General features: G+C 36.4%; 1 protein-coding gene across 1 annotated transcript; it reads left to right on the top strand.

Annotated features, from left to right (window-relative positions):
* Positions 1-26,672: 26,672 nt before the first annotated feature.
* LOC122752566 (holocytochrome c-type synthase-like) lies at positions 26,673-27,338 on the top strand. Its single transcript, XM_043999397.1, has one exon. The coding sequence runs from the start codon at positions 26,673-26,675 to the stop codon at positions 27,336-27,338; it is 666 nt and encodes a 221-aa protein (XP_043855332.1).
* The last annotated feature ends 44,751 nt before the right edge of the window (positions 27,339-72,089 follow it).

Consider the following 72,089-nt stretch of genomic DNA (forward strand, 5'->3'; position numbering starts at 1 on the left):
TTTGACTGTAGTCCCAGTTCCTTTGCCCTCTGGAATATCATATTCCATGCCCTCCGGTCCCTTAATGTAGAAGCTGCTAGATCTTGCTTTATCCTTATTGGAGCTCCACAGTATTTGAATTCCTTTTTTCTAGCTTCTTGCAATATTTTCTCCTTGACCTGTAAGTTCTGGAATTTGGCTATAATATTCCTGGAGATTTTCCTTTTGGGATCTCTTCTAGGACATGATCGATGGATTCATTCAGTTTCTATTTTAGCTTCTGCTTCTAGAATATCAGGGAAATTTTCCCTCACAATCTCTTGGAGGATGGTGTCTAAGCTCTTGTTTTGGTCATGGTTTTCAGGTAGTTCAATGATTTTCAAATTATCTCTCCTAGATTTATTTTCCAGATCAGCTGTTTTTCCAAGGAGATATTTCACATTGCCCTCTATTTTTTCATTCAATTGGATTTGCTTTACTGTGTTTTGGTTTCTCATAAGGTCACTAGCTTACATTTGTTCAATCCTAATTCTTAGGCAATTATTTTCAGCAGACAGTTTTTTAATCTCCTTTTCCATTTGGCTTTTCAAACTGTTGACTTTATTCTAATGACTCTCCTGCATTGCACTCATTTCTCTTTACATTCCTTCCTCTCTTTCTCTACATTTTCATTCTATCTCTCCTACTTTCTCTTCAAAGTCCCTTCTGAGAGCTTCCATGGCCTGAGACCAGTTCATATTTTTCTTGGAAGCTTTGGATGTTGGAGCTTTGACACTGTTATTATCTTCTTCTTATGAGGTTGTATTGTGGTCTACCTTTCCCCCAAAGAAGTTTTCAATGGTCTTCTGCTTTCTCTGCCTACTCATCCTGGCTTACTATTTCTTGGCTTTTTACTCCTTATTAAAGTGTAGCCCTGCTTCCAGGACACACTGTTCGTGCTATAGCATGGCCCAGTGGGTGATTGGGCTTCTTCTCAGCCTGCCTGGCTTGTGAGTAATCATGGCCACTTTCTCTTTGACCCAGAAACAGAAGTCTGATTGAACTCTGATTCTCTATGGTCGGAAGCTTGGTGTGATTTTGCCCCTCCCCCACTAGGTTACCACCACTCAATTCAGCCTACTGGTTCAGACCCAAAGCGCTTTGCCCCAACTCCAGTAGATACTGCCTCCACTTCACCCCGGCCTACCGCCGAACCCCCTCACCAATCTGTGATTGGAGCCTCAGAAGCTGCTGGTGCTGAAGACTGTGACATGCGTTGGAAGCACTGTCCCTGGCTAGGTCCAGACTGCATGCTGAGCTGTTCAGCCTGATCAGTAGGTGATCCAAATTGCCCTCTTTTGCAGAGAAATAGTCTCATTCTGTTCTTATGTACATTAGGCTGTTCTGTGTTTTGATTTTTTACTGCATTATTTGGGTGTGAGTGGACGGGTTTATCTGGAGCTTGTGGGAGTCACAGCCTCTCCTCACTCGGGTTATTTCTGATACTCCTCTCTGCTGAATGTGTATTAGGAAATAAATGCTGAATGTGGTAAAGGAATTCATCAATGTGGAGATGTTAACAAGAAGCCTGAGGATACTCTATCAGTCCAGCCTAGCTGGACTTCTTTACTCTTCCCTCCCTCCTCCATTGCCTAATTCATAATGTAATGATTCTCTTGACTTCAAGGAAATTATTGTATCTCTTGTCACTTCAAATTTAATTGTCCGGTGCCCCTCAATTCTGAATTCTAGGTTATGCCTTCTAGCCTTTATCTTTTAAACAGTTATAGTGGTTGATTTCTGATGCCAAATAATGTTTTCATTTGTTGTATAGTGAACGTAGTTATCGTTATCTTTTTTGTTTCCACCATCTATACATTATCTATCTTTCTAATAGCTAAAATTCAAATGTGGCATAGTGCTTTGTATGAACAAGATACTGGAATATGATTAAGTTGCAAAGACTGGAAAATACTCTCTTGGAATACACACACATACACACACACATATATATGTGTATACGTGTATATATATGTATATATATATACACACACAAAGCCTTATTTGATTTTTGATATGGAAAATGAATGTCTGACAAGCCGTTTATTCACAACAACCAACTAATTGAAGTTAGCAGCAGAACCCAGACCTAGTTAGTTGTAGTAGGCACAGAAACTCACAGAATTTGAGAACTGGAAGATTCTTTGGGGGCTATCTGTTCCAATCCACACACCAAAGGAAAGCCCAGTATAATATCCTTGGCTTTGTTCACTTTCGCTCTTGGGAAGGGAGGGGAGGTGCTTGCCCTCAAGAATGGCCCCAATGTCTCTTTTCTGTCCAGAAGCTCACCTTTAATTGCTCAGGTAGAGAAATGTCAAGGGAGTGCATGAACAAAAGCCTATAGTTCCTAAGAATGCATTTATTGTATGTTGGTTCTCAGTGCAATCTGAAAAACAACAATTTTCAAGATGTTTTCTCAGGCAGAATCAAAATGGCACCCTAAAAATGCATCCTAAACAGAAATGAGTAACCCTCTCTCATATCTCCACTTAAAATGCATTTAATAATTATATTTTCCTCTCTTTAGGGGCCTTACTCTCCATTTCTGGTGCAGATAAAGGATCTTTCCATTACAGAACACATCAAACACTCAGACACCATATTCCACCATGTCAGCAAGTTCCTTTTAAAACCTACTTCACTATAAACTCAGGGTCTAGGTATATTTTCATCTTAATTAACCTGCATAATCTGTTTTTTAAACATAATTCATCCCTTCATTTGCATTTTAATTACACAGGGTACAAAATGTCAAGTTTTAATTGGCTCTGGAGAACTCCATACAACAAAGCCTTGTGTGGTGTGTTGAAGAGGGCTGTATGAGGAACAGCTGGCCCACTGTTCAGACTAGGGCTGTCGTCTATGTGAAGGGCTCTTCTCCCTTGTCTACCTTCATTCTCTCAATGTGTTTTACTCTCCATTCCTCACAATCAATAGAAGAAAGCTTTCTTTTGCCCTCTTGTTACAGGAGATCACCACTGATAATTTCTCAGGAGGATTCTAGAGACAACCTCCTTTTCTACTACCTGTATATATAGTTAAAGATAACCCTTAAGCAGATGATGCTGGGACAGGGGGAAGGTCACATTTTTAGAATTTGTAATGAATCATTATTTGAAAGTCCATAAAACCATCCTACTCTTCTAATCTACTGATTCTAAACAATTTTGAATGTTCATAAATTAAACCATATAATTAAACAAACAAATTTTTAAACATCTTTCTGCTTTCTCTGTGAACAATCAGCTGACTTCTCCCATTTGTTTTCCCACTTTTCTTTTTTCATTCATTATTTTTAATAGTCGGTAGCTTTTTCAAAACCTACTGGAGTATATCCATCTTTTCACTAGGTGCTGACAGATAGAGAGGCTTAAACGATGCAAAATCTTCACCAAAAGACATCAGATGAAAATATATTGTAGATTTCTTCCTGAAAGGCTTCTCCAGCATGAAGAGCTCATAGAAAAACACTTCAAGTTCAGTTCCAGCATATATACATATTGAACTGAAGACAGCTCTCCTCTTCTTTGCACATAAAACATTTCATTGAAGACTTCTCAAGCCTGGTAGCTAGTTTGACATTCTGACACAGTTACACTGTCTTAGCCTTTAGCTCAGAATATAGCCTTGGACTGTATGGTGTATTTTAATGATGGTAAAATTTGAAAATCAAGTGCTCCACCATTTATCTTTAATTCTATAAACATTTGAGGGTCTGCTACTTCTCAATCTAATTCCTTTGAAAATTGTATTTTTCTTTGTGCATGTCTTTTATGTCTGAAGCACTCAAAAATTTTGTGGTGAACTCCAAGAGTTAAGATAAAATTGACTGTGAAATGGGTAATGTCGGGGGGTTATTGTCAAGATGGGACTTCAGTCAAGAAGATAAAATGCCTCTCCCAAAGCACCTGGTAGCACAGTGGATAGAGAGTGCTAAGCCTGGAATCAGGAAGACCTGGCATCCATTATCAGCTGTGTGATCTTGGGCTTATTAATTTGTTTGACTTAGTTTCCTCAATTGAAAATGGGGATAGTGATAGCATTTATCACAAAGGGTTTTTGTGATGATCAAATGAGATAATATTTGTAAAAAAAGCACTTAGCAAGGTGCCTGTAATATAGCAGTCACTGTATAGATATTTATTTCCTTCCCTAAAGTGAGGGTATTCTGATTCATTTTCCTTCATTGTTACTTCAGTTTTATAACACCTGGTAAGTTGTTTTTTACTGTAATCATGCCAAATAAGAATGGATTTTTATACTACTAATAAAAGGTTGGATTTAATCATTAAAAATATAATATACAGAATGAAGTGGCAAAAATTGCTATGCCCTTTGTTCCAGAATTCTCACTGAGAACCAGATAACTGACAAAACAGGAACAACAACAAACAAAATAGATCCACATACAGCAAAATACTTACAGCAGCACTTTTTGAGATAATGAACAGTTGAAAGGAAAACAGATGTCCAATGGATTGCAGAATAGTGAAATTATGGCAAATGAATGTAATGGAATATTATTGGGCTATAAGAACAGGCAAATATAATGAATAAAAAGAAAAATGAAAATACTTAATTGAACTGAAGCAAATTGAAACATATAGGATGAAGAAAACATAAGCATAGTGACTGGAAGAGTGTAAATAAAAGTAACAAAAATCATTAAATAACTGAAACTGAATGTTACATATGAAAGTACAAAGAATAAACTTGGCCCCAGAGAAGAAATATAACTTTTTTCTTTGCTCTTTCACATAAGTAGAGGAGCCACCAGATTTTTTAATGTATTGATTAGTTTTGGGTTATTTTTCTTCCTTTAAAAAAATGTTAAAAGTATTATCTGAGGGAGGAGGGAAGTGATCCAAATAGCAACCCAGGTAATATTAAAAAGAAAATGAAATACAAGGTTTAAAAATATTGATATAATTCTGGAAAAATGTCCTCAATCAATATTAAGTAAATATTTAAAATATGAGTCCACAAATTACTTATATCCATATATTAAAAATTTCTAACCTCCATTTTACTTTTATTAAATATTGTATTAAATTCTAGATTATTAAGTCTAACAAATAATTATTAATTACATACATAAAATTAAACCTGAATGCACCGGAGGTCAACAAAACTATTCTCAATATAACCACCAGGGGGAGCAAGCTGCTGGTCAGAAGAAAGTACCATTCAGCTTGGAAAGAAAAAAAATATTATTTATTAACAATTTTACACATAAATTCAGAGAACTAAAGGGACTACCATATGGGTCAAAGTTCTAAGATCTCTGAACTATTCTTCACAAAAACTTATTAAAACAAAATGGTTCACAATTGTCAGTTTAGCACATGCTGAAATAACACCTCTAAGTTTTTACTTGTGAATGTCGAGTAGTGAATCTTAATGAAAGGATATTACATGTACTTTCACAAAATCATGATTAGAAAAAATCCTTACTTTTGTTAGTTATAAGGTCAGACTGTTATAAATCATAATGTGTTTGTAGAGATAAATAAGTTCGTAAAGCAAGAAATATTAATTGAGCAACTACCATATGAAGTAAACATCTTGTTGCAGGATGGAGTAGCATTCATGAAAATCTCAAACATTCTCCTCAAAGGTCTTGTCATATAGTTAATGGAACTGGATTTATAAAAATGCTGCAACAGCAAGCTGGTTAAATACATATAGCATGTATAAGAGGCAATAAGCATAAATGCTAAGGAATTTAAAAGTAGGGAAAAAATGTTGAAAGGAAAGATCATCTGGGGGCAGCTAGGTGGCACAGTGGATAGAGCACTGGCCCTGGAGTCAGGAGTACCTGAGTTCAAATCCAGCCTCAGACACTTGACACTTACTAGCTGTGTGACCCTGGGCAAGTCACTTAACCCTAATTGCATCACTAAGAAAAAAAAAGAAAAGATCATCTCATAGAATTACAAATTTAGAAATGGAAGGGATCCTAGAAATCATTTAATCTATACCATTAATTTTACAGAGGAGGAAACTGAGTCCCAGAAATGGGAAAAGATTTCCTTAAGATTTCAACAGGACTGTCAGGACCTCTAATCTCAAATCTAGTGCTCTTTCTTCTATTCCATGGAAAGCTAGTAGATGGAGTTGGCCTAGTTTATCAATAGTACTCTTCTTACCAAGAACATCAATCATTCAATAGACATTTATTAAGCACACTATATAACTAGGTACTGTTCTAAGCCCTGAAGATATAAACCAACAAAAAAGATTCTTCCTACCCTCAGGGAGGTTACAACTCTTATGACATGTAAATAAATGTGTACAGAGCAAACTATATATAGGATAAATAGGATGTAATTAAGAGAAGGAAGGCAGTAGACTTAAAAGGGGTCAAGGAAGGATTCTAGTAAAAGAAAGGACTTTAGTTAGGTTTTAAAGGAAGCAAGAGAGGTTAGTAGTCTGAGCAGAGGTGGGAGAGAATTCTAGGCAGAAAGAACAGCCAGAGAAAATGCTGAAGGCCGAAAGATGGAGCATCTTGGTTGTGGAACAGCCAGAAGGTCAGTATCACTGGTTCAAAGAGTACTGTTGTAGAATAATATAAAGAATTCAAGGAATTGTTGGTAATTTTGTTGGAAGTGATTCAACATAGAGAAAGCAGAGGCAAAAGAATAAAATACCCAGTGACCAAAACAGCATAAATGAAAATAATATAAAAAAACAAAATAACTCTCAATTCAAATACAGTGGATAAAAATATAACCAGAGACTACAAAGAAAACAATTTAAGTGGTAAAATAATAGCAACCAAAATAATAACATCCCTTAGGTGAAATGCAAAGGCTAGTGTTGGTCCTTATTTATTACAAGTAAAGTATAATTCTTCCTTTTAACAAATATTAAACTGTAATAATGTAAGCTTACATATAGTGTCACCATAATTATCTTTTGAACTTGTTTTACTTAACTCATTTGCAATGTGATTTGGGAGTGAATTATTTGTTTTGTTTTGATTCTTCTATATCAAAACAAAACTGACTAATTATGAACAAAAGAGATCATGCTTGATGAGAAGACTTTGGACAGACATGCTAACAGTTTTCAAGAATTCAAAGGGTTGTCATATGGAGGAGGGACTATACTTATTTGATTTGGTCCCAGAGGATGGAACCAGGAATTACAGTTACAGACTCAAGTTGATGAGACAGAATTTAGGCTCTATATAATGAAAAAAAAAAACAACAGTTCCTAATAATTGGAGCCTTCTAAAAAGTATTATGGGCTGTGTAGGAAGGAATGTGGTGGATTTCCCCTCCATGGAGGTCCTCAAGCAGAGGCTCTACAAGCACTGGTCAGTTATACTGAGCTTTCCTTTGGTGTGTGGATTGGACCAGATAGCCCCCAAAGAATCTTCCAGTTCTCAAATTCTGTGAGTTTCTGTGCCTACTACAATTAAATAGGTCTGGGTTCTGTTGCTAACTTCAATTAGTTGGTTGTTGTGAATAAAAGGTTTCTCAGGTAACCAAGAACTTCAACTTTCTTCCTTATAAACCAATTATATAAAATTGAGATATAAAGAAAATTTACTTGAAATATCTTCATGATTGATCTTTTCATTCATTAATATATTGCTCAAAATAGCAGGGAATAAGTATCTTCTGTCTTTGGACTTGATTTAAAAAAATACGAATATTATTCATATTTTAAGATTCAAATTTTTTAAAAAGAGGGAACATTAGGCATAATTAGACTTGTACTAGAGACTTTAACAAAACAGAAAAAAGGTGTGAACTCAAAGTCACAGGATTTCACAAGGAAGATGGTTCAAAAAAGCTAAGAGTCTCAAAATTAAAATTCCAACACTATAACAAAATATTATTCCAAAGATCAAGAAAAACAGAGATGGGGAGTGCTGATAGCTAAGGAAACCAGTGTGACTGCATAGGAAACTCTCCAATGAGGACATTTTTAGAAGGTTGGTCATAAATAAGAGAAACAAAGTCATATAGCTAAGGGGGAAAATGTAACAGTGTAGCAAAATGTCATTGTAAATGTCATTGTGAATTACTGTCAGAAGTTAAAGCTCAGAATGAATTGTACCTTCATAAAAGGCTTATTATGGAATGTTTGAAGTGAGAAGAATATGGAATAGATGCTACTTGAGACAGTGTAATATTATGATAGAAAAACAGAACTATTAAATTTGAATTTTTCTTTATTAATGTAAATAATCTTAAAACTGGAAGTAGTAGAACAAATATAGCTTATTATTAACTTAAGTTCAAGATATGTGAAAAAAGAAGCTACCTATTATAAACTACCATTTAAATGAGTTGAAGCATTATATTCTAAAGCACTAATCCTACTTGCATATATAAAATCAGAACCATTGTCAATAATTATTGAAGAATTATGAAGGACAAAATAGGTATCAGAATCCTGAAAAATATCCAATGTTGGACTAACACAACTTGACCCTTTTGTCTTTTTCCAGTTATCTTATAAATGAATTATGACCATTCTCCACCAAGATCTAGCCATTCTGTTCTACTTGCTATTCCTCATACAATATCCTCCATCCTAGTCATTCCCCATGACCCTATAACTAGAATACTCTCTGTCCTAATTTCACCTCTTAAAATTTCTGGCTTTTTAAAAAACTCAGTTCAAACACCATTCTCTATAGCCGGCCTCCCTTTGTCTGGCTGTTAGTGCTTTCTTCTCAAAGTTTACCTGTCATCTGGTCTGCATGTTTCTTTTTATGTCCATTTATATACATCATCTCCCACATTTAATGTAAGCTCCTTGAAGGCAGGGAAAATTTTTGCTTAGTATACCACCTAACATATAGTAAATGCTCAATAATTATGATTGTTAATTGCTAATTGACAGGCCAATTTTCAAAAAGGGACAAAAAGTTAGATTGTAGAGATTATAGTTCAATGGGTCTTATTTTGGTCCCCAGGAAAAATATGGACCTGTCTAGTGGTTTGTATGCCCTTCAAAGAATATGCACTGGAAACTAGGAACCAACTTTAGTTCATAAGTCCCAAGTCATGATTCAATTAATTTACTTTTTAAATTCTTGCCAAACTGGGAGGTCAAAGAGATTATTGTAGAGATAATATTTCTATATGTTAACAGGGTATTCAATTAATTTCCTCAACTATGACCTCTTCCTTGAGCTCTAATACTAGATTTCTTAATTTTCTACTGGGAATCTCTACCAGGTACTGTGCTAGATGTTAAAACACACACACACATACACACTCTTAAGTGAAATAGTCCCTGTCCTCAAGAAGGTTAGATTTTATGAGAAGGAACAACACATATATAAAGAAGTAAATACAAAACAATTTCATGGGGGGAGGTACTAGCAACTGGGGGAATCAACAGTAGCTTCAGGTAGGAGGTGAATCTATAATTGAGCTTCAAAGAGAAGTAGGAATTTAAAGAAGTAAGGGTGAGGACATGGCACATATCAGATACAGAGGATGAGCTTATAGATAGGTGATGGGATGACATATGCAAAGATTAAGAAGGCCAGTTTGGTTTCAATGTAGAGATTGTGGAAGGGAATAATGTCTACAAAGCCTGGAAAGCTAAGCTAAAACCAGATTCTGAAGGACATCCTATACCAAACAAAGGAGCTTATCCATAGCCAAGAGGCAATAGGGAGTCATTGGACCTTTTTGAACAGGGATATGATATAGTCAAATGTGTGCGTTTGGAAGATTATAATTTTTATAAAATTTCACACTTGAAGTGTGTAAAGACTGGAGAGTGAATAAAACCAGATAAAGCAATTAGAAAGATTTTATAATAATCTAAGTAGAGATGATGAATGTCTGAACAAGGGTGGCAGCTTCTAGAATGGAAAGAAGTTAACATGTTGTGAAGATAAAATTGAAAGGATTTCCCAAAATTTGGTGGATGGAGAAGAGCTCCAAGTTGAACCTGACTGTAAAGTATCTTGCTTGGGTTAGTAGAAGGAAAGTGGTGCCCTGGACTGAAATATGGAATTTATAAAGAATGGTGGATTTCAGGGGAAAGATAATGAATTTTGATTTGGATGTGTTGAATTTGAAATGTCTACAGGATAGAAACCTTTGCCAAACAAATCAGTACTTTCTTGAGTAAACTAGGCCTAAGGTATCAGTGAATTTGTATGTGTGTGTGTGTGTGTGCGTGTGTGCGTGTGTGCGTGCGCCACACCAACAGGTCTAATTTGTATAATCTTGGCCAGGTTCCATGTGGCTCCCTGTCATGATCATGACTCAGTGGCCTCAGGATATAAGGTGTGAGTATAAGGAAGGAGATTTTTATTGTCTTGTTTTATTTTATGAAGTCTCCCAGCATAGATTCATCCAACTGAAGTTTATTTACTTCAAAGTAGACATTTTAACAGTTTACAAAATGACAATGGTGATGTGGCTAATGCTCATTTCTGCAGGTACCCCCTCTGATCTGGTATATGTACCTTGCCAGAAAATCCTATCCAGTAGTTTACTTTGTTTTTAATCCCATTTGGTCAGCCATCTTATTTGCTGGTATGTTCTCTAAATGGTTTTATATTGGCTCGAAAAATGATATAAATTCTCACCAAATTGAGACTTGCCACCATTGAAGGTATTCAAAAGAGTGTAACACAGAGGGCAGCTAGGTGGTATATTGGATAAAGCACTGGCCCTGGATTCAGGAGTATCTGAGTTCAAATCCAGCCTCAGACACATGACCCTTACTAGCTGTGTGACCCTGGGCAAGTCACTTTACCCTTATTGCCCCCCCCCAAAAAAAAAGTGCAGCACAGACTCTAAGGGTAATTCCAAAAGATAATTTAATGCTTTAGTGAATCCATGATCTTTTCAATGTGGTTACTCCTTCCTAGTGTGGATGTTGCAGCCTATGTTTTCTTATTGTGGTATGACTCTTGTCCATATCCTCCAATAAGTCTTCCTTAGATGAGGCGGGGGGAGGGGGGAGAGAGGATATTCACCCAACATGTTGTAGAATGACTAGTTCTTTTACCAAAACAAGGTTACCAAAGAAACCCCTGTGTTGGATACAGGATCACAGATTTAAAGATGAATGAGATGTCTGGGATCACATAGTATATTTCAGAACCAGGATTTGAACTGAGATTACAAACTCCAAAGCAAGTACTCTTTTTTTTCTTTTCTTTTTTTTTTGTGGGGCAATAGGGGTTAAGTGACTTGCCCAGGGTCACACAGCTAGTAAGCATCAAGTGTCTAAGGCCAATGTGAACTCAGGTCTTCCTGAATCCAGGGCTGGTGTTTTATCCACTGCACCAACTAGCTGCCCCCATGAATACTCTTTTGATAGCATTATTCGGCCTCCTAGACAATACTCCCTCATTATCACCACATGACGACTCCATTTTTATTTGGGTCAATTATTTCTCTGATGACATCCCATAAAATGCTTGTACACTTATTTGTTAGTGATGTGCTTTTATAGCCTTCTCATTCCCACTATGTGCCTTTCAGTTCTTCTTTGGGCCACCCTCGACTTTGGCTCCTTGATAACAGTGGCATTTCGTGACTCAAAGCTTTACAGCTTTACCAGACAAATATAATTATGAAAGAGATGGGTCTTTGCCTCAGAGAGAAGCTGAGGGTCATTAAAATACTCATACAATTCCTCAAAGGTTATCTCCTTCTTCTCTCCAATTCCCCGGCTAATTCATTTCATAGCAATTCATGAAAAAATTCTAAGAAGGCCCCTAAAAATGTTTAGACTAAATAACAACTGTTTAAATGATAGCAAGTTAAGTAAAATAGTGGCAATGAGGTCTTTAGCCTCATAGGCATTTTGTTGCATAACAAAAAGTAATTTCTCATGAACAGCTGGCAAATGCATTGTGAACATGTGAGTAATAACACATTTATATTTACAACAGTGAAAGATTTTCTTTTACCTATTTTCTTATCTTTCCTGGGATTGATAATAAGAATTTTTACATAGAGAAAGAGGAGGAGGAGCCATACAATGTTAGGTATTTTATCCATCATGTGGCCGTGTTACAGGGCCACAGATTGCTCTTGGCCTCCTGCAGGCAAAGAAGGAACATAAGGACTAGGCAGATACATCTTGTGTTGGTCAAATGAGTAAGGCTGAGATGTTTCCCTCCCCCTCCCCCCTCCCCCTAAGCTTTGGTGTAAGGAAATATAGAAACATGCCTTTCATTGGAGATAAGGATTCTCACTCATGTGTGAAATTCTTTGTGTGGGTAGTGATAGGGGGACTGCATGTGGCTTATAATTAATTCCAGGCAGCAAGTGAATCAGTTTGCAAAAATGTTGACTATGGATTTGAACAGGAGAATCTCCTGAACCACCCCCATTTCCCTGCCTCTACCATCTCCCCCTCTAAAGGTTTGAAGACTCTTTCATTTATTCTACCACCAAGGCTACGAGCTAAAGCCTGGCAAACAACATTAAGCTACCCTATGAAGAAACCTGAGGCCTCAGGTTGAGATTCAGCTGGCTGTTGCTACCTGGCAAAAATCTGATATCACTATGAAAGACTCAGAGCTTTCTGATTTTGTTGCTATTACTGATACTACAAAGGAAAATAACTGGATATAACAAATTCTATTAGGCATAAAGACAATGGATAACTGAAAATGTCTGTGTGGTTTAGTGTAAAATGAACTAGAAATTGTTTTAATCTTATTATGCCATGAACTTTCTATGTGCTGTTGAGATTGTTTTGTTTTTGTCTATTTTTTAGCAACAAACATTTATTTTATTTTCCAGTTACATATAATGGTACTTTTCAATAATCATTTTCATAAGATTTAGAGTTCTGAAGTTTTCTCCCTCCCTTTCCTCCCCCCTCCACAAGATTGCAACTAGGTTATATATGCACAATCCACAAGTGTTCTTTTTATCAGTTCTTTCTATGGGGGTGCTTAGTAAGCTTCCTCAATAGTTCCTTGGGGTTATCTTAGGTGATTACATTGATGATAGTAGTTAAGTTATTCACAATTGCTCATTGAACAATACTGCTGTCACTATGCAAAATCTCCTCCCAGCTCTGCTCATTTCACTATACATCGATGTTCATTTGTCTTTCCAGGTTTTTCAGGGATCATCCTGTTTGTCATTTCCTGTAGCACAAGACCATTCCACTACAATCATATAGCACAGCTTTTTCCATCATTCCTCAATCAATGGATATTCCCTTGATTCTCAATTCTTAGCCTCCACCAAGAGTTGCTATAAATATTTTTTGTACAATTTCCCCCCTTTTCTATTTTTCATGATTACTATTGTTAACTGTTTCCCTTCCATCCTATTCCCTTCCCCATGATATTTATTCTATTATCCATCTTCTTTCATCCTATCACTCTTCAAAAGCGATTTGCTTCTATCTGTCCCCTCCCCCACTCTGCCCTTCCTTCTTTTTCCCCTCTCTCTTCATTCCCTTCTCCTCCTATTTTCCCTGCAGGGTTAGAGAGATTACTCCACCCAATTGAGTGTGTACATTATTACCTCCTTGAGCCAATGCTGATAAGATTGAGGTCTTTGAGCCAATTCTGATGACTGTTAGGCTCATTTATTACCCAGATTAAATAGATTACTCCACCTAGTTGGGTGTGTCTGTTAGTCCCTCCTTGAGGCAGCTCTGATGAGTTTAAGATCTTTGAATGTTTTCTGATGAGTGTAAAATTCATTTACTGCCCTACTCCTCTCCCATCTCTTCCCCCACTCCATAAGCCTTGTCCTGTTTCTTTCATGTAGGATTTCACTTCTGCCCTTCCCCCACCAGTGCATTCCCCTCACCCCTCAATTTAACCCTAAGATGTCATCACCTAGCTAAGTGACACAGTGGACAAAGCATCATCCCTGGACCCAGGGAGATCCCAGCCAAAACCCAGCCTCAGACAAAAGACAATTGCCCACTTCATGAACCCAGGTATGTCCCCCAGCTCCAATTTTTTATAGTTCTCTAGGGTTTTGTATTTGAAAGTCAAATTTGCCATTCAGTTCAGGTCTTTTCTTCATGAATACCTGAAAGTCCTCTTTTTCATTGAAGTTCCATTTTTTCCTCTGAAAGATAATACAAGTTTTGCTTGATATGTGATTCTTGGTTGTAATCCCATTTCCTTTGCCCTTTGGAATATCATATTCCATGCCTTATGGTCCTTTAATGTAGAAGCTGCTAGTTCTTGTGCTATCTTGACTGGGGCTCCACAGTACTTGAATTATTTCTTTTTGGCAGCTTTCAATATTTTCTCCTTGACTTGAGAGCTCTGGCATTTGGCTATAATATTCCTAGGAGTCTTCCTTTTGGGATCTCTTTCTGGAGGTGATCAGTGGATTCTTTCAATTTCTATTTTAGCTTCTTCTAGAATTTCAGGGCAATTTTCCCTGAGAATATCTTGGAAGATGATGTCTAAGCTCTTTCCTTGATCATGGTTTTCAGGTAGAACAATAATTTTCAAAATTTGTCTGCTGGACCTATTTTCCAGGTCTGGAGGTTTTCCCAGAAGATATTTCACATTGCCCTCTATTTTTTTTTATTCATTTGAATTTGCTTTATTGTGTCTTGGTTTCTCATAAAGTCACTGGCTTCCATTTGTTCAATCCTCATTCTGAGGCAATTATTTTCACCAGAGAGCTTTTGTACCTCCTCTTCCATTTGGCCAATTTGACTTTTCAAGCTGTTGACTTTTTTCTCATGTCTTTCCTGCATCACCCTCATTTCTCTTTCCATTTTTCCCTCTACGTCTCTAACTTTATCTTCAAAGTCCTTTTTGAGTGCCTCTATGGCTTGAGACCAATTCATATTTTTCTTGGAAGCTTTAGATATAGGAGCCCTGACATTGACATCTTCCTCTGAAGGTGCACCTTGATCTTCCTTGTTACTGAAGAAACTTTCTATGGTCCTCGCCTTTCTCTGTCTGCTCATCTTGCCTTTCTTTTACTTGACTTTTAGCTCCTTAAAGTGAGGCACTCTTTCCAGGTTGCAGTATCCCAAGCTTAAGAAGTCCCAGGTTGTATGATTTAAGGAGAATCAGGTTCTTCACTTGCCTGGCCTGTTCCCTGGTCCATAGATGACGCCAGACCAACTTGCTAATCAACCAGCTTTGTGTGTTGTGGTTGTTAGCTCCAATGAGCCTGTGCCCCTCCACCACCTGGGCTACTAGAGCCTACCTCCTGGTTCTCATCAGGTGTGTAAAATCCATGTTCTGCCTTAGCACCAGCATAGACCCCTATAGTCTCCCCCCTGCCCAGGGCTCAGCTCACTCACCAGACTGTGAGCTTAGTTCCAGACAACACTGGCGCTTCAGCTGATTCAGAGGCTCTGGGGGGCTCCTTCTCTGCTGAGGCCTTCCTGGGACTGGATCTGTGTCAGGGTGACTGTGGGGTTGGGCTAGACTCCTGTATTAGCACAGCAGCTCCCTCCTTCTGACCTTCCAAACTGTTCTTGGTTAGATGATGATTTCAGCACATTCTTCTGTGAGTTTTGCTGCTCTGGGCATTTTCCTATGGTGTTATTTGGATGTTTTTAGGAGTGATCGTGTCATGAGTTTGGGAGCTCACTGCCTTTCCTCTTCCATCTTGGCTCTACCCTGGAAGTCTTGAGATCGTGTTTTAACATTTGTGTGCCTTCTCATACCAGTATAATTGGGGAAAATTAAGAAAACACATTAACGTTGCATTCCTCACAGGATGTAGGAGCCATCCCCACATGTGATAAGTTGCCTAGTTCTGTAATTTTTACCTGAGAAACACCTTTTGTTTCTATACCTTTCCTCCCTTTCCCACTGCAATATCTCAGGTTCAGAGTCTTCTTTCTTCTTGACTCAACTACTATAATTTCTTCCTTATTTGTACTTTTGTTGCTAACTTTCCCTTCCTTAGCCTTTCCCTTTTGTGCAATTTTCCTAATGTACTACTAGTATCATGTTATTCCTACAGACATGAATAGTTCCATTTTGCTTGCCAAATAAAGTACTAACTCTTGTTGCTAACATCCAAAGCCATTCGCAATCTGGCTCCAAACTAACTTGTAGACTCACCTTTTACTGTTTTTCTTCATGTGCTCTTTATTTTAGTAAAAACTAATGACATTTCACTTCTCATTTTCATTTTGTTCTTTCTCACCTCCATGTCTTTGTTTACACAGCCCCACTTCCCTGGCATGGAATCCCTGTGCCTCTGTCTCTTGGAGTCTCTCCCTTGAAGACCCACCTTCTTCATGAAGCTTTCCTTGACAGTTATACAGGATGAAGGCAGTCCCTTACTCTTCTTCTTTCTCATTTAACTTTGTATGGCCCTCCCCTTTGAATTTATAGATCATTCTGTCTTGGACTTATCTTACTCTCCCTTTTATAATAGCTACATGCACCCCTGGTGTTTCCTATTTTGCTTTTTAATGTCCTCAAGAGTTTTATGCATATATTAAAAGTACTTCATAAATCTTAAAACTTCATGTAAAAGTGAGTTAATATTATTGTTTCATATCTATTTTTGTGTCTACAGCACCCAGCACAATACCTTGTAAGGGATAGGTGTTTAATAATTATCAGTTGAGTGAATAAATGAATGAAATTCTATAAGGGAATATACACCAATAGAGATTAAAAAAATATAATGGTATGCTTGTACTTATTCTTAAGCAAGAAAGAGCTTAGAACAGAATTATACTTCACTCTATTACCACAGTAGATTTCTTTAATCTGCCTAACATTTCCTAGTCACATACCTCCACAAATCTCCAGCACAGCCTTTGCCAACTTTTCAGTTATGTGCTACCAAAGTAAAACATATTTAAGGCAAATCTATGCATATACAATCACACTTGTAGATAGATAGATATAGATAAATAGATATAGATCTGTACACATACAAATACATGTACTGCATTTTAAAGCCAAATATAAGTGGTTTCTGCACTATCACATTTTACATCATTGCCACTGTTGTGTAGTCCAGTCATTGTTTCAGTTCTATGCAACCCTTCATGACCCCATTTGGGATGTTCTTGGTGAAGATACTCGAGTAATTTATCTTTTCCTTCTCCAACTCACTTTGCAGATGAGGAAACTAAGTCAAATAGGGTTAAGTGAGTTGAAGTGTTTGAGGAAAGCTTTGAACTAAGGAAAATTAGTCTTCCTGATTTCAGGCCTAGTGTTGTATTTATTACAATATCTAGCTGTTCAGATCCTTGCCATCACTACCCTGTCATTAACTCAGAGAGGGGAATATGTATTATATATGAAAAGGGAGATGAAGAGAAGTAAAATGGGGTGTATATTAGGAGAGAGAGTTGGCCTTGGAGCCAGCAAGAATCAAATTCAAGTTCTGAAAGATGCTGGCTGTATTAACTTGGGCAAGCCCATAATGTCTCCATTCTCTCAGCAAAACTTGAGAACTTACTACTTTACATTGGTAGAGGGAAGTACCTCACCCAGGAGTTCTCTTTACAATGAAGTCACAGGCTTAGTGCTTATCCCGATCCCTATGTGCAATCTCTGTTTTAACTCATTTTTTGATTCATAAATACAAAATACGTTTAAATCTTCCACAGCTATAATTCCACAGTACATCTTAAAGTGTAGGGGACTAGCAATAATAAATTATCTGGGTTTAGAGCTGTAGGGGATCAAAGAGATCATCTTAAACAATTCCTATATTTTGCTGGTGAGGAGATTAAGGTTCAGATTGATTGTTTAAGTGGTTTGGCAAGAGTCATAGTAAAGAGAAGCCAGAAGACCTCATCTCTACATTCGTTAGCAATGTGATCTGTACAAATCACTTAACCTTCCTGAGCCCAAATTTTCTCATCTGGAAAATCAGGATAATAATATTTGCTCTGTGTCCTTCACAGGGTAGCTTTGAAAGTCAAATGAACTTTTTTATATGAAAAATACCCCTTTAAGAGCTACGTAAGAATTATCCTTATTGCCATGTTTTTCTTATACTAGTCTCATGTAAACTATTATTACATTTTCTCCTCTCTATCTTGATACAAAGTAATAGCATGCAGAAATAAATGCTAATATAATTAATATTGCTTTCCATTGAGTACCTTCCAAAGATGGTAGATACTGTAATCAACATATAGAAATGAGTTTCTTCAGAAATTTTTGGTCAAGAAGAAATAAAATAGATCAACCATAGAATATAAAAACAAATTGAGGCACGTGCTAAAGAGGTCTGCGGACACAAGATTGAAAGAAATAGGACTAATATGATTAATTGAATGAACCATTTAACAAAATTTTTAAAAATACAGAGAAAATACTTACATGGCTTTTAGAGCTGAGTTCTTGATTTTTTCGAGTTAAACTCAGGGATGTGAAATCAGTTTTTAATCTGGGAAATTAAGTTCGAAACTAAAATAGGAAGGATATATAGTATCAAGAATTCTAATATTGACGGGTTTTATTTTATATTTGCTTTTCTCTACATAATTTACTGAATTGGGAACAGCTAGGTGATGCAGTAAATAAAGCACCAGCCCTGGATTCAGTAGGACCTGAGTTCAAATTTGGCTTCAGACACTTGATATTTACTAGCTGTGTGACCCTGGGCAAGTCACTTAACCCTCATTGCCCTACCCCCCCCCAAAAAAAATTAAAAAATAAAAATAATAATTTACCAAATCAGCTAACTTCTCTTGAACCCAAAATATAAATCACACCTTTAGGTCCAGTCTTGACAGTATGTTTGCTGAAAGAACCAGTAAGATTTATTTAAATCCTCAAGTCAAATGGGTTTGTTAACTCAACATGGAACTCTCCAATGATTGTGATCAAACCACAACCATGCGGGCCCATACTCTGTGACTCCTTACCATGTCCTCCCATAAGATCATAATAGTGGCTCTAATCAATGTAGTTGAGCATTTTTCACTTACTCATTTGGGGCTTCCAGAACACAGGGCATGTCTAAAATTTATCCCTCACTCTCAACACATGGAGAGTCTATCATATTCATTCATCTTGTTTTTCTTGTTCTTCTTGTTCTTGTTCTTTTTCTTCTTGTTGTTCTTATTCTTATTCTTTTTCTTATTCCTGTTCTTGTTCTTATTCTTGCTATTCTTGTTATTATTGTTCTTGTTATTCTTGTTGTTGTTCTTTTTGTCGTTTTTCTCCTCCTCCTCCTCCTCCTCCTTCTTTTTTTTCTTCTTCTTCTTCTTCATCTGATATCACCTAATTTGTTAGGTATAAGAGCATACACAGCCAACATGCTCCTCTCCTTTGCCCTCTGAGGGATACTCGGTTTTAAATCATCTGAGACTCTAGTGTTTTACGATTCGCAGTCATACTCCACCAGTAGAATAATGATATTGGAAAAAAAGATGGATCTTAATTTTAGAGAGTAACCTAGTGTCTTTGGGTGGGGAAGAGAATCCCTGAGTTTAACTTGAAAAAATCAAGAACTCAGTTCTAAAAGCCATGTAAATATTTTCTCTGTATTTTTAAAAATTATGTTAAATGGTTCATTCAACTAATCATATTAGTCCTATTTCTTTCAATATTGTGTCCCCAGACCTCTTTAGCATGTGCCTCAATTTGTTTTTTATTCTATGGTTGATCTATTTTATTTCTTCTTGAACAAAAATTTCAGGGATGTGAAATCAGTTTTTAATCTGGGAAATGAGGCAAACAGTTTTAAAATTTGCTCAAAGTAATACAAATGGAATATGGATATATTATGGATATGCAAAGGATGTTGGTCAAAGAACTATTTTTTAATGATTTAGACATATTGATTAGAGAATTAATAAAAACCAATGATTCCATTTTTCAATATCTCTAATCACTAGAATAATCCTTTTGTACAATCTACAGTTTTCTCAAAGGACTGGGGCAAATTCATTTCTAGGATACTTTCAGAAGGAACATCAAATATTACTGAACTCCCTACTTTCCACTACAACAGCAAATAAAAAGAATAGTCCAAGTGACTAAAACAATGGACCAGAGAGAACATCATAGGTTACCTGGGACCAAAAGGAAAAAATTGCAGATATTGATTGGGAATGCCTAGACTCCTCACTGTGACTACTTGTTCAGAAGTTCACTAACTTCATGGATTCACAAAAATGTGTGTCAGAATGACACATGGAAGAGAAATCATATTGAAAAGTTCTTTTAAACAGAAAATAATTCTAGCCCAGTAAAATCACTTTATGTTGTTAATAGTGGGAAATAGAATTGATTCTTTTCATATCAAACTTTGCTCTTTGTAGTTTTGTTTCATGGTCATGATTTCAATTTATCAATAACAATGTATTAAGCAACTATTGTACATCAGATAATATGCTAGGTGCATATTATAGATAGAAAAAAGTGAAGTGGTTTCTGTCTTTAAGGTGTTTATATTTTTATTGGATGAGACAACATTTGCATACATAAGTGCAATTGATTGATTTACTCAACCCCACCCCACTTAAAGTAAGTGACAATTAATTTAACTAATTAATTTATTAAAGTATGCCTAATTAATCAATAAAATCATTGGGCTTTAGACTCTTTGAAAAGTCTTTGAAACACATTTGATAAAATGAAATGATGCCAGACAGAAAGTCTATTCTAATTGGTTGAGTAGTTTTATTATATCATTTGAGTCCTGTAGAAAATTATTGAAGAGGGCAGCTAGGTGGCACAGTGGATAAAACACCTGTCCTGGATTCAGGAGGACCTGAGTTCAAATTCTGCCTCAGACACTTGACATTTAGTAGCTGTGTGACCCAGGACAAGTCACTTAACCCTCATTCTCCTGCCAAAAAATAAAAATAAAATGAAAAAAAAAAGTTTTTTTTTTTTTTTTAAATGGCAGCTAGGTGGCACAGTGCAAAAAGCAACAGTTCTGGATTCAGGAGCACCCGAGTTCAAATATGGCCTCAGACACTTGACACTTACTGGCTGTGTGACCCTGGACAAGTCACTTAACCCTCATTGCCCCTCAGAAAAAAAAAGGAAAAAAAAGAATACAAAAACAAAATGAGAACAAATAACAAAAACAAAAACCAAATTGTTGAGTTAGAAGGAATCAGAGAACTTTAGAAATTAGAGCAAACTTGAATAGGTATGACCTGGGGTGGGGGGAGATATGGAGAAGCTTTTACTTCAGCCTTGGTTAGCTCTTCTTTCTACCACTCCCATTTAGCTGGAAGAGGAGATGGAAACATTCAAAGAATTTGGACTCAATAATTTAAAATTTATTAAGCACCTACTATGTGCCAGGCACTGTGCTAAGCACTGGAAGATTTTGGACTTATTAGTATTTTAGCATCCTCTCCCTTTTAAATTATCAGCTGGAGTCAATGTCTGTACCAGAACCAAGGAATGGACACAGATTCACTGTGCTTAAGGAGAACTTAAGAGCCCTGCAAATGGGAAGAAAAAAACTTCCAGAAACCAGCATCTGTGTTATACCTTTGCCACATATCCTAGATATCTAAATAGACTTGAAACCACTTTCCCCTGGACACTTTATATATTGTGGGAAAATATGTCACAGACTTTACCCTATTAGTAAATATCACATTGCAAAAGCTGTATAAGACTGGCTTATTAATTTAATTCTCAGTCGATAATCCTAAAGGGAAACCCATGGGTTTGAGACTCAATCCAAAGTCATTGAAGAATCACTGCTAAATCCTCAGGGATGACTTTAGAGTCCTTATAAGAAGATATAGATAAATTTGGGGTACCTAATTTGTCAGTAGTAGTGGAAGTTGGGACATGGATCCTGAGACTGTATATAGGTATTAAAAAACACAAATGGTAGGGTGTGCGTGCGTGCATGCGTGCGTGCGTGCGTGTGTGTGTGTGTGTGTGTGTGTGTGGTGTCAATAGGAGTTGAGGGATTCAAGAAAGGTGCTGTGCAGAAAGTGATGCTTAATATGTGCCCTAAAATCTTAAGGACTGTGAAATAGTCCTTGCCTTCAAGGAGTTTGCATTCTACTGAGGAGAAGAGGTGAATAACGTGAACTAATATAATAAATACAAAAAGTGCCCAAAATATAGTCAAAGTGGGAAGTTGCTCAATTGACTCCTCATCAGCTGAGTCGTCTAACTTTGATGAAATCACAGGATATAAAAGACAGCTGAGAGAGACAAAGGTGTAAGTATTCATGTCTTTCAGACTTTTTAGTCCAAAGCAAAGGAAGTCTGTTATTTTTCTATAATATTATATTTTTCCCATTGCATGTAAAATCAATTTTAACATTTATTTTAAAATTTTGAGTTCCAGATTTTCTTTGTCCCTCCTCCTTTCCTCAGATGATAAACAATCGGTATAGGTTCTACATGGGCAATCATGAAAAAATGAATTTATATATTAGTCATGTTGTGAAAGAAAACAGAGAACCCCCCCGAAAAAAACATGAAAAAAGTCCTTTAGGAGATAAGATATCCATTAACACTTTTGATGAAATTATATGGATCAGCAATATAATTGTTGGCCTTACAATGCAAACACAAACTCTGAGGATCAGTGATTTCTGGCAGTACAGCAGAAAACTTCAATGGAAGAAGAATCCAGCTTTTCAGAGGGAATTCTTCCTTTTTTATCTCTTCCAGAGTGCAAAAGAGTATTTGTGTTGTGGGGAGGAGGGATTTCTTGCTTTCTTTCTTTGCCTCATTAACAATGACATCTTGTGGTGGAGCAGATCAGTCAATTGGGGATACCATTCCCAGTATAGAGCCAGCCAATGGAGTCCCCCTGCAAGGAACATGCCCAAGGAGCCAGAAGAGATGCCATTCCTGGGGGAAGCAATGTGAGGACATAATAAGATGAAAAAAGACATTGGGTGCTATCCATATCCAGATAAGGAACTAATGAACTCTAAATGCATATGGAAGCACATTTTTTTCACTTTATTCTTTTTTGTGTGTATTTTCCCCTTTTGATCTGTTTCTTCTTTCACAGCTGTGACTACAATGGAAGTATGTTTTACATGATAGCACCAAAGTGCATACTGTTTTTGGAAGAGGAGGGGGAGAAAGGGAGGGAGAAAAATTTGGAACTCAAAATCTTGTAAAACTGAATGCTAAAAATTGACAACATAATTAGGGGAAAATAGAATACTGCTAAAAAGACATTGGGGCCCTTCAACATTGACAATAGTTGCCCAGACCATGAGTTCCTTATGTGTGTATCTCAACTAATATACTAAGTGTGCACACACTCTTCACATTGACACCATTTTTAATTTGTGTCATAGCATATCCTAGGGTTATAGAGGGAGGAATAGTTACAATTTTCATTCTATATTTTTTTTTCTGGAAGTGACTTTGCTTTGGGCTTGGTGAATACACCAGTGGAAGCTAATGTAATATAATTTCAGGAGTGAAGACCAACAGAGTACCTTGAACATTTGCCCTGGTCAGATCCAATCTGGAAGTGCAAGTTCATGGTATCCTACAGGTAGAACAACATAAATGCTAAGTCATTTCTTGTCAGAAGATGCAGTTGCAACTTGGAGAATCAAGAAAGACTTTGTGTAGGTGTCACTTGAGCTTGTTGAAAGGAGCTTAGAGTTTCATGAGGAGGTTATAGGCAAGTCAGATTATTCCAGCCAGGGAATTCAGCCTCTGGGAAGGTGCAAAGAAAGGGAATGGAATATTGCAAATGGGAAATGGCAAGCAAACCAGCTTGGCAGAAGCATAGGGCATGTGATAGGGAATGAATTAACTATATCAGCCTGGAAGGATAAATTAGAGACAGATTTTTTTTAATAGCTTTAAATATGAAACATTTCCCCCTGGCTGCAAAAAAAAATATAAACAACAACAACTAACATGGAAATCTTGTGAGTGAAGGAATGACATGGTTAGATCTATGTTTTGTTTATAGTAATTTGACAGCTTTATGGAGGATGGATCAAAGAAGAAAAATAATAAAGGGTGTCCAGGCGAGAGATATTATTAGTAGACATAGACAATGTCCCTAGAAGCCATTCAAGGCATTTGAGGCTTCAAAACAGGTAATCTTGGTATCAATATATGAAAACTATTTCTTTTAGGGTATGTTGTTTGTATTTAATTTTTGAAGAGGAACAATGACATCATGAGGTTATGTCCTGACTTGTGTGTGAATTGCATTCAAGTGAGGGAGATTTGCACAAGCTCGTCAGTCTCAATCTCTCTTCCAGAGTCTTCAGAATCTAGTGGCAAAACAAAAGACAAGATGACTGGTGATGGCCAAGTATACAGTTGATGACCTTGGTGTCTTTGATGTCTGACTAAGCTCTGAGTGCTCCATAATACCTGTTTCAGTTACCTTCATGTATGTAGGAACAAATTGTTTTCATCTGCCTGTTCTATGGGGGGAAGTCTTCACATGCTTGGGATAGACATCCCCATCACTCACCAAGAGGTTTAAGGCCTGATGGTTACCCTGAACCCATGGTTAACCTGTGGATTCTAGTGTCTACTGCCCATTAAACATCACTGTCCTGACTGTGCTTGTTCTACAAATACAATGTGGTTCTTTGCTTGGTTTACTTCCTATATTGCACATTAAGTCATAGCACTTTACTAAACACTTAATAAAGACTTCATTCATCCATCCATCCATTCATCATTCATTCATTCATTCATTCATTCATTCATTCATTCATTCATTCATTTGCAGTGTTCTCCCTACTGCCCTCATTCATCTTACTTTCCTTTTGATCACTAATTCTAAGAAAAATCTTCTATTACACTACCATCTTCTTATTGAGAAAAGAAAAATGTCTTCCATTGCCCATTTCACCAAAGGGATGGGTACAATGACCCTACTCAACTTCTTATTCCCCACCCAATATGGGAGCACAGAACTAGAATTCTCTCCTTTGGGCATAGGGGTAAAACCTGGACAGTATCCCATGCCATGATATGAGAAACTGCTGTGTATATGAATAACTTCATTACAATGGGGTTCTTCAAAGTCTAATTGGTCTTTTGAAGTGATTAGACACTCAGTGAATGTTTACTAAGTGCACAAAGATGAACGCCAGAAGTTTTCAGTATAATTTTGATCTAGTTTTGGTGATTTCAACTCCAAAAACAACTTATACTTTATTTTCAACTAATGAAGTATTCTAATTCACATGGGGGAAGAGTGGGAAAACTAAGAACATTTTTGTGGTTCACAATGCTGTAAATCCAAGTATGTAAGTCATGGAGATGTTTGACTAAGTATTGGCTATTCATTTAGTGGGGAGTTGGCAGAGAGTATTCATGGACTCAGGCAATGTTTGGGTTACATATATCTCTCTTCCAATTGCAGGATACTATGAAAGAACCCAATTTTCAGAATGAGTTCTATTCACCAACCATACAGCACTTGATAGAGTAATAGTTTATTCTTGGGGTCAGTTCTCTGTCAGTGATACTTTTATGTAGAGAAAATGTTTGTATGGAAAACCAAAAATAATCAGACTGTGCCCTGTTGTACTCATGCTGAATTTAGTAGAAATGTGCAGTCCAATGGAGCAGTGGGATTATTGGTAGGGAATGAAAATTATAGAAAATTCTTCAAGCCACTTTGAATATCACCTAAGAAGGAGAAGAGGGACATATTTGAAGACTGAATATGGGAAACAAATGTCTAGAATTATGATATGAGGTCTCACTCAAGAAGAAAGAAAATTCCAGGTTTGATAAGGTGTTGCCATACTTAAATTGGAAACTTGTGCTGAAAAATCCAATTACTTTTGGGTCCATGTGAACAATTGTAGGGTGATTATGCTAGCAATGTGCCTTCATTGTTAAGCTATTACATAGTATAATGCAACCTATTTGGCAAATGGGAACAAAGACTTAGGCTCAGCTATAATCACAGGCTAATGAAACAAAGAGCCAAAAGAATTTCTGTACCTACAATTTTCTAGACTCTTTTAATACTTAGGTAGACACTCCTCCCACAAGGAGTATAGACTCAAACAGATAACCCTCTTTATTTGATATTTATTCATGAAAATAATACCTAGAACTAGATATGACATCATTTCATTCATCCTTTATTGCAAAGCTTAAAGAGTTAAGAAAAAAGACAATATTAAAAAGGAAAACACTAAACATCCTTTCTCTATGGATATGGGTTAATTAATTTTCTCTCTCTCTCTCTCTCTCTTCCTTTTTCTTCCCCTCCCACTCTCCATCTTTCCATCCCTCTCTGGTTCTGTCCCTGTATGTTTGTCTGTCTCTGCCTCTGACACTGTTTATCTCTTTTTCTTTTTTCCTCCCTCAAATTTTGGTTATACCACCTTGTCTTTTCCCTTTTCATATTTCATAGTGAGAATAAATTGTTAGAGAACACTGAAAGCTATGAAAGCATGCCTCTTCTCACATAAGTATCAGATTTGTGAGAAACAGAAGTACAGAAGCCCCTTCAAAAAGAAACCAGATATCCTTGCCTGGTATTAGAATGGTGACTGAAAATGTTTTTAGTCAAAAATCTATAAAAGGGCTGAAAAGAGAAGGTTATTTTCTAGACCTCTGTATCAGATAAAAATATATTATAACAACTATAAAAATTCCTAGAAATAGCCAAACAAGGTTTATCAAAACGTACAGAAAGAATAGTTTTAATACTGAAAAAAAAGAAAACAATTAGGGAAGGAAACAAATAACTAGTGTCAAATGGTAACTTTAAAAATAAATGTCGGAGTAGGCTGAGGCCATGGTGCCAGAGGTGATTCAGACCATGGGGATGTCCACATCCATTCCTGATGTTGCAGTGCAGGCCTCAACTGCTTCAGAGCATTACGTAAGCTCTCCACCTCCAGAATGCCCAACGCACCAAGTAAAAGAAAAACGCTGTCCATTGAATAAAAACCCATCTGATAAACCTTGTGGAAGTCAATCTAATTCAGTACCTGCACATCAGGATCAAGCATATGAATATGTGGAATGTCCTGTAACAGCTGGCCATCATAGTAAAGATAATATAGATCCTTCAGACATGATGCCACCACCTAATCAGACACTATCATCAATTCCCAGGGCAGATTCAGAAAAAAAGTGGGTTTACCCTTCAGAACAGATGTTTTGGAATGCCATGTTAAGAAAAGGGTGGAAATGGAAAGATGATGACATCAGTCAGAAAGATATGTATAATATTACTAAGATTCACAATCAGAATAATGAACAGGCTTGGAAGGAGATTTTAAAATGGGAAGCTCTTCATGGTGCTGAGTGCCATTGTGGGCCAACACTGATCCGATTTGGAGGCAAAGCTAAGGACTATTCACCAAGAGCTAAAATTTGCTCATGGATGGGATATGAATTGCCATTAGACAGAAATGACTGGATTGTTAATCATTGTGGAACAGAAGTTAGATATGTTATTGATTATTATGATAGTGGATAAGTAAATAAGGACTATCAATTTACCATCTTGGATGTCTGTCCTGCTTTTGATTCTCTTACAGCTGTTTGGGACAGAATGAAGGTAGCTTGGTGGCATTGGACTTCATACCAATTGTTTTGTTTTACTTTTAAAAAGAAAACTGTTACTTCCTTTAAAGAGACCCCTTAAAATATTTTCTCAATTTGATGTTGAAAATAAATAAAAAAATAAACAAGCAAATAAATAAATAAATAAATGTCAGGGAGCTAGGTAGAGCAGTGGATAGAGCACTGGCCCTGGATTCAGGAGGACTTGAGTTCAAATCCAGCCTCAGACACTTGCCACTTACTAGCTGTGTGAACCTGGGCAAGTCACTTAAGCCCAATTGCTTCACCCAAAATAAGTACATAAATGAATAATCAAATAAACAAACAAATGAATAAATAAACAAAGAAATGAACAAATAACTAAATGAATGAATGAATGAGTGAATGAACAAATGAATGAACAAATAAAAAACAAAAACAAATTAATAAATGTCAATAAATTTTTACATGTAATTGGGAATGTCAAGTTTTTACATGTAATTGGGAAATATTTTATGAAATAAATTTAAAATGGCTTTTAAAAATGAATGTCAAACACAAGGAATAGAAAAACCACATAGGTGTATGAAATCTACTCACCCATTCATGAAAACATTAAAACTTCCTTTTAATCCAAATTTTGCTTTCCAATCCAGTTTCTGAAATTTAAAATTGAACAATGATACATTTTTGAGATGACAATATGTAAATCAAAACATCCCTACCATTTGTAATATAGCTGTCCTTATCAGTTTTAATTCATTCCATATGCATTTACAGCAATAACATAGTTGGTATTTGTTTAGTTCATGTTATATAATGAATTTGGTTATTTTAGTACTTTACTTAATTTTTAGGAGAACTAATAAAGCAGTCATGAGGTTTGACCTTTGCCCCAAGAACAAAGTATTTATCCTAAGTGATGGTTAGAAAGAGAGTAAATATGTCAAATGGGTTGCTGCTTCATAACTGATGTCCATGAAGTTGACAAAGTAAAGGATTTTTTCTCTATGACTTACAGATGCTATAGCTCCTCCCTCCTAAAGTACATTTTCAACTTTCTCACCAGATCCATCAAACATCTTTGCCATATCAATTGTGGCAGCCCAAATGAATTCCCACATAGTTCCCACACTGCCAACAAAAGATGAATTCATTTGCTCAAACACCTTATATTAGTTTAAATCTAGTCTAGATATGTAATCATATTATTTTGTTTCAAGTTAACAGTTTCTCAAACACTACAAGTGTAAAATGAGCTACTAAGTCTTTGCATATTCCAAAAAAAAAAAAGCACTCATTATTCACAGAATTAAAGGTGCTGGAAACTAGAAACATAAAACAGTTACAACCTTGTGTCCACACTGATGTCATCAAAGGGAATTCTCCTTTGGTATATGTTTCAGAGAGTGGTTAAGTCATTATTTCGTTAAGAGGCTGTGGTAGTTAATTAGCCCCTAATGAATGGAAATGATTATATTACTCATGGTCCAAGGCTAAAGTTGTGCATAGAACAGTTAGTACATATTGCCATTTTGGTGATCCATAAGATCTATTCAAATGTGAATCTGACAAGGTAAATCCCAACATTTACTATTGTTTATTTTTAGTGGAGGAGGTAAACAATTCCTTCTGTAATTCTGTTCTTCCATTATTCCTGAAGTACTCTATACCCAAATACAGGTGTTTGAGTCTTTACATTCTTTCCTCTTCCCTACAGAAATTTTCTGTGTCATCTGGAATAAATTATAAAGCTTCTGTTTTCACCTCTGTCAAATAGTGACTAAAATCCTTGGTACTTATGCTTAACTAACATTTTATTTTACTTTGTTCACTTAATAATATTTTATTTTTCCCAATTACACATAAAGATATTTTTCTTTTTGTTTATTTATTTTTTTGCAACAAACATTTATTTTATTTTTTCCAATTACATGTAAAGGCAGTTTTCAACATTCATTACATAAGATTTAGAGTTCCAGATTTTTCTCCCTCCCTCCCTTTCCTCACCCCTCCACAAGACAGTAACCAATCTGGTATAGGTTATATATGTTCAATCCACAAGTGCTCTTTTTATCAGTTATTTCTATGGGAGTGGATGGTATGCTTCATCATTAGTCCCTTGGGATTGTCTTGGATCATTGTATTGTTCAGAGTAGTTAAGTCATCACTGAACAACACTGCTGTCACTATGCGCGATGTCCTCCCAGTTCTGCTCCTTTCACTATACATCAGTTCATATGAGTCTTTCCAGGTTTTTCTGGGATCATCCTGTTTGTCATTTCCTATAGCACAATACCATTCCACTACAGTCATATACCACCACAGCTTCTTCAGTCATTCCTCAATTGATGGACATTCCCTTGGTTCCCAATTCTTAGCCACCAAAACGAATTGCTAGAAACATGTTTTGTACATTTCCCCCCTTTTCTCTTTTTCACAATTACTATTGTTAACTGTTTCACTCCATCCTATTCCCTTCCCCATGATATTTACTCTATTATCTATCTTTTTTCATGCTATCCCTCTTCAAAAGGGATTTGCTTCTATCTGTCCCCACCCCCAATCTGCCCTACCTTCTTTTGCCCCTTCTCTTTATTCCCTTCCCCTCCTATTTTCCTGCAGGGTTAAATAGATTACTCTACCCAATTGGGTGTGTGTGTTAATCCCTCCTTGAGCCAACTCTGATGACATTAAGGTCTTTGAGCCTATTCTGATAAGTGTAAAGTTTATTTACTACCCTGCTCCTCCCCCATCTTTTCCCCCACTCCATAAGTCCTTTTCCTGTTTCTTTCATGTGGGATCTCACCCCATGCTACCTCTACCCTTCCCCTTCCCCCAATGCATTCTTCTCACCCCTGAATTTTACCCTAAAGATGTCATCATGGGGCAGCTAGGTGACACAGTAGACAAGATATCCACCTAGACCCAGGGGGACTCCAGCAAAAACCTGGCCTGAGACACAAGATGGTCACCCACTTCACGACCCCAGGTATGTCCCCTAACTCCAATTTTTTATGGTTCTCTAGGGTCTTGTATTTGAAAGTCAAATTTACCATTCAGTTCAGGTCTTTTCATCATGAGTACCTGAAAGTCCTCTTTTTCATTGAAGTCTCATTTTTTTCCTCTGAAAGATTATACAAGTTTTGCTGAATATGTGATTCTTGGTTGTAATCCCAATTCCTTTGCCCCCTGCAATATCATGTTCGATGCCATGCAGCCCTTTAATGTAGAAGCTGCTAGATCTTGTGCTATCCTTACTGGGGCTCCACAGTACTTGAATTCTTTCTTTTTGGCAGCTTGCAGTATTTTCTCCTTGAACTGGGAACTCTGGAATTTGGCTATAATATTCCTAGGTGTTTTCCTTTTGTATTTCTTTCAGGAGGTGATTGGTGGATTCTTTCAACTTCTATTTTAGCTGCTTCTTCTAGAATTTCATGGCAATTTTCCCTGAGAATATCTTGGAAGATGATGTCTAAGGTCTTTCCTTGATCATGGTTTTTAGGTAGACCAATAATTTTCAAATTTTGTCTGCTGGATCTATTTTCCAGGTCAGGAGGTTTTCCCAGAAGATATTTCACATTGCCCTCTATTTTTGTATTCATTTGGATTTGCTTTATTGTGTCTTGGTTTTTCATAAAGTCACTGGATTCCATTTGTTCAATCCTGATTCTTAGGCAATTATTTTCATCAGAGAGCTTTTCAATTGGGCTTTTCAAGCTGTTGACTTTTTTATCATGTCTTTCCTGCATCACCCTCATCTCTCTTTCCATTTTTTCCTCTACTTCTCTAACTTTATCTTCAAAGTCCTTTTTGAGTGCCTCTATGGCCTGAGACCAATATTTGTCTTGGAAGCTTTAGATATAGGGGCCCTGACATTGATATCTTCCTCTGAGGTTGCACCTCGATCTTCCTTGTCACTAAAGAAAATTTCTATAGTCCTCACTTTTCTCTTTCTGCTCATCTTACCTTTCTTTCACTTGACTTTTAGCTCCTTGAAGTGGGACACTGTTTCCCCACTCTACTATTCCAAGATTCAGGAGGTCCCAGGTGGTATGATTTAAGGAGGAGCAGGTTCTTCACTTGCCTGGCCTGTTCCCTGGTCTGTAGATGATGCCAGACCAACTTGCTAATCAACCAGCTTTATGTGCTGTGGTTCTCAGCTCTCATGAGCCTGTGCCCTTCCCCCCCCCCACCTGGGCCACTGCTACTCAAGCCTACCTCCTGGTTCCCAGCAGGTGTGAAAAACCCAAGTTCCACCTCAGCACCAGCATAGAACCCTGTAGTCTCCCCCCTCTCACCAGATTGTGAGCTTAGTTCCAGATGACACTGGTGCTTCAGCTGATTCAGAGGCTCAGGGGGTCTCCTTCTCTGGTGAAGCCTTGCTAGGACTGGATCTGTTTCAGGGTGACTGTGGAGTTGGGCTCCACTCCTGTCTCAGCACAGCAGCTCCTTCCTGCAGACCTTCCAAGCTGTCCTTGGTTGGAAAATGATCTTAGCACATTGTTCCATGAATTTTGCTGCTCCAGGAATTGTCCTATGGGATTATTTGGATGTTTCTTTGAGCCAAGATATTTTTCAGCATGCATTCTTATAAGATTTTGAGTTCCAGATTTTTCTCCCTCTCTCCATTACTTCCCCCTTCCCCAAGACATCAAGGAATTTCATATAAGTTATATAATACATCCATTTAATTAACATTTTAGATAACACTTTTTTTTTTTTTTTGCAGGGCAATGAGGATTAAGTGACTTGCCCAGGTTCACACAGCTAGTAAGTATCAAGTGTCTGAGACCAGACTTGAACTCAGGTCCTCCTTAATCCAGGGCCAATGCTTTATCTACTGCACCACCTAGCTGCCCCCCTTTAGATAAAACTTTATATTTTGTGATACACTTTGCAAATATCTTACTTGATCCTCATTGCAACCTTTAGAGTTAGGTGCTACTTTTTTCCTTTTATAGAGAAATTAATTGACTCACCGAGGATCACATGACTAGTAAGTGTCTAAACTGGGATTTGACCCAGGTTTTCCTTCAGTCTGTTGCTGCTTATTAAATCACTCAGCATAACATACATGGTTCATTATCTCTTAGCACTTAAAGTAGATGAGACCTCAGAGATGATTTAGTCCAACCTCATCATTTTAGAGATGAGCAAACTTAGGTAGAATAAGGTAAAGTGAGTTTCCCAAGGTAACATAGGTAATAAGTGGCATAGTCAGATCTTTCCAATAGCACTATGGCTTGTTTGTTTTTTTGGTTTTGCTTTTGCTTTATGGATTCATTCATTCATGTTATTGTTACAATTCATTGCCTAAAATTCAGGAACAAATTGAAGCTGCCTACTTGAATATTGAGTATAAAATGTATTATTAGAATTATTTGTATTGTATCTTTGTGGACTAACTTTGCAGTCTACTCACCAGTCATATATGGCAGGATTTCTTAAACTTTTTCCGCTTGTGACCCCTTTTTGCCCAATAAATTTTTACGTGACCCTGGGTATATAGGTATGTGAAATAGGTATACAAAAGCTTTTATCGTTACCAAGTTTTTCACAACCCCCACATTCAATTATGTGACCCATATGGGGCCTGGACCGACCATTTAAGAAGCTTTGATTTATAAGACATACAAACCAGTGGTCCTTTGATATTTTCTTTAAGAACCTCTTTTGTTGTCCACAAGAGTTCAGTGAAGATATTTCTTCACTAATTTATCCTCATCCTCTTCTTCATTAACCTGATAGGCCGCTGAACTTTTTTGCTTACTTTTATCTCATTTCTCCCAATTACATTGCCTGCTCCTGCCAATGTTTAGAAGAAGGATTGCCTGTTGCCCATATAAGGATAACTAAAATGCTTTGACAACAGAAGTATAAATAGCAATGTATTGGCTCACAGGGCATACTAAAACATTGCTTTTAAGCCCTACAGATAACTTCTAAGGAAATTTCAGTTACTTTATATCTCTGAACAATGTAAGCAACACACATGCTGACGAGTGAAAATGGCAACTTTATGAAAGAAGAGGAAGACTGTACTGATTCTGTGGAATTCCACAGCCGTATCATAAGAAGCAAATCCACATTACAAGCAGAACAATGTGCGAAGAGTGAAGTTTTTACACATAGCATATTCTCTCCACTTTTACAACTGATGCTCATGAGAGAAAGGCTACATTAAACTCTTTCTTCCCAGCTCCCTAAGGAGGTTTGAGTGTTTATCCTGAGTCTCTGCTAAGCATGGGACAGATGGTTAGATATTGAACAGGTGTAAAAATGCTTAATGGACACAATATCCCTTTATGTACACATCACCAGGGCCTGTTGGACCAGAATTCCTCTTCCTAAAGCCTTTGGTCTAATCATCGGCCATAATTACTTATGTTTTCTCTCATTGTATGCAATGATGTGCATTGTTTGACTAATCTGTAGGGTTATTTACCATGGAAAATATGAAAATTGCCTTGTTTAAATGCATCTTGGGAATATTGGGAAATGACTTATAAAAAGGTTCAAATTTGCTTACTGGCTCTGTTAACACTCCACATATTTCTTTATTTGCTGAACCATAAAAACTATCACAATTACCAAGAACTCATATCCATTGAGCACAGGGAAGGGTTTTGTTTGTTTGTTTTTAAATAATTACTGGATTCATGATAAGATTATTTCTTTTAAATATTTTTATGTTAGTGATGAACTTTTTAGGGGAAAAGACTCTATAGTCCTATTTCACTAAGCAGGTTTGGTTTTCTGTCCACTATAAATGAGTGTGGGAAAGGCTAGTAATTTAAAGGTATCAAGAAAAGGATGTTGACTTTCCTTGGTCATCTCAAATACTATCAGATAGTCTCAACCTGTTACTTTTGTGGTGAATAAAAATGCATGAAAGGGAAAGCAAGTTAAGTTTTTGGGGGCAAGATAACAGTGTATTAATAGTGGCATGTATAACTGTTAATAAAATAGATCAAATTGTCCTCTCTCACTGGGTCAGTGACCAGAACAGGACTGAAAACACCATATTTATTGAGACCAGAAAGGAGGCAACTTGTTCTGTTTATAGGTGAACAAAATTGAGGGTCCCATTCTAAACTGGTTAGTGAGCAGATGCCCTAGGGGCTAGGAGTGACAACATTCCTCAACCACACCTTTACTTTGGCCACCAGAAAGAGTTCTTATTTTGAGCTGGGCTGAGAAATGGGATTTAACAAAATGGGGTTGGGTTACAGAGAAATATTGGTTATTTAATAATAGAGCATTATAATAATTTTCTTGACTTTCATCCCAATTTTATACTTCTGACTTCCTACACGTTATTTCCATTTGGGTGTCCTATCATTACTTCAAATAGATTGCATACAAAAATAAAATTATTATCCTCATGATCCTCATGATCGCTCCTCAACATTTATCCCATGTTAGTCTATGATAACACAGTTCTAATCTTTTAGGCTAGAAACAGTAGATTGACTATAATCAGTGAAATAATATAGATCTTGGAATTCACCTCTCTTTGAGAAGCATAACCTCATGTATAATAAATTACCCTCACACACACACAGTCTTTGTCTCTCTTCCTTCCCTTGTCTCCTCTTTATTTCCTGTTCACCAATTTTGTTGTTGTTCAGTTGTTTCACTTGTTTGACACTTTGTGACCTTATTTGGGCTTTTCTTGGGAAAGATACTGGAGTTGTTTGTCATTTCCTTCTCCAGTTCATTTTACAGATAAAGCAAACAGTGTTAAGCAGCTTGCCCAGGGTCACACAGTTAGTCAGTGTCTGAAGCTTGATTTAAACTCAAATTTTCCTTATTGGAGGCCCAGCACTCCATCTACTGTGCAACCCAGCCACCATCTTCTAGATTTATGACACCAAAAACTTGTATTCCTTTTATTTTTAAAGGGACTATGTCAGAAAGGACCATATTCTGTGTACAAAGCTCACAGGAAATCACAGTTAGTAAATGGGATAACTTACCTATATGAAACCTTCCCAGAAGTGACGTTCTAAAAATGAAATGTGTAAATATGTAGCTTACCCAGAAAGTGAAGGTGCCTCTATATTTTCTCAGAAAGGAGCTAAACTAAAATTAAAATGTTATTCATAAAAATGATATGCAAACATGGAAATTATAACTTAATTTGCCCCATTGATTGAGATTAAAATGCATCTGTGACTTTTCATCATAGGCAATTATTGGTTTATCTCCCTTAAATTCTTTAAAGGGTATCTACCCCAAACACAGGAAGGTATTGAAAAATTGTGTGCATACCAATGGCATATGTGGGCTGCCTATGTGAGCCTTTCTCATTCTCCATGCCTAGAATACCCCCTTTTTGGATTCTATGCTTCCTTGATGTTTTGTTTTAAATACCATTTCTTATACTTCAATCATGATAGGAAATGTCTTCTTTTACTTACAACTCACATATAGCTTTGCATTGAACTTTGGATCACCTATAGTTTTGTTTTTTTGGGGTGGGAGGAGAGGAAGTTAAGGAGGGAAACGTTTTGTTCTATAATTCAAAGTAATGTAGGTTTTACCATATATGTAAGACACTAGATGGTGATAACATGAAATTGAAATAGCATGCCAGACACAACCATTGTATTACAGACATCTTTAGCACTTTCATCATCAAAGTGCAGCTGCAACCATTTACCATTTTTTTCTTTCAAAGTATCTTTGTACATCATCCATTCTTCCTCATGCTCACTGAAATCACCCTGAATCCTTGGTTCCCACCCACCTTTCCAGCCTTTTATACCTTATTCCTCCCTCACTCCATATACTCTGTAATCCCTAGATATCAATCGCCTTGCTGCTTCTGAGCATTTTCATTGGCTGTCCCCCATGCCTGGGATGCTCTTCCTCCTCCTCTCTACCCATTGCATTCTCGAGCTTCTTTCAAGTCCCACCTAAAATCCTACCTTCTACAATACCCCTTCATGTTAGTGACTTTTCTGTGTTGATTATTTATTTATTCATAGCTGTTGGCATGTTGTCTCTCTGATTAGACTGTGAGCTCCTTGAGAACGGGGACTTCTGTTGGTTTTCTTGTTATTTGTTGTGTTTTGCCTTTCTTTGTGTCCCTAGCACTAGGCAAGGCCCTGGCATATCGCAGGTGCTTAATAAATGGTTGTTGACTGACTGAACCATAGAAGAAGCAGTATGAAGCAGTGTGAAGCCATGTTAGATTTCAAGTTAGAGTCAGTGAAGCTTGATTCAAATTCTTCTCCTCATGCTAGATCCCTCTCCAGGCTGCACAGCTGACTCATTTCCTCAAGGACTGTTCCTGTGCTGATACCTTCTTCCCCCCATCCAATTTTCAACTTTCTTTTATATTTTGTCTCTCCCTCATTAGAATATAAGCTCTTTGAGAATAGAGATTGTCTTTCTGCTTCTATTTGTCTTTCCAATGATGATCACAGTGATTATTGACTAATTGATGTATCTTCTATTTGATCTTGGGCAAGTCACAACTTTCTTGTCTGTAGTTTTGTCACCTGTAAAGGTGGCTGTTGTACTAGATATCCTCTGAGATACCTAAAAGCTTTCAAATTAAAATCCTATGATCCTACAATTCTTGTGACTGTGCTCAGCTTTCAAGACATGACATCACCTATTCTTACCCTAGCTATACAAATATATTTCTCTTTACTAAAATAGTGAAATAGATATGTGATCTCATTAATTTAGAAGTCCCCTCTTATGATATAGAAAATAACCCCTCTCTGAATGTACTTTCTATGTGACTCTTGTCCATATCTATGCCTAAATTCAACACAGGAGATTTGCTCAAAGTATTAAATGTCTTTCTTTCATTCTTCTGTCACTGCAAGGGAACAAGTGGAGCATTCTTGCTGTCACACTTTTATCACTCACCCCTAACACATGACCAGCCCATATTCCTTTCCTTTCATATGATTTCATGAAGTCAGCTCATACTCTGATTCTTGTCTAGAGTTTCTCATTGGTTAAATGTTGAAACCTACTCACACTTACCATGAACTTCTTTAAACTTCTCATTGAATTAAAGAAGAAAACAAACCTTTATTTAATGCATACTATGTGCCAGGCACTGTTCTAAACACTGGGGATACAAATTTGACCAAGATAGTGCCTAACCTTAAGGAGATTATATTCTAATAGAAGAAGACATCACATAAAGAGGAGCTAAAAGGTGAGGAATAGATGATGACTATACAGAGTAGAATGATTTAGAAAAGTCTAGGAAGTGATGTACAGGCCTCATTCCAGGCACCCTTTAGAGCCCATGATCCCAGTGGGCAAAGTCCAGGAAATTCTGGTAGAAGAGGGTTGAGGAGGATAGCTGAATTGAGACAGTAAGGTCTGGAAATGGCATGGAGACCTATTTCTGAGCAAGTTAAATCAAAAACCAAGAAACAGGGTTTCTCCTTGTGATACTCATTTTTAATTTTTTGGAAACATTTATTTCATGTCTTATTGCCATGAGGTAATGTAGATAAAATGATGGCATAAAAAAAATTAGGGGCAGCTAGGTGGCGCAGTGGATAAAGCACCGGCCCTGGATTCAGGACTCCCTGAGTTTAAATCCGGCCTCAGACACTTGGCACTTAACTAGTTGTGTGACCCTGGGTAAATCACTTAACCCTCATTGCCCTGCAAAAAAAAAAAAAAAAGTTTAGTCTTTTCTAGGTGTCATTAAAGGAGCTTTGCATTTTCCAAAAGGCAAACCAGTCCAATTTCCTCCTCTTTTTCAACTATGGGTACAAATCATTCCCTTGCTCTACTGTCTGTCCCAGGAATATTTACTTATTGATAAGCTCTAGAGGCTATTTATACAAATATGTGTTGTAATCTGGGCAATAGCCATCTTTCCACTTGGTCTATCTTATGTGATTGGCCAGTCCAGTCTCCTTTGAATAATTTCAATTCTTTTTCAGGACAGTTGACAATGTTACAGGGTTTGATATTGTGGTGAAAAAAATATGAAAATTTTTTAACAGTCGGTTAGGATAACTGAAAGACTCCAGTTTTTGAAGGACCACCCTTTTGGGGAGGAGACCAACAGTCTGCTGCTGTGCACGTCAGACTGCCTGCTACGCACTCGACTTCCGGGGTGGAGAGAACGGAAGTGGAGCTTTTCCTGCTCCGCTGGTCTCCTGGCTGCACTGCACAGACAGACCCGGACTGGAGTTTGACTCGGCCCGGCTCTCGGTTAACAGCACGCGCTTGACTCGGTCTCTCTCCCCAAAAGTGGCCTTGGGTTTTGGTGAGTTTTATACAGAATATAGACTAAGCCTAGACTTAAGACGATTTGTATTGTATTTCTACTTTCCTATCCTTCTAATCAACATCACCTTGTGACTACCATACAATAAAGGCTCTATCTAGAAAACCAGAAGCTTCTTCCATTTACTAGTCTGGGAGATAAATTAAGGGAAAGGTTAAGTAGGGGAGATTTATGATCTAATATCCAATTTTAATCTCACAATATGATTAACACAATGTCACCCACAGACAAGAATATCTGGAGAAGGTCATAGTATATAAGGAATCCGCATTCAACTTCAACTCTTCCCATTACACTCCAACAAACATCTCTGTTAGGCAGACTGGCTTCTTCTTTTCTCCTGCTGCTTCTAACTCCTCATCAAACCCCTCCCTATCCAGATTGTACAGCCCCAGTCCTTCTTCACATATACTCCAACTTTCAAGATACTAACTTTTTTTTTGTAATGATGGTTCTACGTGGGAAGGGAGAAATGGTGATAGTAAAGAATACATTTTAGTTATGGCCATGTGGATACTGAACACAATCCCTGATTTCAAGGAAGACAGATAAGCTATCTTAGCCCCTGAACTCTGTCCTGGACCTTCATTTTCTAAAGTTCTGAGTTGCTATTATATTATGGAGGATCTTGAAAAGTTCCTATGTGAAACAACAAAATGAACAAGGAGAGAGGGGAGACAGAGACACAAAGTGACAGAGAGAGAAGCAGATCAGGACCCCCCCCCAAAAAAAAAAGAGAGACAGAAGGGCAGAGACATATAATTTCCTATTGTTTTCTTGATCAGACTTTCTTTTAAAAAATAGAAATTCATGCTAGGAGTAGATTTATAGCCATCATGATTCTGGAGGGAGTCTTAAATTTAGAATAATTTATGAAAATCAAGATGTCTAGTAGTAAGTACAGAGGACTGAAAAATCAGACTTTAGCACTAAGTTGTTGAACTGGGGCATCTTCATTTCTCACTCTACCTATAAATACAATGGCCTTCATAACAGGAGGCTATATTAAATAATAGGATTACATCAGTAGGCAATCAATAATGTGCATGCTCTAACCACATGGTAAAAACAAAGACATTTTTAGAAATAGACTCATATAAAACGCAGCAAACATCCAGCTTTTCCTTAACCATAAAAGGAATTTCTCTATGCAAAATGTCTTTTTTTTAACCAATTCTCTTCAGAAGTCTTTTCTAAATATTAGTGCCCCCTTGTGTTGTTTATTAGAAAAACCTTCAACAACTTAAAAAAATTATCTTCTTTCCACCTTACCCTTCTCCTAACAGAAAATCTTTTTATTTCTGTCTTAATATGAATTCAAATGAAAATATGAGTATTTCAAACTTATTCTAGCATCATTATCTTAGTTTACTCTTGTGCACTGCCATTGTCTGATAGAAGATGAAGTTGCACTGTTAGGTAAAATGGGGCCATGTACTCCATCCAGAACCTAAAGTACTAGACTTTAAAAGACTTTAAGAAACAAGTTCATTATTTTTGTTTTATTTACTTTCAAATCCTGGGATGAAAATGTCATTTACAGAAGGTACAAGACCAACATTTCATCATGATTCACCCAGCATATTCTTTGAGGCAAATATGTTTTAAAAGCCAATCATCATTTTGACATTTTCTTTCCATAAGTTTATGACTTGCAAAGTGAGTTTTGTGATAAAATTAATCTTTTGAAATGTAAGAATTTTATACAGTTACATATTATTCTTCACAATTTAAAAAATATTAAAACAACAAAACAAATATAACAACCCAAACCTCAATCCTGCTAACTGGGGGAAAAGCCCATCTCTCTTGCTTTATCTTCTGACCAACAAGGGCACCATGCAATCACCACTTTATATAGTTTCTTGTTATGCCCTCCCCCCCATATTAACCATCTCCTTCCCACAAGAATCCCAATTTCCACCCTTGTCCCCCACTCCTACCCCCCCCACCTCTGATAGGTGAGACTTTTTCCTTATTTGGCCAGAAACAGGATTCCAAAGCATTGTCCATTGCTACTTTCTGAAATCTTCTCACCATAACCCTGCTAAGGAACCATCCCACCATGCTATTTTCAAGTATCCCTTTATTTGTTATATTTTCCCATTAGAATGGAAGCTCTATTAGGGTAGAGGCTATCTTGTTTACTTTTATTTATGTATTTGTGTTCCCTGGAATTAGTAGAGTGCTGGACACATATTAAGCACTTAAAAATAAATGTTCTACTTATCTTTGCCTCTGTTTGTCTGTCTCACTCTTTGTCTTTGTCTCTCTGACTCTGTCTTTTTTTATTCCTCTTCCTTTTCATATCTCTATCTCCCTAGCTGAGATCAAGCAAGCCCTCTAAAAGCATAATTCTTCCTCTCCATTTAACTACATGAAAAGATTGTTGGAATAGCACATTCTGGTTCTATATAATGGGAGTTGCCCAAGAATGTCCAAGGCCAGGGAAGATTAATAATTGAATGTTTATATTTGAGTTCACAAAAGATACTTTGAGTATTATGAAGCAGACACTGGATTGATTGTGGTGTTAATCATGGGTATGTTTATGAAAAAAGAGTTTGGATTATAAGAACATAATTATCAGAGAAGTAAGTTTCTTCATTTCTAATTATCTTGGGGAACTCAGCCCAACCCACATGTAGAACTCCTTAAATTTCAAAGTTCTGACTAAAAATATTTTCTCCACCCTGTCATGATGTGTAGAATTTTGACATTATAAATTAATAATTTTGAATATTTAACTCTTTTCCATCTTTACCCCCACTATTAAAATGGACATACTTCTGGACTGGGTAGCACCCAAACTATTATTAAACAACACCTAAGAAAGGATTTTATAAGCCAAAATTTAAAAAGAAAAGTAATAAAAAATTCTCTAGACACTCTCTAATTCAACTTCCTTATTTTTATATGAGGGAAATGAATCCCAAAGAGAAAGGGTAACCTGACCAACATCATACAGCTTGTTAAATCCAGGACTCCTAACCCTTTGATTTCTAGCATGGTGTTCTTTTAATTATGTTAATGATGTTTTATCATGCCTTACACTGCTGGTTGGCTGACTTTAACTTTAAGATTGTCTAGGGGTATAACAATATCTCTGTGTATATTGCATACTTCCTTTTTCCACACAAAAAATCCCCAACAATATTAAAATGCTTTATTGAAAATGGAAGTGATAAAATGTTAAATATTTAGAACCAGTAAACACACATTTTAAGGCATCAATTAGGTTCCAGTAATTTTTCTATATGATGTCAATACAAAAATGAAAGCAAAATAACGTTTATCCTTAAGGAGATTATACTATTTAGGCAAAGACGTATTTCATCTACTTCATAATTATGTTTATTGAACTAAATAAGGGCAAGAGGAAATGCCCATCAAAAGATAGGAATATAGCCCAAAGTATAATTAAAGAGTATATGACTGAGGGGAAGCTAGGTGGCATAGTGGATAAAGCACTGGCCCTGGATTCAGGAGGACCTGAGTTCAAATCCAGGCTCAGACAGTTGAAGCTAACTAGCTGTGTGACCCTGGGCAAGTCACTTAACCCTTATTGCTCCACAAAAAAAAAAAGTACATGGCTGAATAAGTTGTGGTCCATGATTCTGACAGAATAATATGTGCTACAAGAAATGATGAGCTCAGGGGGCAGCTAGGTGGTACAGTGGATAAAGCACCAGCCCTGGATTCAGGAGTACATGAGTTCAAATCCGACCTCAGACACTTGACTCTTACTAGCTGTGTGACTCTGGGCAAGTCACTTAATCCCCATTGCCCTGCAAAAAAAAAGAAAAAAGAAAGAAAGAAATGATGAGCTCAGTGATTTTAGAAAAAACCACAACATTGAAAGACTTGAACAAAATAATGAATAGTGAAATGAGTAGAACATTATATATAGTAACATCAATATTGTTTTAAGAATTACTTTGTTTGACCAAACAAGAGATAGAGTATAATATAAAATGCAAAATGGATGATTTTGATTATATTAAATTAAAAAATTTTTGTACAAACAGAATCAATGCATCCAAAATTGGAAGGGAGGCAGAAAACTGGGAAAAAATTTTTGAGGCCAGTGCTTCTGATAAAGGCCTCATCTCTAAAATATATAGGGAATTAAATCAAATTTATAAGAATCCAAGTCACTCCCCAATTGAGAAATGGTCAAAGGATATGAACAGGCAGTTTTCTGATGAAAAAACCAAAGCTATCTATTCCCATATGAAAAAATACTCTAAATCTCTAATGATTAGAGAGATGCAAATTAAAACAACTCTGAGGTACCACCTGACACCTATCAGATTGGCTAAAATGACAAAAAAGGAAGATAATAAATGTTGGAGAGGCTGTGGGAAAATTGGAACACTAATTCATTGTTGGTGGAGCTGTGAGCTGATCCAACCATTCTGGAGAGCAATTTGGAATTATTCCCAAAGGGCGATAAAGCTGTGCATACCCTTTGACCCAGCAATTCCACTTTTAGGTCTTTTGCCCAAAGAAATCATGGAAGGGGGAAAGGGACCCACATGTACAAAAATATTTATAGCTGCTCTTTATGTGGTAGCAAGGAATTGGAAGTTGAGGGGGTGCCCATCAATTGGGGAATGGCTAGACAAGTTGTGGTATATGAATACAATGGAATACTATTGTGCTGTAAGAAATGATGAGCAGGAAGAGTTCAGAGAAACCTGGAGGGTCTTACGTGAGCTGATGATGAGTGAGATGAGCAGAACCAGAAGAACCTTGTACACAGTATCATCAACATTGAGTGTTGACCTACTGTGATGGACTATATTCTTCTCACCAATGCAGTGGTACAGAAGAGTTCCAGGGAACTCATGATAGAAGAGGATCTCCAAATCCAAGAAAAAAAAAGAAAGAAAGAACTGTGGAGTATAGATGCTGATTGAACCATATTATTTCTTTTGTTTTGGGTGCTGTTTTTTTTTTTTTTCTATTTTGAGGTTTTGCATCACTGCTCTGATTTTTCTCTTGTAACAGGATTAATGCAGAAATAGGATTAATGTTATTATGTGTATATATATGTGTGTGTGTATATCTATATCTATATGTATAGAGATATATAGATATAACCTATATCAGATTACCTGCTGTCTAGGGGGGGAGGGAGGGGAGGGAGGGAGAAAAATCTGAAATTGTAAAACTTGTATAAACAAAAGTTGAGAACTATCTTTACATGTAACGGAAAAAATAATATACCTTATACATTAAAAAAAAAGAATTACTTTGAATGAATAAGTTATTTTGACTATAACAGCCAAATTAACTATAAAAGTCATATGAGGAAAGACACTATCTGTATCCAGAGAAAGAACTATTAGCAAACATATATATAGCATAATTTTGCATGTATACATAATACATATATGCAAAGATGCATACATATGCATACATATATACATGTGTGTACACTTGCATACACATATGTGTCTATGTGCGTATATCTTATGGTAGCCATCTCTAGAGCAGAAGATGGGAAGGGAAGAAAAAAATAAATCACATGATAATTTGTATATTTAAAAGGAATAGCAATGTGTACAATAGATGTGCAGTTTCATGTGCAACCTTTTTTTTTTTTTAATTGTACTATTAGGGAAATGCTTCTTTTATTCCATAAGTTAAAATCAAAATAAAAAAGTACATACACTATGACCTTATAATAACACTAGCTAACTCAGTTTTCATCTTAAAGTCTTGCTTACCCTTGCCTAGATTTTAGGACCTGGTCATTTAAGATAGTCTGTGGGGAATTATCACAGAATCAGTGGTTGTCAAAATTTCTTTGTTATCTGGTGTGGTGGCTGTCCCTCCCCACTGCATGTCATCTTTAAATTTTATGAGGGTTAAGGTTAAAGATAAAGCAAGGATGTCCATTCTCATCACTGATATTTGATATAGTAGTAGATAGGTTAGCTATAATATTAGGAAAAAAATAATTGAAGAAATAACAAAGATATAACAAAAGTACTAGAATTTTTTGAAGATGGTATAATGGATTAATTAAAGAAACAACATTGAAATAGTAAACTTGAAAACTATACAATAGATCCATAGAATCAGAATTTCTGATTATCAGCAATGCAGCTCAGCAGGAAGAGATAGATAAATTCTACATAAAATAACTACAGAATTTACAAAACAATTGGAGGCATAACCACCAAAATACATACACACAGGAACTCTCGGAATGCAATTTCAAAATACTGTCTATAAAAATTAAGACAGATGGGGCAGCTAGGTGGTGCAGTGGATAGAGCACTGGCCTTGGAGTCAGGAGTACCTGAGTTCAAATCTGGCCTCAGACACTTAACACTTACTAGCTGTGTGACCCTGGGCAAGTCACTTAACCCCAATTGCCTCACTAAAAAAAAAAATAATTAAAAAAAATTAAGACAGACAAATAATTGGAGAACTAGTAACTGTCCATGTTTAGGCTGAGCCAATATAATAAAATTATAATACTACCTGAGATAATTTTGCTTATTCAGTGCTACATATAATACTTTTTATAGACATAGATATGGATATGGACATGGATATGGATATAGATATGATATGGATATGAATGTCAATGTCAATATGGATATGGATATAGATATAGATATAGATATGGATATAGATATAGATATGGACATAGCTATATTGTAAGAAAATTCTTAATAATAAGGGTTTTGGGACTCCCAAAGGCCCCCACTGGGAGAGCCTGGCCTGACCTTTCTTGAGGCCAGCCCAGAGTCAGGAAGTTACCTCACTCAAAACTATACCCATCTGAAAGCCTTGGTCCCTCCAGAGGATCTGTTCTCTGGCTTCTGACATTAGCGTGACTATGCCAAACCACCAACAAATCCAGTGAACCAATAGATTTGAATAATGCTAGCCTATTAGTTTTAAGCAGTGTGTTAGGGTGGGCTCTACTCCTTCCCTCAGAGAGCGTATATTCGCTGATCTCTCTCTCTCTGGCCCAGGAACTTGGTGAGAATAGACACAGACTACTAGCGTTCCCCATTTTCTCTCTTCTCTCTCTTCTATTTCCTAGCTAGGCTTTCCTATTTTTCAGAGCCATGTGTTTTCTCTTTACTAATACTTAATATGCTTTAACAAATTTCTTAATGCCCCCAAACTGGTGCAGTAGCCTCTAATTTCTAAGTAACAAATATATTAAAAACCCCAGCTAATTTTCCCCAAACTTGGGACAGAAATAAGGTGACCACATATAATTTTAAATGCCACAATAGATAGAGATAGAAATAGAGATAGAGATAGAAACAGAGATAGAGATAGAGATAGAGATAGATAGAGATGATATAGATATAGATATCTCAAACTATGTTTAGCACAAACTGTAGAAAGGAGTGGTCATTTCCCCAAAAGTTTCCAACAACAGGTTTTTCCATATCACTGAGAATGAAATTTGGAATAGAATTTGCCTTTTTTGGTTCATCCCCATATTGAAGGATAAATTTATAAAAAGGCAAGTCAGGAAGAATTCAGATGCTTAGTTTTTTTAAATTTCTTGGCAGAAAGTGAACGTCAATAGATGACTGAAAATTTAAGTCCCCTCTTATATCTCTGTGTTAGGCTAATTGTCTATTTTCTTAATTTTTCATCTATTTTCTTTATAATCCAGATATTCTGTAGTCTTCTCTGACAATTCTATCCGTTTTTTGCTTCTTTAGATTACAAAGTCATAGATTTGTAGTTGCAAGAGATATTAGACATCCATCACCCTAATTGTAATAACAAAGAAGCAATGCTAAAAAAGTTAAAGATTTTGTTCAGAACAATGCATGTAGTAAGTAGTATGACTAAGAGACTTTATGATTATGCCTTTGCATGTTACCAAAAAAACCCCAAAAACCTCCTCAGTATCCCTCACATCCTGGGATGCCATGTGGAATACTTTTTTTCCATTGTATCACATTGGACTGATAGACTTTCTCTACCATGTTTCTCCTCAATGCTTTCTAGATATCCTCAAATGGGTAAGCCTTTTTAATATAAAATGTTACCCCCTTTGGCCTTTTCTTCTTCTTTTTAACGAGACATACATTTCAGAGCTATAGTCTAGCCATGAATTCATCAAACTAAGTCTCAGTTTTGCCTTCAATGTCAAACTTACTTCCTTGTTTAAGGGCCTCTAGTACTTCTTGCTTGTAGATTAAACTGTGGAGTTCTATGTATATAGGTATGCATACATGTAACACACATATGTGTATACAATGTATATTTATATGTATATATAAAATAATTTACTACTGGATCCTTTCCTGAATGTAGTCTGCTCTGAGGTCTGTTATTGAGATTGGTGAATATATATGAACTGTCCTTTGTACTCTTCTCCCATTCTTCTTTGTCTTTTATAAGTATACTCAGTCCCTGGTCAAGATTTTGTTATCCCTATATTGTAAGATGAGCTCCAGAAATCCAAATCCCATTCTCAGAAATTATTTTTTAATCCAACTACTTACTTCAATAAGTTTTTCCCTTCAGAAACCCTTGTTTTCAATGGGCAGCACAGAGAAGAGCATAATATATTTCCCCAATATATTGATTTTCTTGCCTAAGATTAAGTAATCTTTAGAAATATTTTACAGGTTTCTTCTCCCAGTATCATTTGTAATCATATCAGGTAAATGCCCTGAAGTAAGGAGCAATTTTTTGTGTTATTGTTCTATAAGATCAGTTTACCTTTTAATACACAATAATCATGTATTTATATTCAAATATCTTTCTGTTTCCTTGGAATTCCTTTCCCTCAGTTCCTGATTCATTCCTTCCCCCATCTCCATCCATTCCAAAGATAGGGAAGATCTATGTAGCTCCCTCTTTTTCTGGTGCCCTGCCTAAGGCCAGGTAAGGACATTTCCTTCTGGGAAAAGTGATAAAGACCCATGCTTGGGGTCATACGTATGAATATACTCTGACATTTTAGGGTACTAACCTCAGTCAAAATAAAAGAAAACAAAAACACTATCAGTACTTTTTCTACTTAGACCCTGCGATGGTTTTTAAGAAAAATACATTTCCCAGAGGGAAATCCCTTGAGTCACTCAGCACTTTATGTAGTAGACCTGACTTCCTTGTGAATTCTCAGTTGCCTATTTACCAGACCTGTTATATCCCCAATAATTTGGAATCTGGGGTCCAGGATAACACAAGTCTTTCTGTGGTTTTGTTCTAATTCTGGCAATGAACTGCCTTGCCTAATGACAGAGCTTCTAGTTAATAATGGTTCCTGAGTATCCCTGCAAGAAAACTTTGGTTCAGTCTTATTCTTTGTCTTTACTGTTCTCACTTTTCATACTTAGTTTGAATGGAATTACTGGTTGACTTCCTTACAAAATGAACACAAGTGTACAGTATGGAGAATGACTTAGCAAACAGTAAGAAGGCATTCAAGAAATACACAATGAAATAGTATGAGAAGTGGTACTATCTCCACCTTAAAGGTGAATGTATTCCAGGAGATGGGAAATTATACTTTGGCACATATTGCAAAAGAAAGAATTTAGCCATCAGAGTTCCAACACCAGGATAAGGACAGTGAAAGGAAGAAATCAGTCCTTGTCTCATTGATCTAGGAAAACTTTGAAGCAGGTGGGACTGAGACCCCACTGTGGTTATTTCCTTAATTAGGAAAAGTCAGCATGAATTTAATTTCTAGTTATGAGTGATTTTTATGTGTGTTTTATAAGTAAGGCTTTCTCAGTTAAGAGTTGTTATGAATTTGATACTCCAGGGGCATCTAGGAAGTAGAATGTTTAGTTATTCTTTTAAAAGCTTGTCATATTCTTTTGGAAATCCAGTCTCATTCATCAATATTTCCATGTTAGTTTGATGCCCATGTGCATTTACTACCACAAAACATGGGTGCAATTTTGACATGAGGGATTACAAGTTCAATCCCCTAAAAGCAGTGGGGATGGAACTTTAGTTTTTATCTTGCTTGATCATAGAGGCAACTCATACCAGATGACTTCTCTTCTGTTACATTCCCCAGAACATTCACCCCCAGTGGAGCCTTGGTCTCTGTGGTGGAGTAGCAGTCATGTTTATAAAACACATTTTTTTTTCTTGAGAGGATGTGAAATTAAACAAACAGACAGAAGTTCAGGAAGAGGTGCATAAGTGGGAGAGGCTACAGCTGAGCAGCTGAGGATCATTAGCAAAAATCAAAGGTCAGCCAAGAAGAAGTGCAACAAAAAGCTGATAGTGACATCTCCCAGGCCAGAGAAATAATGGTTGAGATAGTGGCTAGGGAAACTGCTCCTTGTCCTTTTCTTTGTTTGAATTACCTAAGAGTAGGCCAATCTTTTTTTTTTTTTTTGGACTCCATATGAAACTTTGGGAGGGATCTTTAGGGAGCTTTTTATTCAGTATTTTGAATTAAAAAAAAAATCTTCACTTGGTATGGCCATGGCATGACAACTTGATTTCTCAGTCTCTCAGTGAGCAGTGTGATTTATCTTATGACATGTTATTTAACAATCTCCATGAAAAAACATTAATAAAATACTATGTCAAAAGTCAGAGTGGTTCTGCTTTTTGTACTGTTGAACATAGCAATTTTTTGTGCCTGGGGCAAAGAGCATAAAATGTTTCTGGAGCAAATGAATGAAATGTGCCCTCAAATGTTTTAGGAGAATGGGGGTTGGGGTGGGAGGTGGATGGAGCAGTGCAGGGAGGAAGAGAAGGGAAAGGAAGGAAAGAAGCAGGATCATTTATTAAATGCCTATTAAATGCCAGGTACAGTGCTAAAGACTTTACAAATATTTTCTCCTTTGATCTTTACAACAATCCTGTAAGGTAAGTGCTATTATTACCCTCATTTGACAGTTGAGCAAACTGAGGCGTAGTTTTAAGTGACATTCTCAGACAGGTATCTGAGAGGTTGGATTTGAACTCAGATCTTCCTGACTCTCTCCACCTAGTTGCCTAAGAAGTGTTGGGGGTAAAGATGGGAAAAGAGTGTGAAGGAGGTATAACTACAGTATCCATCTGGGACCTCCCAATTTTAAGAATTTTTTCTTTGGGCCGGGGCAATGAGGGTCAAGTGACTTGCCCAAGGTCACATAACTAGTAAGTGTCAAGTGTTTAAGGATGGATTTGAACTCAGGTCTTCCTGAATCCATGGCCAGTGCTTTATCCACTAGGCCACCTAGCTTCCCCAAGAAATGTTATTTCAAGTGAGTTGTTAAGCTTAGCTATTTCTATTCTACTGAAGGACTTTTACGTACTATCAGTGCCTTCTAAATGCTAAACAGTCAACCCTTCTGCTATAAAATCATCCTAATTATATCTTGAGTATGTTAATATTGATTTAATTAGATAACCTTTCACAATTTTGAGTCTCACTTTTTACTGCTTTGTCTATTTAGGCTAGTCCTTGAACTCTCAGATTTGAGATGAGACAGAAATTTTGAAAAATTACATGTTTAGTAAAAGTTTTTAATTTATATAATCTATGTACACATCCCCAGCTACCCCAATGGTATGTAAGCTCATTGAAGGTGGGGACTATTTAATGTTTGTCTTAGTATCTCCAATACTTAAAATATAATGACTCCAAGTTTAGTACTTGGCATATAATAAATGTTTAATAAATGATTATTGAATCTAAAAGGGACAAATAGTTTTTTTTTTAAAGCTTAATAACTTAAAGTACATATTGGCATTGGACTCATCATCTCTTGTAATACCATCATGTGATACTTTTGTTGGAGCTGTGGAAAAGAAAAGAAGACAAAATTAACACCTTTTCATTTTCCAGATGCAACTTTAAGAAAGGATGAAAAAGTCATAGGACTAATTAAAAAAAATCACACTCTTACAAATTAAGTTGCATTCTAAACTATGGAACTGCTGACCTAATAATTCATATAATAGTGGAATTGCTACCTTTGAATGAAAACAAAAATGAATAAGAAGTGTGGGTTTCCAAATGTACTAAAAACTATTTACTTTTCTCTTCTCCCTGTCAGGGCTCCAATGAACAGTAAAGCCTCTGATAATGAAAACAACCCATGACAGTTCTTTGTCAAGGAGTTGGCTTTCAGTGAGGGAAATAGTGCCAATTGCCAACAGTAATTTGTGTATCCAGGTGGCTTCACACCCAGGATTGTGAGGAATGAATACACAGACACACAACATTTTAAAATGAATAAGGCCTCAAAACAGGTTGCATTGAAGTCTACTTATGATTCTTTCCCCAAGTAGGGGAAACAGAAGAAGAAAGACTCCATTTGGGGGACAAAAAAGAGTTTTCTTCCTGGCAACAAGAAATGATATGATCTTTATGGCATTGGAGTTTTTATCTCTTTTTTTCCAAATGGTACCTGTCTGTTTTGATGAGTTTCTAACAATGGTAATGCTTTTCTTATTGCAGGTCCTAGGCATGGCACAGCTTGCTTATGAGTTTTGGAGCATGATGTTGGACAGAGAACTCAGCCAAAATATAATGCCGGCTGGAAAGCCTTGATGGGGATTCCATCCTGCTGGGTGGCTATCAGCTTGGAAGCCTGAAAAGTATAGTCAGTCCTTGAAACAGAGAGCTCCAGGTTTGGCAGGGTGTCTTATTATTCTGCCATTGCCTTGTGCCGTCATTCTACTACTGGCCCATCTGTTCTGGTCAGGCATGTCAAGACAACTCTTCTTCAAGTCAGTCTTCCTATTTTCTTATCCCATGAGGGTTGTTGGGGATGGCTCAATTTTGCACTTTGATTCATTTTTCTCCTTCCACTTTTCCCAAGGTAATATAAGGCATGCCACTCATAAAGTAGCAGATCTATGTCACTATATCACTATTGTTGATGCTGTTAATTCTCAAAAGAAAACTACTCTGTGAATGCTAAATAATGCAATATAAAATTTTACTTTAGACTTGTTTTTTATTGTCATGAAACTTCTTTTTGGTTTTCAAGTAATCCTGGCTCTGCTATATAGATAATTATAGGATGTCTAAAGTGGAAGGGATTTCACTGGCAATATATATGTATGCATATCTGTATAGACATATCTATATGTCATATATATATATATATATTTGAAAAATAATCCTATTTCTAATATACTAGGCCATCTATATTAGGTCTTCTAATCTTTGCATAAATACTGTTGATGAAAGGAAAACTAATAAGTCCTAAGGCATGTGGTAAAAAAAAATGAAAGTTTTTTAACAGTCGGTTAGGATAACTGAAAGACGCCAGTTTTTTTTTTTTAGGACCACCCTTTTGGGGAGGAGACCAACGGCATGAGCTATGCATACCAATCCGCCTGCAACGCATGCCAGATTGCCTGCTGAGCACTCGACTTCCGGGGTGCGAGCTTAAAAGGCAAGGAGAGAAGGGAAGTGGGGACTTTTTCGTGCTCCACTGGTCTCCTGGCTGCACTGCACAGACAGACGCTGACTGGAGTGCGACTCAGCCCAGCTCTTGGTTAGCAGCATGCGCTTGACTCAGTCTCTCTCTCTCTCCCCAAAGGTGGCCTTGGGTTTTTGGTGAGTTTTATATGGAATATAGACCAAGCTTAGACTTAAGACAATTTGCTTTGTATTTCTACTTTCCTATCCCTCTAATCAACATCACCTTGTAACTACCATACAATTAAAGCTTTAACTAGAAAACCAGAAGCTTCTTCCATTTATTAGTCTGGGAGATAAATTAAGGGAAAAGTTAAGTAGGTGAGATTTATGATCTAATATCCAATTTTAAATCTCACAGGCAGTTCATTCCACGTTTACATAGTTCCAATTGTCATGAAGATTTTATTTCAATCAAGCTTAAATCTGCCTCTTTGAAACCACTATTCTTTGCTTCTAGTTCTGATTTCTGGGGCCAAACAGAACAAATCAAATTCTTCTTTCAGGTCAAAGCCTTTCAAATACTCAGTCAATTATATTCTCACAAGTTTTCTCATCTCCAAGCTAAAAACAAAACAAAACAAACAAAAACAAAGAAACAAAAAATCCCAAAATCCATTGTTTCACCTGATCTTCGTATAACTAACATAAGTTGTATATCCTCACTATACCTCCTTAGGCCAGCTAGGTGACACAAGGAAAATTGAATAGAGTACCAGACCTGGCATCAGGAAGACTTATCTTTTTGGGTTTAAATCTGGCCTCAGATGTGTAATAGCTATATGACCCTGGGCAAGTCACTTAAGACTGCTTGCCTCAGTTTTTTCAGCTATAAGATGAGCTGGAGAAGAAAATAGCAAACTACTCCAGTATCTTGGCCAAAACAACAACAACAACAAACAACAAATGGCGTCATAAAGAGTTGGACAGAACTGAAAACCACTGAACAACAAAAATACCCTTTATTCTCTTCTAGAAACTTTCCAGTTAATCAAATATATTTCATAAAAATTTTACTAGAATAGAACATGATTCTTCAAATGTGATCTGACCAAAAGATAGGGCAACAAGTTGATTACATTCTTCCTGAGAGCTGAAATTTTGTTGTATTGAGTAATTTGGTATACTTCTCTGGGTCTCTGTTCTTCATCTGCAGAATGAACAGGTTGTACCAGATGATCTCAAATGACCCTTTATGCCTTATTACTCTGTGATCTTTTGATCCTACAAATCCTTGGATGATGTAGTACACATTTTGTTTCATTTCAAATGATTTGAAATCAATTTTCAGTGCTTTAAAAAAAGAACTATCCTTGGTAAGTCACTAGACTGACTATGTTACAGTCTTCAACTAAATAAATTATCAGGCATGTCTCTAAATTAAACTACATTCATACTAAAATTGGCTTATTTGAACCAGGCTACATCTTTTTACCCATTACTATTTTGATTATTTTTTTAAAATTTCCATCAGTATCTAAATATTGCTTTGTTTATAAAAGATGATATGTTTTTCTCAAAGCCCCAGAGGTTGACTTACTGTATGAATCCTCTATTTTCCCCATGATTGTAAGCAATCATGAACAGTTAACATTCATCATATTTTTCACATTGTTTTCTTTTTTGCCACCTCTGCTGATTTTTCTTAAAATTGTGTTCCTCTTTTCTTAGAGTGCTGAAAATAAAACTAGTTCCATCACAGCTGAAAATACTGTCCAGTTCAGTCACGCTCTTGTGAGATCATAAGGATAGTAGCACATTACCTAGACTCTGCTGCTATTAAATCAAAATTATGCTCCCTACCCTAGGGCTTTTTTAGCAACATATGTTGTTTGGAGCCTTTTTCCTTTTAGCCATCGATCAGTGAGTTCATGTGAGGGTTACCAATAACAGAAAAATCTTGCATTTGCTTCAGATGCCTGAGAAAACAGAAGACTTACTATTATAAACATGCAGCATGAAAAAAAATGATTGGAGGTCTTTCAAATAAAGAGGTAACAATGATTCTCTGTTATATAGGAATTCTCCTGTTCATCCTGTTACAGGCCAATAGTGTATATATATGGAAAAGATTTGTTTCAATAGTTCAAAATTAAGTATAATGTCAATTTGTACAGCCATAATATTTAGTTTCTCCCCAACAGGGTTAATGTGTGATTAGCTTGTATATTTAAGTACATCAGGGTGAACCACTCTTTATTTTAGATGTGTGAAAAAGGAATTCCATCTAAGGAAATGACTAGCTTTTCCTTCTTCTTTGTATGGGAAGCCAAAGTGGAATAATGTGAGGAGAGTTGTGTGTGAAATGATTGCATAGGCATAAATTGATACTAGAGTTCACATTTCTCCCTCATCAAATCAAACCCCACAGGTATTTCCTAAGTCCATGGTCCTTCAAGGAATAAGCCATGACTGGAACTTGTATAAAACATTTTCAGGTAGACAGAGTGTTCTTTTTGAGACATGGAGTGTTTTTACTGTCCTCAAGGACTTCTATGGCATTGGGACTATTAAAAATACTTTATATTTGATTTTTTATTCTTTCATTCATTCATCCACTAAATACTTATTATAAACAGGCACTGTGCTAAATAATAGCGATGCAAATAGAAAAGTGAAATCATTACTGCACTCAAGAAACTTCCCTTCTTCAGGAAACATTTACACAAATAGGTACATGCAAATTACATACAGAATATTCAGAGGGGCACTAGGTCTTGTGTAAAAGGTAGTACTTGAACATTAATGGGAGGTAGTGATTCTAAAAGATTGAAGTCAGGAAGCATTTTAGTTTAGACCTGGTAGACAGCATATACACATACACATAAGTGATATTGGAATGTAGTATCCCATGTACAGTAGGTAGACTAATCTGGCTGAATTCTAGACTAAATTAAGGAGATCCATGTGCAATAAACATGAAAAAGTAGAAATGTATTCAAGGTCTGAAGGATTTTCAAGCCAAAAGCGATTTTATATTTTATCCTTGGGGTACTGAAGGGGGCCCCTAGAGTAAATTTGATAGCAAGAACTCTGTACACTTGGTTCTCTTAAAATCTGGGACTCAGAGTGAACCAACACTCTGAAAGCTAAATGTGTTGAATCTCAGTCCCACACAATCCTTTGCATTGATAGTGTTACTTGAATGGCCTTTTTTATTGGCTCCTAAGAACTCAGAAATCTTGTGACTCCTTCCATATGACAATTGACTGTATGCTGAAGTTGCAATCCAGTTAGGAAAACAAGATTAAAAAGATGGTGAAGCAATGGACTGAGTAATAGTTTTCAGTGTCCTTGCAGTGGGCTCCATGGGCACTTTTTTTTTTAGTTTCTCTTATATAAGATGCATGTAGTCTTTTACAAGATTGAGACTGAGAGCCAAAGCAAACAGTCCAAATACGGGATTGAAAGGATCTCTTCTAGGCTTCTTGTACATGTGGGCAAATCCATAGACTTAATTGAGTCTAAACAGAAAGAAACTTATAAAAATAATAGCATTACAGTGACTACTTATATCTATTCCTGTTCCTTTTCTCTCCGTATGCTTTCACTTAAAGTTGTCTGATGCTTCTTAATTTTGTTGTAAAAATATAAAGACCTTCTGTTGTTCAAATAATAGTCACAGCACTTAGTGCCTGCAGTGGACCACCACCTTTACAAAATACAGGAAAAACAGCCCCTCTGGGATAATGATTTCACCAATAAAACACAATCCTCATCAGTATTCTGGCAGCAGGCAGGGGGAAAAAACATCATCAATGATCTCCATGACTTATTTGACTGGAGAAGAGTGACTGGTGGCATAAAGATAGTGAGATATTAAGAAGGAAGAAAGGGAACAAATATTTAAGTGCCTCCTTTGTGACAGATACTGCACTAAGTGATTTACAAATATCTCATTTGATCCTCTGTAGAAAGTAGGTGATATTATTATCCCCATTTTATAGCTGAGGGAACTGAGCCAGATAAAGGTTAAGTGACTTCCCCAAGGTCACACAGCTGAAGAAGCCCTGAGTTGAAATGTAACCTCAGATATGTTTTGCGGCTGAAGTCACATTTGAAATGAGATTTTCCTAACTTCAGGCCAACTGCTCTATCCACTGCACCACCTAGAAGCTGTTAGAATACCTGATGAGACTTATAAGTAAGAGGTTGAACTTCTCTTTTTCAATGTGGAAGTGGGTCAGTGGAATAGAATACTGGGCCTAAAGTTAGGAAGACTAATCTTCCTGAGTTCAAATTTGGCTAGCTGTGTGACTTAATAGCTTAGTAGTAAGCTACTGACTAGTAAGCTACTTACTTACTAGCTGTGTGACCCTGGGCAAGTCACTTAACTACGTTTGCCTCAGTTCTCTTATCTTGTAAAATGAGTTGGAAAAGGAAATGGCAAGGCACTCCAGTTTCTTTGCCAAGAAAATCCTAATTTCAGGTCATGAAGAATAGGATGCAAATGAACAACAACTTGTAGTAAGAAAAGAATGTACTAAGAGCAATTTAATTCAGGGTAGTACCTGGTCATTTATTCATAGCAATGAGATGGGAGGGATTTTACAGATGAATTACTGCTTTGTGACATATAAATAAACTGAATCCCAGAAGAAGAAAGTGAATTGTTTATGGTTCTGTAGGCAGTCATGAATAGATCTGGGATTTGAGCCCACCTTCTCTATGCCAAATCAAATATTTCTTCCACTATACCACTGCCTATTTATTTGTAATGCGGATAGAACATAGGAGCTTCCCAGCTTCATATACTTTCCTCCTATTCCATCTCTAATACATATTATTGTGCTTCTACTATATAAATGTACTAGAGAGAATATAAAATATAAAGAAGGCATGGGGGGGTGCAGCTAGGTGGTGCAGTGGATAAAGCACTGGCCATGAAGTCAGGAGTATCTGAGTTCAAATCTGGCCTCAGACACTTGACACTTGCTAGCTATGTGACCCTGGGCAAGTTATTTAACCCTGATTGCCTTCCAAAAAAAAAAAAGGAAAAAAGAAAAGGAAAAAAAAAAGCAAGGTTTATTTCCCCTTTTTTGGTATGGTAATGAGGGTTAAGTCACCTGCCCAGGATCGCAAAGCTAGTAAGTGTCAAGTGTCAAGTGTCTGAGGCTGGATTTGAACTCAGGTCCTCCTGAATCTAGAGCTGGTGCTTTATTCACTGTGCTACCTAGCTGCCCTCCCCACCCCCTACGGTTCCTTTCCTTAAGAGAAATGATTGAGAATATAACAAGCACACCCATATGACTTTGGTCATCATTTAATCTCTGTTTCCTCCTTGTAAAATAAAATATTGTATTGGATGATATGAAATCACTTCAAACTAAAATTCTGTGACCTCATGATCCTATGTCACATGTAAAATAAAATCACTATATATAAGATCAAAGTTAAGTGAGTGATAGTTGCTATAGTAGTTGAGATATTTGTGATATCTTAGTTCAAGGAGTCAGAGAACATTTCATAGAAGAAATAGTTCAAATTCAGGCCTGGAAGGATAGGAAGTGATGTATTAGTATGGAAGTTGGAAGACATATGCCAGGTACATTGTACAGCATGAGGAATAGTGTCAAGTAGGAATGGGAAAGGTAAGTATCAGTGAAGAGTGGGTAAGACAGCTCCAGCAGAGATATTGTAAAAAGGTTAATGAAAGAGAAGATGAAAAGGCTATAATGTTCCTGGAAAGCTGGGCTATAGGTGTTATTCTATGGTAGGGTTTAGTCTAACATGGATCTGATCATGGATTATCGATGAGGATTTATTTAACAGCTTGGTGACTTACTGGATCCCATGAAATAAGATGAAAAAGAAGTAGTAAAGAATTGAAGGAAGATCATGGGATCATAGAATCATGACTAAAAGGCACCTTTGCAATAATCTGGTCTACCACCCTCATTTTAAAGTAAATACAACTGGGGAGAGGTAGGTGGCACAGTGAATAATGAACTGACCCTGGATTCTGGAGGACCTGAGTTCAAATCCAGCCTCAGACACTTGACACTTACTAGCTCTGTGACCCTGAGCAAATCACTTAACCCTCATTGCCCCACAAAAAGTAAAAAAGTAAAATAAATAGAACTAAGGCTCAGAGAAATTATTCCATTTGTCCAAGATCATAGAGCTAGCTGAAAATATGGAAGTTTCTCCAAAGTATCTCTTTGAAATGAAATAGAGGTCAGATAAAATTAGGACAAATTCATTCACTATGAAAGAAAGCGTAAGAAAGATTCATGAAATAGTGAGATGTGCAGAGCTACTCATAGCAGTGTGACCTCTGTACTCTTGCTTAAGTTGCCACACCCACTTTAGGTGAGTTTCTGTGCCCCTGCTATCAAAGCAGTGAAAAAGATCTTTCTGTCTATTCGATAAAAGATTGATATTATGATGGGGTTTCCCAAAATGAATTCAGTTATAGAAAATTTTGGATATTGAGATATATTGGTGGAAGCAATAAATACTGCTTAGGAGATAGGATATGTAGAATATCTCCATGATAATGGGATTTGGGACAAGTTTGGAACAAAATAAAGGAAATTCTGCCTTTTTATTTTTTACCAAAAATTTGCCATACATAAGTATTTTGGATGTCTAACTTTCTATTTAATATTTCAGAGAAAAATAAATTGCTAGCATCAACATTTTCTTATGTCTTCCCTATTCAGATCACATGGAATATGATTTGGAAAATGCTGGCCTAAGTGAATGAGCTTTTATTCATAAACCACTCACTGGAGTCATTGAAAGAAAGATATTCTAAATACAGGTCATGCTTATCAAGTTTCCTTTGATTTTGCCACAAGAGTATCTTCTGAAAATGCTGTTAGAAGAAATTGGGAAAAATCAATTTGTGTCCTGTGGCTTTGCTGTGCTGATCCCAGAAGACATGTAACTGCCTCTTGGTGGTCTTTAGACAAAGGGAGTAGGATCAGAAATTTTGACCTTCCTTTTCAGGGTTTCCCCGGGGAGTTGGGGGAAATAAATCAGGGAGGGGTATTGGAGAGAACTTGGCTGACTGCTGTGGACTACAATAACCCCTACTCTCACTCAATAGTTTTAATTCTTTATCCAATTCTCTGGTGAATAACTCCCTCCTTTACCCTCCCCATCTACAACAATCTCACTCCACGATTAACTTTGTTTTCTGAAACAAGAAGCTTGCAGGTCAAGGGACTTGAATCTTGGAAGTCTCTCACATTCATTACATTTCTTTTTCTAGAACTCAGTGTCTTAGGAAAATTGGAACTGCTTGACACTCTGTTAACTAACTGTGGCCAGCAGCAAGCTTTGATTAGTTCTATTCACCCACAATTTCTGGCCCCCACTTGTGATTTTGGAGGAAATTGCAGAATGATTTCAATCACCAAAACTTTCCTGCTGCTTTAGCTGCTTTAGGAAGTTTCTGTAGAGGGTTTCAGGGCTCTTATTTCTCAGTTTAGTGTTGGAGAGGCCAATAAAAGGTGTCTCAAAACTCAGTGTAACTTGGAAAGAACCATTTTAATATTAGGAAGTTTTCTTGAATCAATGATAAAAGGAATGAAAATTAAACCCTACTTGTGCCTTTGGAAAATGTCTAAAAGCAACATGAGCTTGTTGACTTCACATTGTTGGCAGATTGTCTTAAAACTACCAGCAAGTTTAGAGAGAGAGAGAGAGACAGAGAGACAGAGAGACAGAGACAGAGACAGATAGATATAAATGGACAATCAGATGAATTTGACTTATTTATCTGTTTATTCTACTACATTTTATTAAGTATCTGTGGCATGCAGCAAAGGAGATAGTAATGTAAGCATGGGGCTAAGGGAATAAATCAAACCACTCCACTCATAGTAACTACCTTAATTAGGTAACATAGTAACTAGCTTAACACCTCTATTGAGTTGTTCAATCAAAGGCATTTAAAGTAGGTGTGAACAGTCCTTAATCAATTTGGAAGGAAGAAAATGCTATACAGGAAGTATAATGGGATGTGTTGAAGAGACACAGAGCTGTGAAGTTTATAGAAAACACAGCAAGCCAGTTCAGATTCTAGCATTTTAGTGGCTATCCAGCCTAGAGGAGAGGGTGGTTCTATCCTGAGAGGGTATCATTTAAAGGGGGGAGAGAAAAAGAGGCTCTATTTGTTCCATGCTTCTCTTTTGTCTTGACCACAGTATGACTTTTTGAGCTTACAAAGATAGGAATATCTTGGATTCTCCATAGGTTTCTTAGAAGTGTCCCCAGAATAGTTGAATGCATTGGGAACTAGGAAGAAAACAGACACTGAAGAAAGAGAGCTTCAGAGCTCTGCAAAGAACCAAGCAGAGAGTGATATCACAGAAGGAGAACACTGGGACTCAGATGAAAAGAATGTCTAATAATCAGGAGTTGTGAAAATACCAGTTTGCTTAATGAGTTCTATAAGTTGAACACTCCTCTGGAATCTATGAACTTGAGGCAGCAGGAGGCTATACTAATTATTCATCTCAGCAATTACTCTTTTTTTAAATCAAAGTTTATTTTTTAAAATTTAATTTGATTATTTTCCAGTTACATATTACATATAATGATAGTTTTCAACATTTGTTTACACTAGATTTTTAGTTCCATTTTTTTTCTTTTCTGCACCCCCCTTCCCTCCCTCCTACCCAAGATGGAAAGCAGTCTGATATAGGTTGTATATGTAGTCACATCAAACATATTTCTACATTAGTCATCTTGTGAAAGAAGAATCAGAGCAAAAAGGAAAAACCTCAAACAAGAAGGAAAAAAAAAACAGTCCAAAAGTAGAAACAGTATGGTTCAATCCACATTCATAATTCACAGTTCTTTTTTTCTGGATGTTGAGAATATTTTCTATCGTGAGTTCTTTGAAATTTTTGGATTGTTGCACTGCTGAGAAGAGCCAAGTCTATCACCACTGTTCATCACACAATGTTGCTGTTACTGTGTACAATGTTCTCCTGGTTCTGCTCCTCTCAGTCATCAGCAATTACTCTTAAAAAAAAGCTAATTAAGTCTTACTGGCCAATTGATGTTAAAGAATAATCATTTGGGGGCAAACTAATGGGGTGGGTGGTAGGGCTTATGAGCTATAGTACTAAAGAAACTATCCCTATCCCATTGACATTACTACTAGAACATGAGTGGGAAAGTAGTCAGATGTCCTCTGGGGATCTGATTTGCCAATGGAGTCAGGTTTGGGAGAATGAGCATGGAGGTATGCAGCACTACCATAAGTAAGGAATCTTTCCTGTCCTCAAGTACCTTACAGTTTGGTAATGATGAAATTCCTCTCTTTGAGCGTAAACTTGTGCACTCTCATTTTTCTCAACTCTCATTTGTCTTAAATCTACTCTATACCCTTCAATTCCTTTACTTCTCCCTGTTCTCCCAGTTCATTATCCCTATACTATTTCCCATTTACTCTTTTCAGCATTCGAATCTTGTACTTGACGAGGTGAAATAGATATTCTTTCCCCTTTGATTCCCTTGTCCCCTTATCCTCTGAAGTCAAACCCCAAACTTTCCCCGATGTTAACAGTTACCACAAGAGAAAGTCTTACAACTGTGCCAACTTAGTTCTGTGTAAAATCATGCTACCTAATTAGTCTCTGATTGTTGCATGGCAATGATTTTGTTTCTTAAGTAACTTTGTTGCATTCAACACTCTGGCTATTCAAATATTTGATTTTGTTCTCAATCTCCTTGTGGCACTTCTTTTGCTTCTTTCAAGGGATGACTTTATTTTATTTTATCTTATTTATTTAATCATTTATTGATTCATTCATTCATTTATTTGTTTGTTTTTGATGTTCATTTATCTATCTCTCTGTTCATTCAGTCATCTATTTACTTATTTGTTTGTTTATTCATTTATTTTAATGAGATATTTGAGAGCATTATCTAAGAGCTCTTCTTCTCCCCAATTCCTTGATCTCTGAGAAAGAGATAGTTCTCTTTACCATGGCTAATAATCCCTCTAATAGTCCCCTTGATCACATCCCTTCTATCTCATCACAGAAATTGCCTGTCTTTCTCATTTTCAGATTTTCTCCTTTCTGGATCATTCCTTGCCTTATAAAATTGGTCCTCTCCTCCTCTCAGCAATGCATTCAGTGAATTTTCCATCTCCTCAAGATCTGTCTGATCTCTTTTTTTTCATAGCCCAGATCCTAGAAAATGCCATGCAAACTCTCTACTTCCATTTACTCACTTTTTAACCCCAAAATATACAGTTTATATTGCCAGCACTGACTGAAACTGCTTTCTCCAAAGTCACCAATAGTTTTTTTTTTAACTGATAACCCTATAATCTGTTCTTAGTATTCTTTATACTTGGCTTTTCTGTAACTTTGGAGAATGAAGAAGAGGGCCCAAAGGGGTAGCTAGATGACACAGTGGATAGAACACTGTATCTGGAGTCAGGAAGACCTGAGTTAAAATATAGCTTCATGTACTCACTACCTGTGCGACCCTGGGCAGTTATTTAATCTCTGTTTGCCTTAATCTCCTCATCTGTAAAATGGGGATAATAATAGCACCTACCTCAAAGGACTGTTGTGAGAATCAACTGAGGCATTTGTAAAGTACTTAGCACAGTGCCTGGCAAATAGTAGGTACCATATAAATGCTTATCCCCCCTTCTCCAATATTCTTTTTTCTCCCTTTTGCTTTAATTATGCTGTTTTCTCCTGGTTTTCCTTACACCTGTCTCATTACTTTTTATAAGTTTTCTTGATCAATTTTGACCCATATCCTACTCCCTGAATACTCCCAAAGTTATTTCTTTGGTCTTATTCTTTTCTCTATGTAAGAATGATGGGGTTTATTAAGTCAATCAATCACCCAATCACCCAACCCCACTTTGAAGTATTTGACATGACTCTGTATTTCTCTGTGAACACTTTCATAGAGCCAGTCAATGAGAGGTGTGAACTAGATATCAGATTCAAGAGTTAAGAATCCCTTTTGAAAATGCCAATCAATAAATCAATCAAAAGCTTTAAACTAAATATGAAAAGTCTTTGATTCAATTAGAAGTCCTTGAAAGCCACCAGATGAAATGGAATGATTTTGCACAGGACAGTATTCAGATTGCTTGAAGAGAATTGATTGTGCTCTATGGATTTTGATGTAAAGTAGCAAGATAATCTGGAAAACAGAATTCAAGTAACTAAGAATGGAGAGGAAAAAAGCATCCCAGCCAGGACTCTGAGAGGAATAGCTTTGGGGAGAAGAAGAGAAGATCTTTGACTCTGCTCTCAACTTCAGTGACCTCCTTCTTATGGAATTCAGAAGGTCTGAGGAGTTAAACTTCTTTATTTGACATCTTACAAATGTCCCTAGAAAATCAGGAGCCAGAAACAAACTAGACATACTGAAGCTCTGAGACTCTACAAGGAACCTAGTAGAAGAAGATGTACCATGATTTCACAAGTAACACATGAAGGGGAAGAAAGAAGTTCTAGCAACCAGGAATTGTTAGTTGCCCTTTTGTCACATGTGCTTTCTAAGACTGAGGCCACTTTGCCTAGGACTCTCCATGTATTTGTGGAAAAGCGTGTTACAGAATTTTGGAGAGGTGATTTATACCAATTGTGCTTATGCTATCACCTTAGTAAATAGTACAAAAGCTAATTAATTATGGCTAATAGATATCAACTGATAACTTTGGGGGGGGGGATGTCGAGTACACTGTATAGCCCATGGGCTATATAGCATTGCAAAAACCACCTTCAAGACCTCCAGGGTCTCTTGTAATCCTGAAGGGAGAAATAGCAGCTGACAAGTGGGAGGGGGATCAGATCCTTTTGGCTGCCCAAACAAAATATTTTATTATTTACTGCCAAAACAGTTCCTTCCCTTTCAGTTCTGTTGAGGATACCATGGTGAAGATGATAATGCTGATACCGACAATGATGACGACCATGACAAGGATGATAAATAATATTTATTTAATGTTCTAAGGTTTTCAAATCATTTTACAAATATTGTCTGATTTTATCCTTACCACAACACTGGGAGCTAGGCGTAATTATTATCTTCATTTTACTTTTTACAGATGATGAAATTGAGACATACAGATATTAAGTGACTTCACTGGTTCATCCAACAAGTAGAAAAAAAGTATGAAGCTATATTTGAACTCAGATCTTTCTGACTTCAGGTATGGCACTTTATCCACTATGTTGCCCAGCTGCCATTGACTTTTTGGTCACCAAATTTTGCAACCTTGGAATCATCTTTAATTATTTTATCCTTCTTTTCCCCACCATATCGATTGAATGCCAGATCTTTTCTAGTCTATTGTATCTCTTACACCTCTCTGTTTTTCTCCATACACTACCCTAAATCTGGCTCTCCCTTGGACTGATATAGGAACACTAATTTTTCTCCTTTTTTTCAATTTCCTCTTATGTCACTTGCCTTTTCAAAAACCTTCAGTGAGAACTGTGAATAATCTAAGTGTTCTCAGCAATACAATAATCCAAGGCAATCCCAAAGGACTAATGATGAAGCATACTATCTGCCACTAGAGAAAGAAATGACATTGTTTGAATACAGACTGAAGCAAGCTATTTTTCACTTTCATTCTTTCATTTTTCCCTTTTATTCAAGTTTTCTTATACAAAATGACTAATATGTTAATGTTTTACATAATTGCACATGCATAACCTATATATGATAGTTTATTGCTTCAGGGAGGGAGGAGCGGAGGGAGGGATAGAATTCAGAACTCAAAACTTTAAATAAAAATGTTTATTTAAAAAAAACCTTTAATGACTCCTAATTACAAATGACATAATTAAATCTTTTCAGCCCAGTATTTAAAGACCTCTATAACCTGACTGTAATCTATATTGCCTTTCACTCCCCTACAAACCATCTATCATCCAACCAAATTGGCACACTAGTTGTTACCTGAATCTGATGTTCCACTTGCTATTTCTATGCCATTTTTCATACCTTTACCCATTCACTCTGCCTGTAAGGCATTCCCCTCTTTTTTTCCTTCTCACAGAGTATTTATTTCATTAAAGTGTGAACTCAGGGACTAAAACCCAGTCAAACTGTTCAAGATCCCGGTTGTTAGCACTCCTTTCTGCCCCAATTACCATCTATTTACTGATCTACATGCATGTATGTTCTCCCATTCCTAGAGGAAAGTATGTTCCAAAGAGGGAAAGGATCTGTTTCCCTTTCTTGTTTGTAACTTCATTATTTAGCCCTGTGCTTTGGCATAATATGTACTTTATAATATTTGTTATAGTGAGATCAATAAATGTTTTGATAAGAAAAAGGAATGAATACCAATTAATTTTGTTTGTTTGTGCCTGGGACTATAATTTCATTGTTAAAAATAATGTTAAGTGGGGAAATCTTCTACAAACAAGCAATTATTCTGCAACTTACTTTCTTTAGAGTTGCCTGGGACAGGAAGAGGTTTCATGACTGTCACAGGGAAAAAGAGTCAGTATATATCAAAGGCAATATTTGAATCCGTGTCTTTTTTATTTCTATATATTACAGCACATTGCTACTAAGGAAAGAACTGAATATTTTAATGCCTAGAAATGCAGCAAAATTTTGTTTTATTTCATCATGTAAAACTTGAAGGGCTTTCCCTCCCTCCCCTTTCCAGTTATGACCCCCCTCAAATAATTCAGAAGATAACTACTCTACATGAAATTGACTCAAATATTATCCTAAATCAAATATGTTACATTTCTAAACTTTAGCATTTAAAGCAGGCATGACTACATAGGGATGAATTCTCTCTCATAGATTCAGCTTGCATGTCATTATTTTTTGCAGTAGACCATTGTTGCAAGTTGGTATGTCAGAAACAAATCCATCACCTGGTGAGTATTGAAGAACCTCACCACACTTAGCTGGGTCTTGTTTTTAGGCAATGAGTCCATGCTGAAAACTTCCTACCTTGGACCCCTACTGGCATAGCCTTTGAGTACTCAGTCACCTCTTTGTCGAAATGAGGTATCCAGTAGTAGATGAGTAAATTCTTGTCTTAAGTAAGCTGCCTGCATCAGTCCTTAAATTGACAATTGGAGCTTGTTTCTGTGGGAGCCCTGAATATTATGACAGCAAGTCCTTTGTATCCATTGAGGCTCAACAAATCTATGTGATGTGTGTCAGTATTATAAGGATCTTAAAGGCTCACAAGCCATAAATTGTTGTCTTTCAGCAATTTTCTTCATGATCAGTAGAAATTTAAGGCATGTGTTAGAAGCAGAAAGATCTGATTTAAGCTCATGAGATTTTGGTGAAAGCTCTAGAAGCTCATTATCTTCTGTGATGTGTTGTGGTTTATATCATTATCCAGCAAAGTAAAATTGAAGGCTCTGTATGAGTGCCTTTTCCCCCAAGCCAGTGTAAGTGCCTCTTTCCTAATTGAAGGCTCAAACTCATTTGAAGAATTGTTCGAATGTTCTGGAAAAAAATTTAAACATATACATCTTCCCTGAGCTCTAGCTTGTCATAAAAAATAGCTGATATCTAGTTTCCATTCAAAATGGGTCATTGCTGCTATAATTAAAAGTACTTTGTTAGGAACATTGAATGCATTCTGAGGAAATAACACTGATTGCTTCCCAGAATAAAAAAAAGAGCTTTATTTTTTCTTTTTGCTCATTTTGAGGTAATGTAATAACATTACAACATGGAAGCCCAAAGCGGGGAAAAGCCCTTTGGCCCATTGTAAAACTAAAAAAGTCAATTCATACTGAGTAATTCACAGTCCATTTACATGTTGAAGATTGTATAAAGTCTGAATTAAGCATTTGGCGCCAACTTCTGCCCATGGATAATCGATGTCAGCAATGTTTCTTTTTAAGAAGCTGCTATTCATAGAACTGTTGTTTTCTGGTTAGAAAGACTGATGTATGACCTGCAGTCATATGCATTGACTAGTTCTTTGTCTGTCTTGGGAGTAGTCTCTGCAGTCACTGCCTAAATCATTTGCCATTGAGTTCAGCAGGACTTGCCTCTGCAGTAGCTATGACAGAATGGTTTTCCTCACATTAAATCACTCTATCTTCAACTGTTGTACATTAGTGATTCTATGGTCATTGGGCACTTCCAGGTAATTGACACCTCGATTATTATATACCTTCGACATTACTCTTTTTGCATCTTCCTCTCACAATAATAAAAGCTAACATTTATAGAATACAATAAGGTTTACAAAGAACATATATTATCTCATGTGACCTTCCCAATATTTCTCTGAGATAGGTGTTATTGTTATTCCATTTTCTAGGTAACAAAACAGTCTTAGTTTATATAAAGTAGGTTCAAAGATAAAAACATAAATTCACAATTTATAAGATAACAAGATCAAGATGTCATAGAAAAGCCAGGAAGTTGCCTGAGCTCTGCCAAATTTCCCTCAGCAAAAACATTAAATCAAGCCTCTAAATGGATTCTGTAGCTATAAAACCTACAAAAAGATAACAGTCTTATGGTTTAAAATATCTTAGAAGGATTTCAGGAAAGGTCTGTCTCCCCTGGGTAAAAGGACACTGCAGCACATTGCAGAGGGTGTCTGGGCAAGCTAGCAGAATGCTGTTAGTCACAACACAGATCAACAGCTGAGGCCCCTTGGTCCTGGATCAGCAGGCTAGTAGCACAGCAGGCCAGTTGTGAGTCACCAGCCCCAACACAGAAGGCAATCTACTAGCTGGGGTATCACCTGTACAAGAGACACAACTAAGCCAGGCTACCTCAGTGCAGTGAGTAAGCCTTGAGTCACTAAGGCCTCTGAGCAGAAAGCCAGTGATCAGGCACCTGAACTTCAACAACAGGAACTTGTGAAAGTGCTCCCTATGCCCCAGGAGCAGAACTCAACTTTAAAAGGTATGAAATAGGATAAAATATGAATAAGAAACAGAAAAGAAGCCTCCCCATAGAAAGCATCTATGGCAACAGGAAGACCAAAACACAAACTGAGAAGAAGACACAATCAAAATGCCTGCATGCAAAACCTCAAAGGGGAAGAGGAATTGGTCTTAAGACCAAAAAGTCCCCTTTGAATTACTCAAAAAATGATTTTATAAATCAGAGAGATAGAAAAAAATTGGGGAAAAGAAATGAGAGTCATTCAAGAGTCAATAGCTTGGAAAAAAGGCAAAAATTAACTGAGGAAAACAACTCTTAAAAAATATAATTGGCCAAATGGAAAAGGAGGTGCAAAAGCTGACTAGAGAAAATAATTCCTTAAAATCAGAATTGGGCCATTGGAAGCTAACTACTCAATGAGACATCAGGAAGCAGTAAAGCAGAACAAAAATAACATAAAATTAGAAGAAAATGTAAAATATATCATTGGCAAAACAACACACCTGGAAAATCTATCCAGGAGGGACAATTTTAGAATTACTGTACTACCTGAAGGCCATGATGGAAAAAAAAAAGCAAAAACAAAAAACAAAAACAAACAATCAAACAAACAAAGAAAAAAACAGCCTGGACAGCATATTATCAAGAAGAAATACCCCAATTTTGTAGAACCAGAGGGTAAAATATTCATTGATAAAATCTACCGATCACCTGAAAGAGACCACAAAATGAAACCCCGAGGAATATCATAGCCAAATTCCAGAATTATTAGGTAAAGAAAGAACTACTGCAAGCAACCAGAAAGAAAAAAATTAAATATGAAGGAGTCACACTCAGGATTAAACAGGACCTGGCACATTTAGCATTAAAGGATCAGAGGGATTAGAATATGATATACCTCAGGGCAAAGAAGTTTGGATTGCAACCGAGAATCAACTACCAGCAAAATCAAGCATAATTTTTCAGGAAAAAAGATGGACATTCAATGAAATTAGGGGATTTTAAAACTTTCCTGATAAAAATACCAGAACTGAATAGAAAATTCATTCTTCAAATACTAGAAGCAAGATAAGCATAAAAAGGTAAAACAGGAAAAAACAAAGCACAACAAAACACATTATTCAGTAAGGTCAAAATGTTTACCTCCCCACATTAGAAGATGTTTATAACTTTAGAGAACTGTATCTTTATTAGGGCAGTTACAAGGAGTATACATAGATATAGGGTGTGGATTTAAGTTTATTTTGATGTGATGATAAAAAAATAAGGGGTGACAAAAGAATTGTATTAGGAGTAGAGGAAAAAAAAGGAGGTAGAATGGGGTAAATTACATCACATGAAAAGACACAAAAGGCCCATTCCAATAGAGGGAAAGAAGGGAGGCTTGAACATAGTTTCAAACTTACACTCATTGAATTTGGCTCAAAGAGGGAATAACATGCACATTCAGGTATAGAAATTATCTTACCCTACAGGGAAGTAAGAGGGAAAAGAGGAAAGAAAAGTGTGGGGCACAAATAGAAGAGAGGGCAGATTGAGGGAGGGAGGTGGTAGTCAGAAGCAAAACACTGGTGAAAAGGGATAGAGTGAAAGAAGAGAGAAAAATATAAAAAAGGGGGAAAAGATGGAGGGAAATACATAGTACTCATAACCATCAATGTGTATGAGATGAAATCTCCCATAAAATGGAAATAAATAGCAGAGTGGACTAAAAACCAGAATCCTACAATATGCTGTTCACAAGAAACACATTTGAAGCAGGTAGATACACACTGAATTAAGGTAAAAGGCTGAAGCAGAATATTTTAATCTTCATCTGAAGTAACAAAAAAAAAAGCAGGGGTAGCAAACTTTATCACAGACAAAGCAAAAGCAAAAGTAAAAAGAGATCTAATTAAAAGAGATAAGGAAGGAAACGACATCTTGCTAAAAGACACCATATACAGTGAAGTAATAACAATTCTAAATATATACATATCAAGTAGCATAGCATCCAGATTCTTAGAGAAGAAATTAAGTGTTACAAGAAGAAATAGATTGCAAAATTATACTATTGGGGTTCCCAACCCCCCCCCCCAGAACTAGATAAGTCTAACCAGAAAATAAATAAGAAAGAAGCTAAGGATGCGAAATAGAATTTTAGAAATGATAGATATAATAGACCTGTGGAGAAAACAGATTAGAATAGAAAGATATGGTTTTCTCAGTGGTGCACAGAAACTAGACAAATATTGGCCACATATTAGGGCACAAAAACCTCAAAGTCAAACAGAGAAAAGCAGACATAGTAAATGTATCCATTACATATAATGATGAAATAAAAAGTGCATGCAATAAAGGGCCATGGAAAGATAGATAGACCACAAATTAATTAGGAACTAAAGAATCTCATTGTAAAGAATGAGTAGATCAAACAACAAATCATAGAAATTATCGATAACTTCATCCAAGAGAATGGCAATAATGAGACAACATAAAAAAAGTTATGGGATGCAGCCAAAACAATTCTTAGGGAAAATTTTATATCTCTAAATATTTACATGAATAAAATAGAGAAAGATGAGATCAATGAATTGGGTGTGCAAATAAAAAGTTAGAAAAAGAACAAAGTAAAAATCCCCAATCAAATACCAAATTAAAAATTCTGAAAATCAAAGGAGAGATTAATAAAATTGAAAGTAAAAAAACTATTAGATTAATGAATAAAACTAACACCTGGTTCTATAAAAAAACAATAAAATAGACAAACCTTTGGCTAAATTGATTTGAAAAAAGAAAGAAGAAAACTAAATTATCAGTATCAAAAATAAAAAAGGTGAATTCACCACCAATGATGAGGAAATAAAAACAATAATTAGGAGCTATTTTGCTCAAATATATTCCAATAAATTTGACAATCTAAATGAAGTGGATGAATATTTGCAAAAATATAAATTGCCCAGGTTAAGAGAAGAGGAATTAAAGTCCTTAAATAAGCCCATTTTAGAAAAAGAAATTGAACAAGCCACCCATGAACTCCCTAATAAAAAATCTTAAGGGCCAGATGGGTTTATAAGTGAATTCTACCAAACATTTAAAGGATAATTAATTCCAATACTATAGAAACTATTTGGAAACATACTTGAAGCAATCCTACCAAATTATATTTATGAGACATATATGGTGCTTATATCTAAACCAGGAAGAGCCAAAACACAGAAAGAAAATTATAGCTCAATTTCCCTAATGAATATTGATGCAAAAATTCTACATAAAATATTAGAAAAAAGAGAGTATAACAATTTATCACCAGGATAATACACCGTGACCAGTTAGGATTTATTTCAGAAATACAGGGTTGGTTCAATATCAGGAAAACTATCAACATAATTGACCACATCAATAACAATGCTAACCAAAATCATATGATTATCTCAATAAATGCAGATAAAGCTTTTGACAAAACACAGCACCCATTCCTATTAAAAACATTAGAGAGCATAGAAATAAATGGAGTTTTCTTTAAAATGATAAGCAGTATCTATATAACGCCATCACCAAGCATTATATGCAATGAGCATATGTTAGAAGCATTCCCAATAAGATCAGGGGTGAAACAAGGTTGTCCATTATCACCACTATTATTAAGTCTTGTACTAGAAATGTTATATGATGGTATATTTAGAGAATCCTAAAGAATCAACCAAAAAACTACTTGAAACAATATCTTTAGCAAAGTTATAGAATATCAAATAAATTAACATAAATGTATTTTATAGATTTCTATAGATAACAAATAAAGCCCAGCAGCAACAGATAGACAGAGAAATCTCATTTAAAATGACTGTAGACAATATAAAATATTTGGGAGGCTACCTGCTGAGGCAAACTCAGGAACTATATGAATACAATTACACAACACTTTTCACACAAAGTCAGATCTAAAGAAATGGGGAAAAAATCTATTGCTCATGGGTATGCCAAGCTAATATAATAAAAGTGACAAGTCTACTCAAATTAATTTACTTATTCAATGCCATAAGAGTAAAACTACCAAAAATATTTTATAAAGCTAGAAAAAAAATTATAACAAACTTCATCTGGAAGAACAAAAGGTCAAAAACATCAAAAAAAAAAAAACAAATTGCAAAGGAAGATGTTTGTAGCCATACCAGACCTAAAACTATATTATA

This window comes from Dromiciops gliroides, chromosome 4, assembly GCF_019393635.1.
Source record: "Dromiciops gliroides isolate mDroGli1 chromosome 4, mDroGli1.pri, whole genome shotgun sequence".
NCBI lineage: Eukaryota > Metazoa > Chordata > Mammalia > Microbiotheria > Microbiotheriidae > Dromiciops > Dromiciops gliroides.

Excerpts from the sequence above, each read along its gene's own strand:
- LOC122752566 (XM_043999397.1), top strand. The coding sequence starts at position 26,673 with ATGGGGATGTCCACATCCATTCCTGATGTTGCAGTGCAGGCCTCAACT.